Source organism: Beta vulgaris, chromosome 9 (genome assembly GCF_026745355.1).
Source record: "Beta vulgaris subsp. vulgaris cultivar EL10 chromosome 9, EL10.2, whole genome shotgun sequence".
NCBI classification, from domain to species: domain Eukaryota; kingdom Viridiplantae; phylum Streptophyta; class Magnoliopsida; order Caryophyllales; family Amaranthaceae; genus Beta; species Beta vulgaris.
The window spans coordinates 17,224,915-17,297,003 of NC_079210.1; the positions used below are offsets into that span (position 1 = coordinate 17,224,915).

Sequence of the window (72,089 nt, forward strand, 5' to 3'; positions counted from 1 at the left end):
TTGAACTGTGTACTGCAATGACAACCACATCTCTAAGTTCAAAGATTACCTAGCTAGTTGTAGATAATAAGCTAGGTATAACATATAACCCAACATATTATGCACAATAATTTTTAAGTTTATAAAAAAATATTATTCTAAATTACCAAAAAATACTTTATTAATGGTATAAAATTTATTTGTTGGGTCTTCTAGCTCCATCTTCTTTATCAATTCAGATCTTTATTGTTGTAAAACTTTTTTTTTGTTTGGAAAGTATAATGGTCATGCTGCACCACCGAGGGTCCCTAAATTTGGTTTCTTTGTTAACAAAGTGTTGTATGCATATTGAGGTTTCTTTACGCAGATTATGAACGATAATTGTAAAGTGGCTTTTTAAATATAAATTGTTCATATCTAAGTTTTATCAAAGGTAATATGATTTTCGACTCAGAATTCTGTCCCAAGTAGCCAATAGTTAGATAGTGCTAGTGAATAATTAGATAGTGTTAGTGAGAATTTTCCTTAATTTTATCTTTGAAGGAAAATATTTATATGTTGGAAAAGTCAATAGTTAGATAGTATTAGTGAGAATTTCCCTTAATTTTATCTTCTTTAAATTAAATGATATACATAACATTCATAAATTAAGTATCTTTGTATCGTCGTAATATAAATAAAAAGTAACTTATTTTGTCCTAAGACCTAAAGGTAGATATGATTGGAGACAGTGGGATATATTCTAAATGAAAAAGTAGATTTGATAGAAAATAATGGGGTATATTTATGTCGTTTTAGTAGTGGTAAGAAGATGTATTATATTAAGAGAAGAATCAATCTAAAAATTAAAGTATAATAAATAAGTATTAGTGTAAGATACATGACAAAGAATAGTGCAAATAGTATTAATATATAATGGATGAAAAGTATATATTTTGGTGTAAAATCATGTCTTCTATATTGGAGGTTGGGTTATATAGCATATATATAAGCTAATTGTAAGATATTGTTACTTGTATCCATTTTTTGTTTAGTTTTTTTTTTACTTTTTATGGTTTATGTTATTAGTTCATTTATTCTAAAAGTAGTAAATGAAAATTATCATTGTTGAATGAATTTGCAGTATCATGAGGGTAGGGGTGAATCAAGAGTGGATGTATGAAAGGTTAGAGGGGAACTTCCTTAGCCCAACTTTTGCTAACAAGGTTGATGAATTCATTACATATATATGCTACCACCCAAGATAATGTTGTGATAGATAGGATGATGAAATGTCCATGTGCCAAGTGTCGAAATATTCCATATGAAGATCTAGAGACCGTTAAGGTGCATCTCTATAGGTTTGGTTTTACGCCTAATTATTATCGATGGCTTTTTCACGGGGAAAATAGTGTCTCCACTTCCACTGAGCGTACATCTAACCCTTATAGAAGCATGGTATTAGATGCCTTTGGACAAGAAGGTGATTCAGAGGACATTGAAGAAGAACCACTTCCTAGTCACAAAAAGTTTTTTGACATGTTGAAGGCAGCGGAGGAGCCATTATATGATGGTTGCAAGTTGTCTTTGTTATCCGCTGCTGCACGAATGGCTAACATCAAGTGTGAGTATAATATTCCTCGTAGAGCAATAGATTGGTTTGCTTCCTTGATGAAAGATATGTGCCCAGATGAAAATAAGATGGCAGAAAGCTTTTATAAGACAAAGACATTACTTAAGGGGTTAGAGCTTCCGCACCAAAAGATACATGTATGTCCAAATGGTTGCATGTTATTCTGGAAGGAACATAAAGATCTCAAAGAATGTCTTTTCTGCAAAGGAGGTCGTTATAAGACATTCAGGAATAATAACAACAATTCTCCTCATAGTGTTCTTACTTATTTCCCAATTGGTCCTAGATTGCTGAGATTATATGCGACGAAATCTACTGCTGTGCAAATGAGGTGGCATAAGGATAATCCTCGAGATAATCACCTAATGTCTCATCCAAGTGATGGAGAAGCATGGAAACACCTAGATAAAGAGTATGAATCTTTTGCTGCGGAGTCCCGAAATGTCCGACTTGGTCTTTGTACTGACGGATTTTCACCATTTGGGAAGACGGGAAAACAATATTCATGTTGGCCAGTCATCTTGACTCCTTATAATCTTCCCCCCGGGTTATGTATGAAGAAACCTTTTATGTTTCTCAGTCTGATAATTCCGGGTCCAAAAAGCCCTAAAGGGAACCTTGATGTGTTCTTGCAACCTCTTATTGAAGAGTTAAAACTACTATGGGAGATAGGATTGCCAACTTATGACATCTCCAACAAACAAAGTTTTCAAATGAAAGTTGCATTGCTTTGGACAATTAGTGATTTTCCGGCATACGGCATGCTCTCAGGATGGACCACGGCAGGTAAATTAGCTTGCCCATATTGTATGGAGAACACTAAGGCTTTCACTCTTAAAAATGGTGGAAAACAAAGTTGGTTTGATTGTCATCGACAGTTTTTATCCCATAATCATGTTTTTCGAAAAAATAGGAGTGCGTTTCGTAAAGACACGGTTGAAAACTCATCTCCTCCACCACGATTGAGTGGAGAAGAAGTTTGGAATCGTGTATCTTTGTTGCCAAAAACTACTGAGTGCATAAGGAATGAAGGTAAGCGGCCTGAAGGGTATGGTATCTTACACCATTGGACAAAGCAAAGTGTCTTTTGGGAGCTTCCATATTGGAGAAAACTCTTGATACGTCACAATCTTGATGTCATGCACATTGAGAAAAATGTGTTTGATAATGTTTTTCACACTATAATGGATGTTAAGGGGAAAACTAAAGACGATTTGAAGGCAAGAAAAGACATAAAAGTGTATTGTAAAAGAAGAAAATTGGAGACTCGAGTTGTCCTTGATAGTAAAGGAGGGAAGAAGATCCTAAAGCCGAATGCTCCTTTTATGTTGCCTAAGCAGAAAAGGAAACTTATTTGTGAATGGGTGAAGAAACTAAAGTTTCCTGATGGATATGCTTCAAATTTAGGTAGATGCGTCGATATGAAGGAGTGTAAGTTATTCGGTATGAAAAGTCATGATTGTCATGTTTTTATGCAACGATTGCTTCCATTTGTCTTTAAAGACTTGTTGAGTTAAGTATATAATAAGGCCCTCAACTTTGCCATACATTATCCTTAAGGACGTGAACTTTCAAAAGTTATTATAAAGGACTCGAAAAGTAACTTCCGTTACTTTTCGTTTATTTAGTTTGTGTTTAAATACAAAGAAGAAAATAAAAACAAGTAAAAATCAATTTCTCTCCTTCCAACAAAAAGATCGATAAGTACAATTATTATTTCATGGCTTCCGAACACATTATTTTATTTTTAGACTAGCTTAAATCTGATGTTTTCTTGTGATATTCAATTAATAGTATTCTCCATACCATTATCATAATATTTGTTTAATATACCATTATCATAATTGAAATATATTTTTTTAATAGACTATTAACATAACGAGATAATTAAGTTTGCTACCATTGTTTAAGGAGGGAAAAAGATATACTTTTTATTTACTTGTTTTATCTTCTCTATTGCATTAAGTATCATCATATGTTGTAGTAATTAGACTTGTTAGTTGCACAATGTTGGGATCCACCGCATTGAATTTTTTGAACCAATGACCACTCTACTTTACCTTTGGCTTCACCATATGTTTGTTCCAAGGGGGTTGTAGTGGAACTGCAAAAAAGCTCATAGTTCCATAAGAGTTAACTTACTAGAAATATGAAACTTGAATTGCTATTTCAATAGCTACAATTATTCTTGACTTAGAGTTTCCACTTGCACTAAATAAGTTTGGCAAACTAGAGCACTATCCAACACGAATATAGTCACTACAGGAATATGGGCATGTTTATCCTCAATAATCTATATATGCACATCTTTTTCCTATATTTTTTTTTTGGGGAGGGATATTACACATTGGATATTCCTTTATTTATTTGTTATCTAGTAGAAGAATAAGTTCAATTTGTATGGAAGAAAAAAATACTACTTCTATATTTGAAGATAAGTATAAAAAATTGCAGAATTTGGAGACACTTTTGCAGATTTTTGTATATCGTGATAAAAAATACTAATACATTTTTATATGATTTATGGACTTGATTAGGAGAAAGAATTGAAGCGTGTGTCTACTGCAGCTGAGTTATATAAAAAATGTCATGTTAATAAGAATAAAGAGTTTGTGGACGAGACATCACAGAAAGTTTGGGTGAGTACCTACTTTAGTAAGATAATGTAGTTTTGATTGTTTATAGAACATAAGAGCGTTAAGCCTTATTTATATATCTTCACCCTTTGACAGGATGAGTTTCAGAAAAAGAAATCTGCTAACTTAGAGGATGAGAATCCTAAAACAGATGAAGAGTTACTTTTGGAAGTTTTAGGTGGATGGAAACATGGAAGGGTATATGGTCTTGGGAGTGCCGTTGACAACTACTATGTGAAACCACATATTGAGCCAAGTTCACGAAAGGAGCGAAATGAGCTAGTGACTAACTTGCAAAATCATGTTGAAGAACTCACTTCCAAAAATTTAGAGCAAACAAAGGAGCTTGAAGAGACAAAGGCAAAGCTCGAAGAAACAACAAAAAAAGCTTAATGAAACAACAAGTGCTATGAAGACTATAGAAGATCAAGTTCTTTTCCTAACTCAAAATGCAGTTTTTCGTTGAGCCTTGGATCATCTCCATTTTCATCTTTTAACTATAATTATTAGAAATTACATTGTTTTGATGTTTGGTTATTTTGTAAACTCTATTTTTAGGCTATGAATCGACTTTTGATTAAAGTTTTCATTATTTGTTATGATTGTTGTACTAGAAGTTTTACTTTTAGTTTTAGATTTTTGTTTGAGAATCAAAAATTGACCAAAAAAAGGCAGATTAAATTTAAAAAGAAACAATGATTTTCAAAATTCGTTGCTAAATATGGCAACAAAAAAGTATTTGTTGCAAATTTTAGTAGTGGACGTAGGAACTAAAATACATAATTTGTTGCCACTTTTTGCAACCGAAGTATATAATTTGTTACCAATATTAGAAACAAAATAAATATTTTGTTGCCATTTTCAGTAAACATGTTGCTTATTGTAAGCAACTATTGTGGATATTTTGTTGCTATTGTTAGCAACTATTGTGAATAATTTGTTGCTATTTCCAATAGCCATACTAATACGTTGTTGCTATTATAGCAACCATTGTAAATAATCTGTTCTTAATTTTAGAAACCAAATTTATAATTCGTTGCCACTTTCAGCAACAACCATCGATCATTTGTTGTTAGAGTTGGCAACAAATGCCCACAACATATCAACGAATATAGCTACCATATTAGCATTGATGCAAGATAGCAACGAAATTATTTTGAATTTAGTAGCTAAACTCATATGGAAACAAGCCTTTTAGAAACTATGATTTTTTGTTTCTAATTTGTTGCTAAATCTAGTTAGCAACGAATTTTCTGCAAATAGCAACGGATTTTGACTGTTGCTAAAATGGCCCCATTTTTGTAGTGATGGCGTCATCCAAGGACCTAAAGAATCTATTCACGATTATTATAATCGCTTTAATAAAGAGATGATAATTAGCATTAAGGATCTTGATACTAAGACTGCTATTGAATGTTTCAGGAAAGGTCTAATTCTGCGATCAAAACTCTACAACTGCATGACGAAGTATCAGTGTCAGACGTTCGAGTAAGTCAAATCACGAGCATTAGCGCAGATGAGGTTGGAAGAAGATGATGCCATCCTTAACACCATATCGACGCGTCGAGCACCAGAAAATCCCAACTACCGGGAAGGCTTTTGTCCCCAAAAAAAAATTGGCGAAACCATCCGTACAGTCGCTCAAATCAGGTAAACAATGTTACTGACGTTGTCGATAATGCATGTAATGATGCAGGGATGGAGTCACCGACTTTTCCAGCTCTTGATTCCTACGGATTCTCCGTCGATGTCAGAGGCGTCGTAAATGCCTTAACCAAGATTGGGACACCCGTCCGTTGGCCAAGAAAGAGTGACCGATGAGAGGCGCAAAAAGATCAAACAAAGTGGTGTCAGTTCCATCATGATCACGACCATAAGACGGAGGAATGCATTGCGTTGCGACGCGAGGTTGCATTCATGCTCAACAAGGGACATCTCAAATATCTCCTAAGCGACAAAGGCAAATCGTCCTTCGAAAGGAACCCTGCGCAGTCCGTCCCGCCTACGTCACCAACGCACGTAAAGGTAATTAATGTCATTTCTGGTGGGTCCGACGTGTGTGGACTAACGTATTCCGCAGCCAAAAGGCTAGCAAGAGAGGGCACTCCCTCGTCCGCCGTTTTTAAATCTTGCAGGTCAGCAGAAGAGCGCAAATTATTGGAGGCAATGACAATTACCTTCGACAACGATGACGTATGCGATGTAGAACATCACGAGGGATTAGTCATATCCTTGACTGTCAGTAATTGCCTGTTGAAGCGAGTATTGGTTGATGGCGGCAGCTCAGCTAATATCATATTCAATAGCGCCCTCGAAGGTATAGGACTGTGTGATAAAGATATTACTAAAAAATCTACTATTTTAGTTGGTTTCAGCGGAGAAGCCCAACACACTGTCGGAGAAATCACGTTGCCAACGTTAGCCAAAGGCGTCAACTTGCCAACCAGATTCAATGTTGTGGATTGTCCGTCTGCGTACAACATCATCCTCGACACCCCGTGGATACACAAGATGAAGGTCGTCTCGTCGACTTATCATCAGACGTTGAAGTTCCCAACCAAGTGGGGGGTCCAAGAAATAAAGGGCGAGCAGAATTCTGCAAGAGAATGTTATAGCTCGTCGCTCAAACCTTCAAAGGCAGCCATCTAGCAATTAAAGGATGGATCAGCGCCCGACGCGCCCAGTGAGTAGGACGTGGATGAAGTGACGCTCGATCCGTGCATCCCCGATCGTGTCTTTCAAATCGGAGTCTCATTGACGCAAGAAATACGAGGTCAGTTGATTGATTTTTTTAAAAGCTAATCAAGATTGTTTTGCTTGGTCCCATGAGGATATGACAGGAATCAGTCCCGACGTCATAACGCATAAACTCAACGTCGATCCCGATTACAAGCCAGTAAAGCAAAAAAGACGCAAATTCGCGCCTGAGAGGAACCAAATCATCAATGACGAAGTCCAAAAGCTGATCGACACTGGAAAAATTAGTGAAGTAAAATACCCAGATTGGCTAGCCAACGTCGTGGTCGTGAGCAAGAAGAACGGGAAGTGGAGAGTCTACATAAACTTCACAGACTTGAACAAAGCGTGTCCCAAAGATCCGTTCCCTCTCCCTCATATTGATGCGATGGTTCCCTCTCCCTCATATTCCCTCTCTACTATAGTAGTTGTTGTTAAAAAACTAGGGCACTATTTTGAGACACATACCGTTATCATTATGACTAACTATCCTGTCAAATCTGTCTTGCGAGGTCCCGAATTGACAGGACGTATGAGTAAGTGGGCAATAGCGCTCAGTGGGCACGACATACAGTTTCGTCCCAGAACAGCCATTAAGTCGCAAGTATTGGCAGATTTTGTGACGGACTTTAGCCCAGAGCTAGAGAAGCTCGCAAACGACGAAGTCGCACAAATGAACCATGTAGACCACGAACCTTGGATATTATTTGTTGACGGATCTTCTAATTTTCGTGGCGCAGGTCTCGTTATTGTGCTAAAGTCGCCACAAGGGGGCAAGGTAGTACGAGCCATTTGCTGCGAGTTTAGAGCGACGAACAATGAAGCCGAGTACGAAGCACTTATAGCAGGAATGACGTTAGCAGAAGACATAGGAGCAAAGGCGCTAAAAGTTTTCAGCGATTCATTGTTGATAGTCAGCCAAGTCAAAGGAGAATTCGCGGCAAAAGATTCCAAAATAGTTATGTACTTAGAGATAGCTCAGCGTAAGAGTAAAGTATTTAACCCGTTTGACATTTTGCAGGTACCAAGAGACCAGAATGCGCAGGCAGATGCATTGGCCAACCTTGGATCCTCCTTAAGGGACATTTCATTCACTTCCGTCCCTATAGTCCACCTAGCAAACCCTGCAGTTGCTAGAAATAATGGAGAAATCGTCGCGTCAACGGCTGAACGTTCGCAGGACGACCAAGATGTCGCTGGCGATGGGAGCAGCATTGCAGCAATGAACGACCCCAACATTGAGGAGGTAAGTGTCAGTTGGAAATAACCGTTTTACGACTATCTTACTAACGATGTACTTCCAGCAGATAAGGCAGAGGCGCGCAGAATTCGGTTCAAAGCGTCACAGTACGTGCTCATTCAAGGAGTACTGTTCAAAAAATCTGCCGCAGGGCCCTACTTGCGCTGTCTTGAAAAAGATCAGTGGGGGCAAGTCTTAGAAGACCTACATGAAGGAACATGTGGAAATCATTCAGGAGGGCGTAGCTTGTCCAACAGAGCGTTGCGTATGGGGTACTATTGGCCCACAATGAAGAAAGACACAATAAGGTATGTCGCCAAATGCGATAGCTGTCAACGACACGCAGGTATGACGCATAGACCATGTGAGATTTTACATCGTTCTTTAACACCTTGGCATTTCATAAAATAGGGCATGGACATTGTTGGCAAATTACACCCTGCCCCAGGTCAAAAGATCTTTATATTGGCACTAACTGACTACTTTTTTAAGTGGATAGAAGCAGGTTCTTTTTAACAGGTACGCGATAAGTGATTTCTTTTATATATACTAACATAATTTGCAGGTTTGGTATCCCGTCCGAAATGATATGCGACAATGGGTCGCAGTTTATTAGCAATAAAACAAAGCATTTTTGTGACTAATGGAACATAACGTTGTTAACGTCAACGCCAAGGTATCCGCAAACCAACGAACAGGCCGAGTCTAGCAATAAGGCGGTCATTGATACTTTGAAGAAACGACTTACAGCCAAAAAGGGTAAACTGGCAGAGGCACTGCCTTCCATCTTGTGGGCTAATCGCACGACACCGCGCACTGCGACAAGACAAACACCATTCTCGTTAGTTTATGGGTGTGATGTTGTCCTGCCATCTGAGGTGAACGTCGCGACAGCAAGATATGGCTTAATGACGGAGGAACAGAATTGCAACGAGCTTGTCAACGACCTGGATACCATTGAGGAGTTGCGCGACGCCTCGTTAGTGCGTATGGCGGCTCAGTAGCAAATAGTCGCAAGAAGTTTTAACAAAAATGTTCAAGTCAAATCCTTTGTTGAAGGTGATTGGGTCCTAAGAAAAGTGTTCCAAAACACACAAGAAGTTAACGCTGGCAAGTTAGGACCTAAGTGGGAGGGGCCATACCAAATTAGTAAAGTAGTAGGCAAAGGAGCCTACTGATTGATCTGACGTGACGGAAGCTCCGTGCCACGTAGCTGGAACGCTACACATCTCAAAAGATATTTCTTCTAGTTAAGTAATTTACTTTGTTTTCTCCACATTGTATTAGAAATAAATGATATTGTTATCATGTCTGCGTCACTAACTGTTAGCGACCTTAGTGTTTTCTCACTACGTTTTGTTACCTTTCAGGAAAGTTATTCCCATCTGTTTCAATAACGTCGCAACGGTCTTACGACGTGACAAGTAGACATACATCCTATTACGCAAGAAAATAAGAGGTGACGTCGCCACTATTCAGGATTTTAAGACTCTTTCCCACTACAAGAAAAATGGTACGACAGAGGTCTTGCCATTCAAAGCCACAGTTGTCTGCAATATTCCATCTATTTTCCTAACAGTCATATGTAAGTGTCTATATGTTTCTCATATGTATTCTGAGATGCTAAGTCCAAACGTTTTGTCTAAACGACCAATGAAGGCTGACTAAGCGCCTGACTATGCTCTAAAGACGTCAGAATAACGACAGAAACACACGCATGTCACACAAGCGAAAAACATAAGATTAAATTTTTTTTAAAAAAATACACAGTTGTCAAAATTATGGCCACCCCCATGGGTGACCAATAAGCACAGTTGTCAAAGTTATGGTCACCCCCATGGGTGACCCAAAAGTACAAAAGAAAGAGTCACTCCGTTGAGTGACCTACAACAAAGTTTGATAAAGATCTAAGAGATAAACGCAAAGAGGCATAAGGTAAAGTAATTAAAGTCTATGTGTCTGAGCTCTTGTCAGTCTCCTTTTCTGGTGACACAGCAGGCGGTGGTATGACGGATGGGGCTCCCTTCTTAGCCTCGGGGTCGGCCGGCACATCCGACACAATAAAGCCAGCGCAAGACGAAGCATTCTCATCCATCTTTGGTGGAGAATCTGTCGTCGCGGCCAAGTCGTCCTCGTCCATCAAATCCTTCATCGATCCCATGTACTGGAGGTAGAGGTCTATGTCTTTGTGTGGCATCCACGATGCCGTCTTTTTCATTATAAACTGATGCATGAGTTTAGCCCTGACCCTAGTGGTTACCTCAGCCTCGAGCAAAAGCAGATCGTTCTTTTGTGCGTCAATAACCACCTGGAGATCCTTGATCTCTTGATGCGACGACGCCTCCAACTTTGTCGCCTTCTCCCTTATTTGCTCCGGTTCTTCTCCATTTTTCTTCAGAGTCTCCTCCATCTTTTTTATAGTCAATTTGTAAGATTTCACCTCAGATTCCTTGGACTTTACGTCCGATTCAGCCTTGTCGAGTCTCTGCCTCTTGGTCTGAAGACCCTTCATCAGTGTCGACATCTCCCTCTTAACCTTAAGGAGATGCTGTGATGACTATGCAAAAAAGAAAAGAAACATGTCAGATCGTAACTATAAATTGTTGATTAACGACGTAACAACCATAGTTAAATTAAGCGACCTTACCTGGAAGAGAAGTTCCAAACCATTTGACATCATTCGAGGGAGGGTGTGCTCCCTTATCCTCTCCTCAGCATTAGGAAAGAGGAATCTATCAGCTTCTGGCCATATGGACCTTTCCAACGATATAAAGTCGTTGGGGACAGTCACAGTGTATGATGGCCCACCCTTGTCAAGATGGGCCAAGAATTCAGTCTTGCGCGTCTTAGGTGCAATATCTTGTTCGTCGTCCAAATGAACGACGACAGCGGTGTCCTTCTTCGTCGACGTCGTCGACGTAGATACAGTATCGACAGAAGATTCCCTCTTGCGTTTGCGCAGCACTTCCGCTAACGCCTGGCTGTCCATAATTCCCCTAGGACGCGATTGTAATGAACCTTTCAATAAACGTTTAGTCAATAAAAAAATTCTAACGTCGTTAGAATCTAAGGCAAAGAGAAAAAACAAACTTACCAGATGCCATAGATGAACAGCTGTCTTGGTTAGCGAATAGGATTCGTCTGAATTGTCTATCTTCCTGTGGTACCTCCAGAAACTTGTCGCAGAGACTCTGAGATTCGTCGCGGTGCGTTAGTAATTTTGGGTTCAGACCTGCAGAGGAAACGATGTAAGAGTAATGTTATCTACACGACGCAAAAGAAAAAAATGATTGAAATTAAACAAACCTTCTGTGTTCCAGCCACCAATTAGGGATTTTCCAGCTTCCCCTAGAGATGATTTCTTCCATCCTCTGTCGTTTGATTGGACTCCCCCAACCAAAGGCTCTAGTCTTGCTTTGGCATGAAGGGTTATCCTATTCTTGGCCTTAACCCTAATTTCATGATAGAGTAAGAGGTCGTGAAGAGTGAAGGCTTCTTTCCACGACGTCGTCACCCTGTCAACGACGCTCAGAATTCGCCAGACTTGGGGCATTATCTTCCCAGGGCTGATCTGGTAGATCTGCATTAAGTCTTTAGCTAGGGGGTGAAAGGGAGTCTCAGGCCTATTTTAAAGGGGTATTCGTAAAGCACCACCCAGGTGGTGGGGCATGTCTCTGGTGGTTCGTCCGACTCTGCGTTTCTAATAACCGTGTTGCCTGGTAAATTTCCTAACTCTAGAAACATCATCATGTCTTCATCTGACATGGTCGACTGTTTGTCCTCATTTTCACTTCTTTGTTCTACGACTTTCTCCTTACCTCTCGACTTTTCCTGGTTTTTTACGAACGTCCTAATGCTACGCCTACTGGATGCCATGGGTGCAATTGAAGAGGAAAGGAAGAGTGCGAAATAAAGAGACTAACGGACAGAGTGTAAAAATTTACCTGGTGCTAGGGATCGGTTTTCCGGCAAAGAAAGTTATGGAAGTTATGGAAACTATCTTGCTTTAGAGAGAAAGATTTAGTGGGTTGAAGTTTTCAACTGCACGCGATATTTATATCTCCAAGGGCAATCATTACTTTAGGCTAACGGTTAGAAGTTAACGGCTCTTTATAGAAACTACCTTTTTATTTGAGACCTTTGGGCTGCCTTGTTGATCTTTTTTTTAGCTAAGTATCTCCGCAGTATATTTTCTTTACCTGTCACGCAAGATTTTTTGGCTAAAGTATCTTGATTTCATTGAAGATATTTCACTTAATGCGATTCTTTAATTTTTTAGCAATTGTCTCATGGTTTTTTGTGTTACTCCATTTCGACAATTGGGGGCAAACTGTTATGGCTGATTTTTGCAGGATGACATTGACATGATGACATAGTGACTTTGACACTAAGACGCGACGAGAAGATACGAAGATTAAGTCAGTCAGTAACCGATGGTCTGAAAAAGGAAAGAGTTTGACCAGGCGTTAATTCAGCTAAATGTAACCGTTAGAAGAAATCATTTACATGAAGGAAAGAAGTAGATCCCGTCAGTTAAAATTTTGATTAGGATAATCTCCTATAATGAAGGAGCAGTTATCATTGTAATTACTGAGGAAATTCATAGTGCATTTAATGAGAAAAAGACAAAGAGAAAAAGAAAAAGAGGGCATATGATATACAAAAGAAAAAGTAGGAGTATGATGATTCTACTAGACAACATTCGACATTATGTACTTAGAACAAAAGAACTTAAGCTATAACGACTGTGACACATCGAAAACAACAGTCCTTGATAGTAGATTGGTGGATCCATCTCCACCCGCGTTTTTTACCCACCTTCATTGGGGTTTTTCGTGTCACCATTTCCTGTGTGTTCATCCCATTGATCCCCTTTTGCATTCATTCCTTGCATTGACATATACATAATTTGGTTAAAGTGTCCCTAACTTTTATTCTATCGTGAAAGACAAATTTTAGCATAAACAATTTCCAAATGTGGTTTGGGTATTACCAAACCTATCCATGCACAAACAATCCATACCCATTAATCATCAAATCCATACTATGAGGATCGGACAATCATGCCACTAGGTCCATTAGGCTCAATAGCTCACCAACCCTATGAAGTTGAGATTTAGGCCCTGATTGTCCATCCTTGTACTAAAAAGCCCAAATTACCTCAATCATATGCTTTAAGGTAACTTCGAAACATCTTTAGGGGATTAACAAACTCACTAAGTAGAGGATATTCTCCCAATCACAATCCTTTATCATTACTCATCAAAGCTATCCTATGGGGATTAGACAGTCATGCCACAAGATCCATTAGGCCCAAAACCTCACCAAAGCCCATTGCCCTAAGTATTGGGCCCCCATTATCTCTCGTTGTACTAAAAAGCCCAAATGGACCCCAGATCACGTGCTTTCAAGTAATTACCAAACAAGGTTTGGACATTACCGAACATAACCAATCACAATCCTTTATCATTACTCATCAAAGTTATCCTATGAGAGTTGGACAATCATGCCACTGGGTCCATTAGGCGCAATACCTCACCAAACTACATGGATTTGAATTTTGGGCCTCCATTTTCCCTCATTGTACTAAAATACCAAAATTGACCCCAAATCATATGCTTTTAGGTAATTACTGAACAAGGTTTGGGCAATACCGAATCTATCCATTCCCAATCCATACCCATTACTCATCAAACCTTTCTATGGGGGATTAGACAATCATGCAACTGGGTCCATTGGGCCTAATATCTTACCAAACCCCATGGAACTGAGTTTTGGGCCTCCATTGTCCCTCCTTGTATTAAAAAGTCAAATTAACCCCAAATTATATGCTTTTAGGTAATTACCAAACAATGTTTGAGCATTACCAAACCTATCCAATCACAATCCATACCCATTACTTATCAAAGTCATCCTATGGGGATTGAACAATCATGTCACTGGGTCCATTAGGTCCAATACCTAACCAAACCCTATGAAGTTGAGTTTTGGGACCCCCATTGTCCCTCCTTGTACTAAAAAGCCAAATTAACCCCAATCATATGCTTTAAGGTAATTATTAAAAATGTTCTAGGTATTACCAAACCTATCAAGACATTGTTATCTCTACATGTTGTGACTTATCATTCTATATGGCTTTTTTAGATTAACATATTTATATCATATTTATTGATTAGTACTCAGTGTTGTTTAGTTCAATTGTTTATTTTTCAATACACTTTGGAATTGGAGGTTTTGAGACTTCTCTTAATTTCTATCACGTATTGGTAATTACTTGAACCCTATTTAGTAATTACCTAAAGTGTCTGCTCAATCATCTTCTCCCAACTTCATCTTCAACATTTCGATTTTTTTTCTCTCCTCTGAAATTCTTCATCTAGTTTGACAATGGTAATCAATACTCAAAAACCGCACGAATTGGTCCCAAATCGGCGGTTCCCAACATCTTACAACAATCTAAACCATGTTTTTGTTAAATTTATAATGACCTAGAATTTTGATTTTGGGTTTCTTCATTTTGAAACTCAAACCTTGATTTCCATGGAAATTCGAGCGTTCATGGTGTTCATACAATCATCAATTTTATGTCCGTCTTCAAAGAGTCAGCGCCATACTTCATCTTCGCATGTCGACATCGCCCAGCGCGCAGACTCGCATGTCCGTCTTCGCTGTTCGACAAAATCACTTCATATCTGGACGATTTTGTTCGTCTACGTGTTCTTCGCAGCGATTTTGTTCTTCGTGTTCTTCGCAACGATTTTGTTTGAATTGACGCACAACGAGTTCAGATCCGGATTATTCTTAATGATTAGTTGAACTACTTTTGCGAATTCCGTAATTTGTTTGTGTTAATTTGTTTCGCGAATGTTGCAGCGATTTTGTTCGAATACGGAGGGTTTTTTAGGTTTATTATGTTATCGTTGCTCAATTTGTTAGTGTTTAAGGATTTAGTTTTGTTTAAGTGGTATTAGATTGAATTCTTTTGGATTCTGAATTTCTTATTTTTTGTCATTTTTGTGGTTTTGGGTTTTAGATTTCATTAATTTGATGTTTATTTCGTGTTGATGTTTGTTCTTTTTTGAGCTGTGTTTTTTTTTTTTATATTCAAGTAATTCGTATTTTTTGTTAGGTTAAGAAAATTAAAGTTAAGTTTGTTTTTGCTTCCTTTTTTGTTTTTGTTTTTTTTTTGGTTGACTGTACTGAATTTCGCTTGAGTTTTTTGTTTTTATTCAAGTGTTGATCTAAATTGTGATGGTTTCTAGAGGATAATTTTTAAGTTTTTTTTTTCTCAAATTTGTAATAGTGGATTGTTGTAACTGTATTTATATTATAATTGTGTTATAATTATAATAAAATTACGTCAAAAGAAATGAAAAAAAAAATTTACTGCCCCGCGTCTATTGCTGCGGTTTTAGGAAGAAACCGCAGCAATAGACCAATATTTTTAATATTAAAAAATACCTATTGCTGCGATTTTACCCAGAAACTGCAGCAATATGTTCAAATATTGTTGCGGTTTAAAATCGCAGCAATTTATTAATTACCTAATGCTGCGGGGCGAAAACCGTCGCAATAGGCCACTTAATGACTGCAACAATAAGCATTTATTCTACTAGTATACATGAGTATTGTGGCATAGTTGGTTAGTGCATTAACAGTTTAGCATATCAAATGAGAGGTCATGGGTTCGAGTCTTGAAACACACACTTTTATAGCTTAATGTCTCATTTGATCGTGTCGGGAAAGGGAGCGTACATGTGACAACATGACATTGTTTGTCTTGGGTTTTATATATATATATATATATATATATATATATATATATATATATATATATATATATATATATATATATTATATATATATATATATATATATATATATATATATATATAAGTGAGTTCATATGAGAATGCATACTTATATGAGAAATGAGAATGAATGTTACACGCTATAACTCTTATGAATAAGTGATGTAACTCTAATGAAAAACTGGTGTAACTCGAAAAACAAAATATTTGAAAAAAAAAAATTCAAAAAAAAAAAACAATTTTTTTTTGAATTCAAATTTTTTTAGAGGGATATAACTCTAATGAATAAGTGTTGTAACTCTAAATCAATCATGTTGTTTAGATTCATTCTCATTTCTCATGTAATAAACATTCTCATGTGATCTTGCCTCTATATATACTAGAATTTTTTGCACGCGATGCGTGCTTGAATTTTTTCGAAACAGAAACTCGATTTTCTTCAGCATAAGAGTCACAATTTGAACATTAGACATACGAAGTATAATTGTTTTTAGTTGGAAAATTTGATTGGTTTAGTTTATGTCACTTAAGTCTCTCACCATTCTTTTGTTTTGTTTTTTTTTACTTTTCAAAGTTAAATTATATGAACAAAATAGAAATTTTATTGATTATATTTATGATTTTTAATATTATAATTTTTTAGTTGATTTTGAATTAAGTACAATATTTCATAAATTGTATGAGTGATTTGTAAAGTTTCTTCTTTTAAGTGATTTGTGAGTGAGTGTTGTAAATTTATTTTCGATAGTTTTCTTTGAGTGTCAATTTTGATTTTGTAGTTCCTTTTTGTAATTTACAAAGGAAAGGAGGGCAAAATAGGCGTTTCAAAAGAGGACACCATTGCTCCCCCCTTCCCTTATATAATAAAGATATATATATATATATATTATACAACACACACCGTACCATAGACTTGCTAAAAATATAAAAATTTGGATCCCCCCTCCCCCCAACCGACTATGGACTCGTTTGGTTGATAAGAACTTGTGTAGGCAATAAAAATTCTTATGATTTTCTCATTTGGGAAGTTGTTTGGTTAACAAGAAGTTGAGAAAATGGGTGCAATAGGAATTCCTTGGCAAAGTGAAATTCCCACAAAATGTGAGAATTTAATTACCCACCCCTCCCTTGGTCAATCAAAATTCATTTGAATTTGCAAATTCCTTGATATCAACCAAACAAATTTAGACCATTTCCTAATAATTACATAAGAGAAGTAATTTCTTAAAAAATGAAACTTACTACAGGAATTAAATTCCCAAATATACCAAACGAGCATTATATGTTGAGTATTAAATAACGTCTACTCATATTGAACCACTAGTAGAATAATTGCTTATTGTTGTGGTATTATTGTTGCGGTTTTACCCATACACAGTAATATATCACGTAAAAAGAAAAGAAAAAAAAAACAACCATATTGTTGCGGTTTCGGCCGAAAATCGTAGCCATATGGTTTCAACGGAAATTTTTTGCAAAATTTCTGACTATTTGGGAAAACATATTGCTGCGGTTTCTCGAAAAAACTGCAGCAATATATTAAAATAATATTTAAAAAAATTATTTTAATATATTGTTGCGATTCTTTCCAGAAACCGCAGCAATATGTTTGCTCAAATAGTCAAAATAAACCATGTACAAAAAGATCAAATATTAAAATATTAACCTATTGCTGCGGTTCTTGAAAAAACCGCAGCAAGAGGCTGTTTTAAGTATATAATAAATTCGTGACCCAACTAGGGTTTTGTTCCCCTCTCTCTCTCATTAGCCGTTTCTCTTCACTCTCCTCTCTCTCTCCTCACTATCCTCTCTCCTCTTCGGTGCTGCGGTTCCCCTCTCTCTCTCATTAACCGTCGCTCATGGCTCGCCTTTGGTCGTGGCTCGCCGTCCTTCGTGGCTCGTCGTCCTTTGTGGCTCGTGGCTCACCGTTCTTCGTCACTCGTGGCTCGCCGGTCTTCGTCACTCGTGAATCACACCACCATCATGGATGAGAACCCAAAGGTCGTCGATGGTGGCGTCTCTGCTAAAACCACTCAACTACTCCCCTAGAAGAAAACCCAAAAGGTCGTCAATTATAAACCTATTATTGTTCTTGACTCGCAAGGATTCGACCCTTGTCAAATTCTGCTTCCGACGGTCACACAATTTATTATTGTTGCTAAGAACTCGCAGGCCTCCGTCGAGTGCTGGGATCTTTTTTGTTTTTATTGTTTTAGATTTTTTTGTTCAGTGTAGTTTAATTCTCGTCTCTTGTTTCTCTTTTTCGTTTATTGTGCAAGTATATTTCGTTTCTTCTGTATCTTAGATTAGTTTTGTTCATTAGTTTCATTTTCGTGTTTTTCTTTATTCAATTTTCTTATTGTTGTTTTTTTCTTTGCTACTTTCATTTCATTTTCTGTATCTCGTTTTTCTCTTTGTTCAGTTTTCTTATAGATTTTTTTTTCATTAGTTTCATTTCATTTTCTGTATCGTTTTCTTAGATGTTTCTGATTTTTTGCTTTTCTAAAAAAAATTTATCTTTCGAATTTAATGGCAAAATACACCTATACCTATTGCTGCGATTTTGGCTAGAAACCACAGCAATAGATGTAACATATTGTTGCGGTCAAAAACCACAGCAATAGATAATTAACCTATTGATGCACCCTTAATTGTTGCGCAGCCAAAACTGCTACAATAGACCACTTAATGACCACAACAATAAGCAATTATTCTACTAGTGAACATCCGTAAAAAAAAGCAGGTAAATGGTCACAAGATTCTATAATAGCTTTTGGAATGATAATGAGCCAATATCTTTAAAACCCGTTTGTTTAAAGAGCATTAGAGAATTCGCGAGTTCATATTTTTTAACAAAAAGATGTCCATCCGATAAAAGTACGCCAACTAAAATTATTCTCTGAATATCCCTATTATATATAGGAACTCATGACCTTTTAGTGTCTACCCTCGCTATACAAATAAAATTACCAATTGCGTTCTCTCAATTTTTTTTTTAAAAAAAGGAAAAAAAGACTTACACACAAAGTCACGCACCCATCAAGATACTAGTTTCAAATATTAGTAGCTGAACATGCATACTGTTAAGTAAAGTACCTAAGCATAGATAATGAACAAGTCCATAGTCATAATTTATACATAAACAAGGACTAAATAACTAGGGTTAAGGATATACTGCAATGCAACATCAGGAGTCAAAATGCTCAGACAATGTTTAGAGGCAAAAAGTTCACAAACCTACATCTACAAAAACTTTACACTCATCAAAAAACGGCTGAACTGGTTCTTCGTAGCTGATACCTCAGTTCATCAGAGACTTCACCAGAAATACGGCTCTCCAATTCCTACAAAGGAAATTAAAAAATGACTCGGACAGTCACAACTGTCAAACTGAGAGCACAGATAAAGAAGAATGCCAAGAAAAAACCTCAGTTGCTACGAACACCTAACATCAGAAAACGGAAACAAATTGAAAGCTGTCCAGTCAGAGAGCCTCACTACATGATTGAACGAGAAGAATCATGCTCTTAAGCACGATGAAATATTCGAAACATGTATCATTTATATACACTTAAGAATAACAATGATAACACAAAACTATTAGAGAGCATAAGGCCTGCTGATACAAATTTATCATTCATTGCTTTCTCTCATAAATTAAAGAATATGCAAAGAAGGGTAATGCATATTCACAGGATAATCTGGCCAATTGCTGCAGAGCAAGGCCCAACTCGAAACACTCTATAAGGGTGTTAAGCAACCACTAATGATGGCGTTTAGGACATCTAAGGCTAGGACCAAAGCAACGAGCCAATGACCATCAGCCACAGGAAATTTAACAGTGAAACATGCATATTCTGTCTGTGCTAAAAGACTGACAATATTCATCCGACTGCATGGTTAGACGAGAATTTTAATAAATTCCCTTACTAATAGTCTAATACTTCACATGAAATGTATTTGTTTTTAGCCAGTAACTAACCATTTTATGTTAAAATATATAAAGGCAAAATGCCACACATTTCTAGCTTGTATTACTACCATACGGGCTCTGATAAACAAGCATCCACAGGACGCTCCAAATTGTTCACACGATATATTGAGATAAATTTGTTGAATTATTAATATTTTTTGAACATGTACAAAGATAAAAAAGTAGGCCCCAGCTAACTCAGAGTCAACCTTACCGCCAATGAACAACAATGCCAAAAACTTAATCCCAAGAGCAGGAAACGGTAAATCGCTATATATCACGAAGCTCCTAAATTCAGCTGCATGAAGAAAACCACCATCTTGAAAGGTGATACTTACAGATTATTAGGACCCTCCAAATTGTTCACACGATATATTGAGACAAATTATGTTGAATTATTAGTATTTTAACATGTCCAAATATATAAAAGCAGGCCCCACCTAGCTCAGGGTCAAACCTACTACCGGTGAACAACAATGCCAACGCCTTAATCCCAATAGCAGGAGGCGGTACAACGCTATATGCTATATGACGAAGCACCTAAATTCAGCTGCATAAAGAAAACCACCATCTTGAAAGGTTATACTTACAGATTATTACATAGTATTTCATACAGTGTGCTCACACTGTCGCACATACAACTAACAAGATAGTCACCTTTTTCCCAGAGAAAAAACAATACTTCCTCTGTTTCAAAATACTTGACACGCTTCTCTTTACGCGCTTGCCAATGCCTTTTTAACCTTTAATAACTCTAATTCCCTATAAGTAAAACATAAAAAACAAAAAAAGTTGACACTTTGAAAGTATATGTTGAGACGAGTATAACAAGATCCCACATGACTGTTTTATCTTACATAGAATTCACAAAACACAGTCAAAAGAGATTGTGAATAGTGGAAAACTCAAAACGTGTCAAGTATTTTGAAATGGAGGAAGTCTCATAATTTATAAACACGAAAACATCCTACACAGAAAGTGGTGCATGCTAGGAAGATTTTGACATCACCTACTGCGCTGTCAGAGTGCACTATACTACCACTTCGAAACACAATTCTCACCATCTCAATTAGCCTAGACATTCTACTGGAGGCAAGAGATTCAATAATTTTTCACACCAAAAATATGAACTAAAATCACCAATTAAACAAATGGCAATATATTATTCTTTTATTTTATCTTTATCAGATCAGAGAAAGATTGAAAAGATTGTGAAAAAGAGATACTACAATGTAGGAGGGCAGGTCCTCAAAGAAAAACAGCTACCATCTACCAGTTAACCTAAATCCTTCAAATCTAGCCGTCTTAGCCACAGATATTAGATACATCACTCTGTTGCACAACAGAGTGCATAATCAGGTGCCTCCAACAAAGATGCAAATTCCTCCTTAATCACATAACCGTACGAATATCCATAAGAATATTTAGACAAGTACTTCTCAATAATCCCTCCCAGCCCCGCAAGACTGCAATCAATCCAAAACTAGCAAATGGAAAAATCCTACACCCTCCACAAATACCCTCCTCCAAAGATAGGACACCTTCAAAAATAAAGAGACATGCGAACAAGTTTCACTGTTAACACAACAAAGCCTAAGAATACCTAAAGCTCTAATCAAGACTTTTAGAGAATCTTATTAGTATCAATGCCAATGTCCACGCAAAAGCTCAGATCTCAAAAGGAATCCTAACCTCCCTAATAAGGTTCACTATCAAAAGGGACATACTAAGAAGTCAAGGATAAGAAATGCAAAGCGATGTAGCCAAACAAACACCCACCCCCCAGAATCCTTCACATCAATTAATTGCAAAGCCTAAACCTTAAAAAAACATAGACATAAGTTGTCTTTACATACTTGTCATGGGAAGGTGTCCATAGGCATTATAAATGCAAAGCTACGAACATTATAAATAGAAGAATAAGGAAAAAAATCAGGCATGGCAATACTGCTGCCAGGTACGAATACAATGCAATAACCATTTCCATTATAAGCCAGACCAACAAACACGAACAAGATAAAGACATTTGAGAGATTAAGTTTCATGGATAAGCATTGTGTTGCTATTGCAAGACAACTACCCAAGAAAATCTACCTATATTAGCACAATAGCTCAAAAAGAGAATTCTTTCAAGAGTATAACACGACCCCCATTTTCTCACTGGGGCATAATTAGACCTTTTGACACCAATATCTGAAACAACCCAAACATTTTGCTTTAATGAACACATCAAATCCCACACCTCTCGATTGTCATCACTAACCCCATACCACAACATATCTCTATCTAGGCATTAAGCTTGATTTTTAAAGTATGATGGCCTACTTATGCATTGAGTTTTTTGAGTGCTAGTACACAAAACATTTTGATTTAATGCACACATCAAATTCCACCCCTCTCAATTCTAATCACTAACCCCATACAATAACATATCTCTATCTAGACGTGAAGCTATGATTATTAAAGTAGGACGGCCTACACATATGCATTGAGTGTTTTCACTGCTAGTACATAAAAAATCACAAAGGACCATCTTGTGCTCAACAGTTAATTAATTTATATACGAACTGCAGAATCTTCCACTTCATAATATTAGCTAACAATTTCGGACATAAAATTATCAGAATTATATAATTTTAATTTAATGTAAATGGCAACAACACATTTTTTGCGGAGTTTTTTCTATAAGTTATAACTTATAACAATAGCTACTTATAAAATTTTAGCTTTCAATAATTAACATTGCACAAATAACCACAAAGAAAATGAGCTGATGCTAAAAAATTTAGCTTTCACCAATTAACATCAAATAGAAGAACAAACTATGATTTCAGTAATATAAAAGCAGATAAAACATCAAACAACAGATAAATGGAGGCAAAAGACAAATAAACCAATAAAACAAGAACAGATATAAGAGGAAAATAAAGGAACCACAATAACTGAAATTAATCCTATTTATATCCAAAAAAACAAGGTCCCCCACACATACTTTTGAGAGTTTACTTTAACTATGATTTCAAATAAGTTGGCGTTAGCAAATACTAAACATTATTTTAGAACTATATTGTACAACCATACAGTCCTGAGCTATCCTGTTCCGATCCTAACCGATTCTAGCAATCCTATTCTGATCCTGTATGATCCGGCTGTCGGTCGTTCGATCCTGCACACGATTGCCATATGTGGATCGTATACAATCTAGATTGCAATTCTAACAACAATGCCTTCATTGTAGAAGTATCCAAATATAATATGTAGCAAGTACTATGACCTTTCCAATTTAGGAAAACATATAATTTATTCAAAGACACAGGAAGTTATTTTTATGCAATATTAAATGTCCCACACTAGTTCAGCAAACAAATAACAGCCTTAGTTTCTCTATAAAATGTCACTATCTTATAATTAAACTTATAATTAACCTACAAATGAGATTGCATTGGATATTTAAATCATAAACCAAAAGGTTATTCAAAATCTTTGGCAAATGCTTAGATATTTTCAAGGCTAAGTATAATCTTAAAGGAAATTAACGTAATCATATAAAATTGAACTACTTAATAAAAAAAAGAGCTAATCACGTGCTTTGCAAACATAATTAAATAAAGTTAATTGAATATAAAAAAAAAAAAAAACCCACATTTTTTAACAAAGCAAGTGCCACCTTATTTTATTCATAACAAAGAAATGATACATCAAATTGTCTCCTTGGTTGGAAGGATAAAAAAAAAAATCTAATGTTCTCTATTGACAAAAAAATTACAATGACTATCTGTTTAAACTTTCCCTCATTGATTAAGAAACAAAATTTCAAGTCCATCTTATCTCAAAAAGCAAATGATAGTGTAATTTGGTGATATTGTCCCACATTGGTTCAAAAACAGAATATAAACCCTAAGTTCTCTACAAATATAAGATTAAAGCTATTTTATGAAATTCGATCTGTTTTTTTTTTTTTTTTTTAAAGGATACAAAAGACAAATCCTTTGTTCTCTATAAAAGAGAATAACGACTATTTTTTGCATTTATCCCACATTGTTGTAAAACAAAACATTAAGAATGTGTTTCCTATAAAAGATAAAAAAAAAAAAGACTATTTTATGAAGTTGTACCACATTTCTGGGGAAAAAGTGAAGCCTTTGTTATAAATGAAAAAGAAAAGAAAAAGAAAGCTTACCCCAAAGACGATATGAGACATGCTTTTACTTTGTAAACTCTAGCTCAAGCTCATGTTGGGGGATCTCAATGTTGAGCCACACTCATCTTTACTTAACACCTATCAGGCTATCGGCTTTACATTCGGTTCAATGTGCTTCTTTTCCAGTATTATAGTATATAAGTGACAAATTTAAACCATGTAGGTGGGTTTTAAGCTACGCTAGGATTTCAACGAATGTTACTTCACAGAATTTTGGAGTATTTGTAATAAACTTCCATCTAATTGAAAAGAAGACATTTACTCAAATAATATAGCAAAAGAAGTTTATAAGTCAAGCAACCCTCTCTCACTTCGAGGATTAAACAAAAAAGTACAAACAATTATGTACACATTGTATGTGGGATGTGGCACACATATACTAAGAAATTTGACTATTAACTCTTTTAAACACGAGATTTCAATAGCAAACATATGACGAAGTTCATTATTCTTTTTCCTTTTAGTTCTTCATTCATTTTCGAATCCTTTATCTCTCTCAAAGCTAGTGTATAAATTCATCTTAAGAGGTACGAGACTCAAAAAGTACTTTGACGTGGACTCCTTCATAAAATAAGTCAGTTAAGTTGACGCAGATATAATTTTTCACTTAGATATAGTCATATAGCCAAGACACATATAAACTACTCAAGAAATTCAACTGCTTATCATCACAAAATGGGAGCAAAGAGCTTCATCAATCGTCATACCATAGTCTAACACTGCAAAACCACAATGATTTGTCATAAAACTATAAGGTTACTATACCAGCATTTTACTTACAATTGGAACTTTAAGAAGATTATTGCCAAATCTGCAGCTCCTGACTGAGACTCTACGTGCGACATACTCACTAACTGAAATTTTCAAAAAACAAATAGTGCATTGTATTAAATTCTACAAATTTCTTGATTCGGCGTCTACTGATGGTGCATTCTCTTCACCTTATTTTTCTTGAGCTAAGCTAAACTTATACGAACTAAACTTATCTGAATTTAACTTATAGGAACTAATTAAAGCTTGTTTTATAAGATGTTAAAATTTGAACTAATTAGACCTAAAACAAATTGTTCTTTCAAGGTGAAAAAAAAATATTCTAAATGGTTGGACGCGCAATACTTCATAACCATGACCAAGTACCTTCAAAAGATTATAATGGTTTCGAGTATTTGTGAAAAAAGTAAATGATCAACGTTACTACAACTAGAACTTGAATTATTTCTCCAACTACATAGATTTAAGTCTTCCTTTCAACTGCTATTTTCAATAGGACCAAGACTGCCCATTATATTTACTTAATCTACACCTGTGTTCAAATCTGAGCATCATTAATTGAACCACTTTCTTTATAGAGCTTTTTTGCCCCTATTCCTAAAATAGAATTTCAGTTATTGTTTGTCAAGCTTAACACAGATCACAGAGTTAATTTCAGAAGAAAGGGCTGATAGTAGGCAAGCAGCAACCTAAAAATTCTGCTGTTGACAGAAAAGACTATATGAAAGCAAAAGTCATTAGCAAAGTATCTGCATGAAGTGAACATAAAATGCAAGGTGCTTTCATGCCAAAGTGAAGAGAATGAGGAAAAGATGAAATGGGACAATGACATATCCAAATATTATTATGGAGAGACATGTAGCTTCCTTGACTAATATTATGGGTACTTCTTAGCAGAACTTTGATCCTGTAGCAAGGGCTGGACTATAGTTTACAGTGTAACAGCACTTGGCCTTATGCAAGACTCTCAGCAGATGAGGAAACTCTAAGGTTGATGGATATTTAGCTGACTTGTCCCAGGAAGACTAGTGTGAAGTGAACAACTTTTCTCATTAAATGGAGGATGCTGAGATAGAAGAAAATGCATCTCTAACCTCTTAATCCTCAAAACTCATCATTCAATGATAAAGGGAGATCATAGGCCAATAGCTTGTTGTGGAGTAGCGCATAAAAGAGTAATTGCAAAGGCGCTGGCTCGAAGACTCAAATATGTTCTTTTGGTTCAATTAGTTGGGTTCAGGAAGCTTCTGTCGAAGTAAACAGATAGGAAACTATACAATTAAGCTACAGATATACGACAAGCATAATGCTCCATATAGTATCTTCCCTTATGTCACATATAAAATAGGACCCCGAGAATCTACTAACTCTATGGAGTGAGCTCTCATTAGAATGGAATCTGGATCTTTTTTTTCTCTTTGTTATTTATTTTATGCAAAAGAACTATTTTGCATATAAAAGCTAAACACACCCAGAAAACAGGAAGTCCTCACAAAATAACACTAAAGAAGAGAATTTTGAAAATCAACACTAACTAAAAACCCATGGTTAGGACAACTGCTCATAATTAATCCTAGACTTCAATTTTTACTTCTCCATTCCAATTCTTTATCCTAGACTAGAGACAATCCTCAACCCCATTTTCTCAAATAGGTCATTTGTGTGGTCAATGTTCATTAACCTCCATAAAACAAGACAAAGACCACTTAAAAGATCCACTAAATTAGCTAACAAAATAGTAATTAACAACCTCAAGGAAGTGAATCAGCAATGACCAAACTTTCTTCTGTCCTTAATCTGATCAGAATAAGGACCCCTTTTTATAGACCGAACGAGGTCTTCTAATGCATCTTCATTCAACATTTGAAAAAATTTGCATAAGGACCAATGTTGGAGACATGAAACAGCCTAAGCTTCTATGAGGGTAGGTAATCCGTAATCATCATGATCACAAAAACACACGTACCACGAATAATCATCACTTCACCACCCAATCAGAACACCTATACCCTTAATCTCAATAGAAGCTTACTTGAACTTGGTGCGAGTCTTCACCTCTAAAAAGTAATAGCAAACATCAGTGAATATTAAAATCAACATATATGGATTTGTTCCACCACTAAGCACTAAAATTAGAGTATAAAACCTTCTATTGGATAGACTTGAGCTTGAATTGTCTAAACCCAGAGATAATATGGGTATTATGTTTATTGTTCACAAAAGGTTGCCAATCAGGACAGGTTACTGAAGTTGCACATTCAGATAAACTCAAGCTCATGTTCTGCAACAAACAGGTGGAAGACCCGAATCATCGTTTCATTCAAAATGAGGTAATTTGTGAAACCTAAAAGCTCATAAATGTATGCCTCAACATCCTTAGGAAAATTTGGGAGCAGATTATGGATTGGTTCTGCAGTCAAATAAAGGGTATGAAGCCTATAACATCTGATTGTGTAGACAGGCTTAGCTGCAGCTATCTAGGTGGTTTGAAATGACAAAAACAGTTTCACATGTCAAGCTGTCACTAGGAGATAATGTAATGTTTCTGTAAGGAAGATTATTTCGTATATCTTTTGAAAAGCATTAAGTATAAGAAATAGAAAATTGAGATATAATTCCTAACTGGTGTAAAGTGGTATTGAAGCGTTCTTGGTTGTGACAAAATCTAATTTTGGAAATGACATTTATTAGAATTTCAAATAATGGAAGCTAAGAAAAATAATGGTTAAGCACTTAAGCACTTGCTATATTAAGAACACAAAATCCAGATGCAACACCGTAAAGAACTTAGACAATTCCTGTACGACTCATTATAGACGAAATATTAATAAAGTTTGGAGCATGAAATCTTTGCACCATAGAACCTATTCCTATAACTTACATAAATTGAGGCCACCAAGCATAACCAATCACTAAAATTGTAATTTAAAACAGCTTATAAGACTGAGGAGCGGATGTTGCACCAAAGATGAAAAAGGCAAGGGAATCATCAATCAGACAAACAAGACAACGGAAACTACCAAATTTAGGGAGTTCAAAATTGTCAACTACCTTTTCTTTCTTAAGCCTTATGTTCTGCTCCTCAAGCTGCGAAACCTTGCTCACCAATTCATTGTGGTAAGCCTGTCCACAGATACAGGTAAGATAAATTAAAAGTCTCACAAAATGGGCAGCGTGGGACTAATTTACTTCCAAACCGAAAATAAAATTAAACAGATTAACCTGTTTCCTGGCACGAGAACGAGCAGCAGATTCCCTATTTTTAATTTTTCTCTTAAGCCTCTTCTCAGTGCCCCTATCAACTGTACCTGTGAAGTCCCTTCTCCGGCCCGAATTGGGCTTATCACACAGTGTAGTAATCGAAGGGACCGGAGATAAACCCATTTGCTGCGAGAAACATTCTGAGGTAGCAGCAATATCCAAAGGCATTACAGGATCTAAAGAACACTCATCCATGGCTCCTGCTTTGGCTAAAAAATCCTCTAAAGTCATTTCACCTATGGAAGGCTCTCTCTTCACTCCCTGACTACTAGTAATTTTCCCCCCTTGTTGTATCTCTCTCCACACCTCATCAACCATCTTCTCACTAACCGTCCTCGACAAATGTAGGCTTCCCTGACTTTGTAAAGACTTTGCTGAACAACCATTATTGCTTCCTTCCACACCAGTGGACTGATTGATATCAGCAGTCCAATCATTTTTAATAAACTCATCAATATTCATGCTTCCTGTTCTCTCATCCAAGATACCCAAATGGGTATGAACCACATTTAGCTTATACCAATAATTTTCTACTCTACACTGCTGTGTTTGCACTTCAGATAATTCGGTAACCCCTGTAACACCTATACCCAGTGTCCCCATTCACTTACCCCCTCAAATCTATCATGATATAGGCCAAAATTCTCCAAAATTCATAAAAACAGTCACATGTAGAAAACAAAAGTTTAGTTTGAAATCTCTGATTGTAGCTCTCCAAAACTCTCCAGTTCATCTGCAACATACAAATGTCACATAAAAAACAATATAAAATATTAAAACGAAACCCTAATTGTCCATCAAAAACTGAAACATTAGTATAAAAGCATATTATGCTAACAACAGAGAGTAAAACGTTATTTGAAATTCCCTAAATCTCTAAATATGTGGGTGGAAATCAGAAATGCAAAATTTTAGATGGGTGAACCAATTATGCAAAATTAATAAATTATGCATGAAATAGTTCTGGAGTTAACTGACAGTATCCCATGAATGATTCATAATAGAATTTACAAGCACATATTCACTAAAAACAAACCGATATTCTTTCGGAAAACAAAATACAAGAAAAACAAGGAAATTATTCACAAAAAAGGGGTTCTTTTTTCAGGGTTATCATCAAGAAAATCAATTAAAAAACTATTGAGAGTAAGCAGAGGATCGGACCATTAAAACCCAGATATACATAAATATAAAATGATGATATCCTAAAAAAAGAGGAGATTTTTGTTTACCTAATATGGAATCAAAAGAGTAATAATGTTATGGGAGGACATTTGTTGGGTCTCTTTTCCAACGGATGAATTCCACGTAGTATAGAGAATATATATATAAAAAAAATTAAAAAAGTGGGGGACTCAATCGTGGCCAATTTTGGTGGAAGAGAGATGGATGATGGTTGAATAACCTCAACAACCTCGTCTTCGTTCGTTGTAGTGTTTCAGTGATCACGCTTCGGGCAGATTCGGCAACTTCTGTTTTGCAGTATTTTCTAGTGTGAAAACAGTATTTTTTTTGTTATAAACAATTTCAATACTAGTATAAGAAGAGGGAGTTATCCCATTCATACAAGATATTCTGGTTGAGGTTACCGTAGAAGGAGCTCCCACCTTCCAACCTGAGGTTTGTTGTCGCGTGTTTGACTCTTATCAACTTTAATTTTCAAAGTTTGTGTAAATATGTACTTGTGAACCATATTTGGGCTCATTGTCACGTGTTCGACTCTCATCAACCTCAATTTTGAAAGTTTGCATAAATATTTATTTGCAGACCATGCTTGGGCTAGTTAATTATCGAATAATAATAAAAAATACTCTGGTTTGGACTCCCTTTCTAAATATTTTTTGCTTTAGTCCCAAATCAAAAAAAGTCAGCCAAATGGACTATTTAAGAATTGGACACCTTATGTACATAAGCCCACCTATATGTTCTCTCGTTTTTCTGCCAACTGTATAGGTGATGCTCCGCATTGGTCATCTATCTATCTATTCAAATATATTAAAAGGCGTGCGAAAGAAAGCTTATGTGCCATGTGGCACTCTCCTCAAAATTTTTTAATGCAAATATTTTATGTCCATGTGTACTCCTCATTTTTTTTTTAAAAAGTGTAAGTGCAAGTTATCGAACACGTGACCTTTGAAATGAAAAAGTAAGAGCTTAACCATCAATACACAATTACTTTGTTGTCTAATGTTTCAAATAAAATATGATGAAGTCTTGTAATAATTATAAATAACTAAAAAGACTTAAACAAGTATATATACATCTCTAACACTCTTAATACGTAACTTACAAGAGAATATTGATGTCATATTCTCTTACCACAGTTCCTTTTAAGGGGAGTATTATTTTCAAACTCGAAAATTTCAAAAAAAATTCTTATCATGTCGTGACGTGAATTTTTCAATTTCTTAATGGACAAAAAATACGAAACGTAGCAAAAATAAATTATGAAATTGAAAAAAAATAACATATTGTTGGAACATTTATAGGGTAATGGGTTTGAAACTCATAAGGGTATGTACTAGAAGAGGAGGAGGTCTAGTATGCAAAAGGCTAGAGTGCATCAAGTGGCAAAACGCATTGATAAACCAAGGGAGACAGAAGACTGGCCGCGAGTCGCGACAACCGTCGCGAGTCGCGACCAGTGGCCCGTCGCGAGTCGCGACAGGTGTCGCAGGTCGCGACCAGCGCCTCGCGACTCGCGAGATTTTTCGCGAGTCGCGACGTGTCTTCTGCCTTGGAATGCGAAAAGTTGCCTCGACGGTTTTATATCCGTTGTGATGCTTTGTTGATCATTTTAATGACTTTTAAGGTCCTTTAATCAGTAGATTAAAGACCTTTGATGAGTGATTAAGATGGGGTTATGTGATTAACCTCTTTAGTCAATGTGATTAAGATGGGGGTTATGTGATTAACCTCCCTAGTCAATGAAAGGTTTATTCTTCCTATATAAACCTTGGGATTCCTATGAGTGAGGGGTTAGAAGAAAAAATCAGATTTTCTATACTCCCTAAACCTTCTTGCTTTGCTTAAGAGAAACCTTGCAATCTTCTCTTGAGTGTTCTTCACAAACACAAAAACACAAGTTCTTGTTGATTCACTTAGAAGATCATCTAAGTGGATTGTTTCTCTCCATTGTATCTCATTAGTTGTTTCGTGTTAACCCGGTGATCCTAGAGGGGCGAAATTAAACTAATAGGAAAGCGTAGTTTCCGTGCCTTGGAGTGGATATCCGGTTCTCTCATTGATCACACATCTGACAATCCTCAAGAGCATTCCGCTTCTTGGCAAGACAAACGAATTGTACTCTATGTATCAGAGCGGGAACTCTAAAAATCAGGAAACCCTGTTGAGTTGAAGATCTTAAAAAATATGAATACTAGAGAGAAACTGGAAGAAGGATACTCTATGTAGAGGCCACCAATGTTCAATGGTAAGTTCTACACCTACTGGAAGAACAGAATGGAGATCTTTATCAAAGCCGACAATTACCAGGTATGGAGAGTCATAGAGGTAGGTGATTTTGAAGTCACTACCACTAATGACAAGAATGAGGTAATTCCTAAATCTATATCTGATTTTGATAAAGGAGATTTCGAAAAGATGGAAGTTAATGCTCTTGCCATAAAACTATTTCATTGTGGTCTTGGACATCATGAACACAATCGTGTCATGGGATGCAAAACCACAAAACAAATTTGGGATCTTCTTGAAGTCATTCATGAAGGTACGAGTGAAGTTAAGAGATCAAAAATAGATCTTTTGATGAACCAATATGAACTCTTTCAAATGAAATCAAAAGAGTCTATCCAAGACATGTTTACACGCTTTACTAATATTATTAACGAGCTAACATCTCTTGGAAAAGTGATTACATCTGAGGAACAGGTACGAAAGGTCCTAAGGAGCCTTCCTAGGGATCGATGGATAGCTAAGGTTACTGCCTTACAAGAAACTAAGGACTTTACAAGTTCAATTTGGAACAACTTGCTGGTTCCCTCATGACTCAGAGATTGCAATTGGACAATGAAATGGAGACATGTCCAAGCAAAAATCATTGCCTTAAAAGCTGATGAAAGTGAAGACTCAAAACTGATGAAGAAGAATCGCTCTCATGGTCCGAAAATTCAAAAGAATGTTTAGGAACATGAAGAATGGAGATACAAAGGTAAGAATAAAATATTCTAACAAACTTGTTTGTCATAAGTGTGGCATTCTGAGCACTTATCAAGGATTGTCCCCAATGGGAACAAGAAAAAGGCAAAGGAAGGGAAGAAGCAAGATAGGAACAAGGAATACAAAATTCCTATACTCAATCTGACATGAAGAAAGCTATGTTGCTGCATGGGGAGACTCTGACTCCGAAGAAGAAGATGATCCTCAACCAAATGAGGAGACTGCAAACTTCTGTCTTATGGCTCTTGACAATTCCGAATCTGATGAAGAGATTGAATCTCTTGAGGCAAGTCTAGACACATCAAAACTCGTCTTAATTCTTTAAGTAAAGAAAATTATTTGAGTTTATTGTTGACGCTGTAAATGATTGCAAAGATGAGATATTAAACAAAACAATGTCAACATGCTTTAATGTTGCAAAGGAACATACCTCTGGGCTTAAAAGTATTCACATTGATATTGAGAAAAGATTTTTCGAGTTGTTTGACAAAAATCTTAAATTAAAAGAGGATTTCGAAAATCTTAAAAATGAGAACTACTTGTTAAGCCTTGAGTTGTCACAATTAAAAGAGTTTGTTCCTGAAGTAATTCTTTGACATTAAGTCAGTTCCCTTGCAAAGTTTCAAATCTGAAATAAACGAATTGAAAAATCATGTTTCATTTTTGGAAATTGAAAAATGAACTTGTAGGGGAACTGCACCAAATGAGAAATGAAAAGAAAATGCTACCTATTCCAAACTGGATTAAGAACCCTCAAACAAAACGAACGAAGGTCTTGGTTTTAATCACAAAAAGAAATTTAAAAACCTAAAAAGAGAGTTGATTTACCAAGTGATAAAGTTTGTATGTTTTGTGGGAACACTGGTCATTTAGGAACTCTTGTCCTAAAAGACTTGGTCGCATTAATGAGAATTGGAAACAAGTAGATAACTTGGAAAACAAAATCTATTGTACCTGAAGGAAAGGAACCCAAGAAAGATTGGGTTCCTAACTCTAACAATTATTTTCTTGCAGGTTGGAGTGAGTGGGAACAACACATGGTACCTAGACAGTGGTTGTTCTAAGCATATGACTGGAGATAAATCAAGATTTCTCTCACTCTCAGCCTATATGGTGGAAGTGTGACTTTTGGTGACAACAAGAAAGGTAACATAGTTGCCATGGGCAAAGTTGGTAAGTCATCGTCACATTCCATAGATAATGTTTTCTAGTTGATGGTTAAAGCATAATTGTTGAGTATTTCCCAATTCTGTGATAAGAGAACTGTGTGAAGTTTAATAGTGAAAAATGCTTAATTATCAATAATAGCACAAAGGATGTCGTTTTAGAAGGAACAAAAAAAGGGAACACATATGTTGTGGATCTCAACCTTGTTCCCAAAATCAAATTTACATGCCTTTGTGTTATTGATGATGATTCATTTTTATGGCAAGCGTCTAGGTCATGCTAGTTTTCTTGCTTGACAAACTCGTTCTAAAGAACTAGTTTTAGGTTTACCTTATAAGTTTCATTTAGATCATGTTTGTGATGCTTGCGCTAAAGGTAAGCATTTTAGGTCCTCTTTCAAGTCCAAAAATGTGGTAAGTACCACAAGACCATTAGAGTGAATTCATATGGATTTATGTGGACCTATGAGATCAAAGTAGAAGTGGCAAGAAATATGTGTGTTATTGTAGATGACTTCTCTAGATTTACTGGGTTATTTTCTTTCTAGCAAGGAGAGACTTATGATGAGTTCCTTGTCTTTGCAAAGAAAGTTCAAAATTTGAGTGGTAAAAATTGCTAACCTTAGATCCGACCATGGCAAAGAATTTGAGAACATTTAAGTTGATGATTTAGTAGAGACAATGGCTTAGATCACAATTTCTCCGCCCCTAGAACACCTCAAAAATGGTGTTGTTGAAAGGAAGAATAGAACATTAGAAGAAATGGCTAGGACTATGTTGATAGCTAGTGGTCTTACTATAAACTTTTGGGCCGAAGCTGTGAATACTGCTTGTCATCATTAAAATCGTGCCATGGTGAGACCTTTATTAAATAAAACTCCTTATGAGCTGTATTTTGGTAAAAAGCCCAATATTACATATTTCAGAACATTTGGATGTAAATGTTTTGTTCATAATAATGGGAAACAAAATCTTGGAAAATTTGATGCTAGAATTATGAAGCAGTATTTTAGGATACTCTTCTAGTAGCAAAGCTTATAGAGTTTATAATAAAAGGTCTATGTGTGTAGAAGAAAGTGTGCATGTATTTTTGATGAAATAGATAAATTTGTTGCAAGCACACAAGTTAATGATGACTTCGAAATAGGATTGGAAAAAGATCAAAGTCTTATTGATGAGACTTTGGAAGACGAAGTCATGGGAACAAAGCCTAGGGAACATCATCCTGTTCCTGTTCCCAATGAAGGAGAAGAAGAACTAGGTGAGGATACACAAGTGAATGAATCCACTATTGTTGAACCTGGTTCCCAAGAACAGGGAAGTGAAGATGATCAAGAAATCAAGTTTCCATCCAGGATTTCCAACCAAAGCCTTGGAAAACTCATCGTTCCCATCCTGTGGAATTCATAATCAGTGACATAAACAAGGGAACTCAAACGAGATCTCAATTGAGAAATTTTTGAGCTTTTCATGTTTTTCTTTCTATGATGGAACCAGGAACCATGAAGAAGCTCTCACTGATGCTGATTGGATTGTAGCTATGCAAGATGAACTTCATCAATTTGAAAGAAACAAAGTTTGGCACCTTGAACCTAAACCTAAACCTAAACCTAAACACAACAAGGTTATTGGTTTAAAATGGGTGTTTAGAAACAAGTTGGATGAATTCGGAACCATAGTAAGAAACAAGGCCAGGTTAGTTGTGAAAGGATACAATCAACGAGAAGGTATAGATTATGAAGAAACTTTTGCACCTGTTGCAAGATTGGAGGCAATTAGTTACGTTTAAAATAATAATTGTCTTAAGTTTGAAATTCCGCAAAAGTTACGTTTATTTCTACGCATACAATTGTCCCCCCGATATTGTTCCTAGTGAAATAACAATTGGTATCAGAGCTATAACTCACAAAAGATAGGAAACCCTATTGAGAAAAAGATCCAAGGAACAATGAATACCACCGAGAAACTTGAGGAAGGTTACTCCACGCAAAGGCCTCTCATGCTCAATGGGAAGTTCTATTCCTACTTGAAGAACCAAATGGAGATATTCATCAAAGCTGAAAACTACCTGATGCAGGAGCATCTAGCTTAAACAATCAAGGTCTTCTTCTACATGATCAAAAGAAGAACATGGTGAAAGAGGTTCAATTTCTTAGCCTAACTAGCTCGGTTTATTCTAAAACCTTACTTAAGCACCTTGATTAGGCTAATCCTATGTTAATCTCTACTTAAGCAAGATTAACTAATACTAATGACACCTTGAACATCATTATGTATTGGTAATCAAGTTTAGTAAGTGATTAGTAGCCTAATTACATACTTAAGTTATGTTAATCATGCTTTAAGAGCTAAGCTAGTTAGTTTTCCTCTAATCCGGTTGTATAAGCAAGCTTAGGAATGGTTTTTGCTGCATTTTGGTGCCACCTCCTACTGAATTGAAGACTTAGGGAAGAGTATAAGCCCACATGAAGTTCACATGGGCAAGGGAAGCTACATCCACTAAGAGGAGAAGACTTCATGAGGAGGAAGGCTGCTGCCCAGCTCCAGCGTGATTCCTAGCTTCTCTTTGAAGCTTTTGGGCAGCAATCATTTGAGCTGCAAATGACTCAAGCTTTTGAGGAGTTATAGTTTAATATGTTTACTTTAGTATTCTATTGGTAGTTTTCCTGTTTTGTAACTTCCAATAGGGAACTAAGCTAGTTTTTAGAAAGTGTGCTGAACAGTTTGTAATTTTTGTTTCATGTATTTTATTAGCTTATTTGGCATAGCTCTTGTGGTCAAAATCAGCTGATTTTTGGACAAAAGGTAGACATATAAGTTAGCTTTGTATTCCTTTTGGAATCAAGTCATTTGAATGAAAATTGAGAGTTTTATGATTAAAACACTAAGCTGTCTGCTTATTGTCTTTCCGGTCAGTTTCGACCATTATCAAATCTTTGCTTAATTCTTTCACTTAATCGTTGAATTGGTGAATGAAACTCAAAGTAGATGCAAGTTAGAAGCTTATTGTTATAACTTGATCTTAGATTGGTGGTATTTGGGTAGCGAAAGTGGTGGTTGTTCAATCTAATTGAACCGGTTTGTAACAAACATTTATGTTCTCTTTCTTTGTTCTTACTTACTTGTTCGAATGCTCTTGAATGCTTAATCAATATGTATCATTTGGTATCAGAGCTGTAGGTTGATTAAGAGCATTCTAATTCATCCCTTAAACACATTAAACACACAAACAAAATCCAAACACAATTCCCCCCCAAAACCGAACCTATTCTAAGCCCAAACACACTTCTTTTCTTCTTTCTAGCCTAACTTTCATTGAGGTTGAATCAATCATGAGTGGAGGTGAAGAAAATCAGTTTAAAAGAGGTATGAATGTGCATGAAGCAAGGATGGTGGGATTGGAGAATCAAATGGCCACTTTGAGTGAGCAAATGACCAATTTGATGACTGTGGTGAGAGAAGGGTATAGAGGGCCTTTAAGGAGAGATAATGTGGAGGATGAAGGTGTAGCTTATGATAGTAGTGAGGAGGTTCTTTCTGAATCTTCAAGAACTAGGAGAAAACCACAAAAGATAGATGACTTTAGGGACATAAAGCTAGAAGTTCCAGAGTTTGATGGAAACTTAAATCCGGATGTGTTCTTAGAGTGGATGTCTAGGTGTGATCGAATTTTTGAGCTTAAGGAGTATGATGATGCTAAAGCTTTCAAAATTGCAGTAGCTAAGCTAAAGGGGTATGCATCCCTTTGGTGGGAGAATGTTGTACTAGCTAGGAGTAGAAAACAAAAGACTAAAATCAAGAGTTGGAGTAAGCTTAAAAAGAAAATGAGGGAGAAGTTTTTACCATCTACTTACACCCTTGATTTGTATAACCAATTGGCTGAAATATCTCAAGACCATAAAGGGGGTAGAACATTACATCCATGAGTTTGAAAAGTTGTTGATGAAATTGGATGTACAGGAGAGAGAGGAGCAAACCATGTCTAGATTTCTAGGAGGGTTAGAAAAAGACATTAGGAGGAAGGTGGAGTTACATCCTTATTCTACCTTAGATGAACTCTTTAAGTTAGCTCTTAAAGTTGAAAAACACATTAAGGAGAAGAAGAAGAAACCTTTTATGAAGGGAACTACCTATCCTCAGGGAGTTTCTAATGTTAACACACCATACACATCTCCTTACACTCCTAAAGGTGATGGTTCGAAAGTGGTTGATAAAGGAAGAAAGTAGGATGAAACCTCAAAAAAATCTGATGTTAAGTGCTTTAAGTGTCATGGTTATGGTCATTATCAAGCTCAATGTCCTAATAAAAGAGTAATGACTTTAATTGACATTAAAAACATTGAAGAATCACTTGAACATAAAGGAGACCATGAAGAGGAGCTTGAAGAGGAGGCCGAATGTGAAGGAGCTTTGGAGGTTGGAGAGGTAACACAAGGTGATCATTTAAGCCTTGTTCTAAGGAAGTTCTTCATGCCAAAGAAGCTGAATTGGTTCCTTCTCAAAGGGATCAAATCTTTCAAACAAAATGCTTGATTGGAGGGAAGATATGTTCGATGATCATTGATGGAGGGAGCTGCACTAATGTCGCCTCATCTTCTAGGTGGACAAGCTCAATCATGCTACTTTCTCACATCCTAAACCATATAAGCTTCATTGGCTTAATGATGGCAACTGTGTGGAGGTAACAAAACAAGATTTAATTAGCTTTTCTTTTGGAGATTCTTATAAGGATGAAGTTTTATGTGATGTATTACCTATGGATGCATGTCATGTACTCTTAGGTAGACCTTGGCAATCTGATAAAGAAACCTTGCATAATGGTAGGACTAATACTTACACTTTCATGCATAACAAGAAGAAAATTGTGCTTAGTCCTAGTCCATGGCCGAATACTTTAAAACCAAAAACAACACCACCTAAAACACAAAACAAAAAAACCTTAATCCTTTCTAAACCACAACTTGACAAAGCTGTAGAAAAGGGGAAGGTTATGGGTGAAAATGATGAGAATTTTGATGAAGTGCACGAAATGGTGAAGCCTTTAGTGAAGGAGTTTGGTGATGTCTTTCCTATTGATCTTCCATGTGGTTTGACAAATGCTCCTAGTACTTTCATGAGACTTATGCACGAGGTACTCAAGCTCTTCATTGGTATCTTTGTTGTTGTTTATTTTGGTGATATTCTTGTGTATAGTCAAAGTGAACAGGAACATCTAGTGTGGTTACATCTAAGGAAGAAAAGATTTCCTACAAGGAAGAAGAACAAGCTAATGCCACGAAGTGATGGTCCTTTCAAAGTGCTAGAGAAGATCAACAACAATGCATACAAGATAGAATTGCCAGATGAAGGGAAACATCTCTGCTACATCCAATGTTGGTGATTTAGCTCCATATCTTGCAGAAGATTTTGAAATACAAGAATACCTTTTCGAACCTGAGGAGAATGATGCAGGAGCATCTAGCTTAAACAATCAAGGTCTTCTTCTACATGATCAAAAGAAGAACATGGTGAAAGAGGTTCATTTCTTAGCCTAACTAGCTCGGTTTATTCTAAAACCTTACTTAAGCACCTTGATTAGGCTAATCCTATGTTAATCTCTACTTAAGCAAGATTAACTAATACTAATGACACCTTAATCATCATTATGTATTGGTAATCAAGTTTAGTAAGTGATTAGTAGCCTAATTACATACTTAAGTTATGTTAATCATGCTTTAAGAGCTAAGCTAGTTAGTTTTCCTCTAATCCGGTTGTATAAGCAAGCTTAGGAATGGTTTTTGCTGCATTTTGGTGCCACCTCCTACTGAATTGAAGACTTAGGGAAGAGTATAAGCCCACATGAAGTTCACATGGGCAAGGGAAGCTACATCCACTAAGAGGAGAAGACTTCATGAGGAAGGCTGCTGCCCAGCTCCAGCGTGCTTCCTAGCTTCTTTTGAAGCTTTTGGGCAGCAATCATTTGAGCTGCAAATGACTCAAGCTTTTGAGGAGTTATAGTTTAATATGTTTACTTTAGTATTCTATTGGTAGTTTTCCTGTTTTGTAACTTCCAATAGGGAACTAAGCTAGTTTTTAGAAAGTGTGCTGAACAGTTTGTAATTTTTGTTTCATGTATTTTATTAGCTTAGTTGGCATAGCTCTTGTGGTCCAAATCAGCTGATTTTTGGAAAAAAGGTAGACATATAAGTTAGATTTGTATTCCTTTTGGAATCAAGTTATTTGAATGAAAATTGAGAGTTTTATGATCAAAACACTAAGCTGTCGCTTATTGTCTTTCCGGTCAGTTTGACCATTATCAAATCTTTGCTTAATTCTTTCACTTAATCGTTGAATTGTGAATGAAACTCAAAGTAGATGCAAGTTAGAAGCTTATTGTTATAACTTGATCTTAGATTGGTGGTATTTGGGTATGAAAGTGGTGGTTGTTCAATCTAATTGAACCGGTTTGTAACAAACATTTATGTTCTCTTTCTTTGTTCTTACTTACTTGTTCGAATGCTCTTGAATGCTTAATCAATATGTATCATTTGGTATCAGAGCTGTAGGTTGATTAAGAGCATTCTAATTCATCCCTTAAACACATTAAACACACAAACAAAACCCAAACACAATCCCCCCCAAAACCGAACCTATTCTAAGCCCAAACACACTTCTTTTCTTCTTTCTAGCCTAACTTTCATTGAGGTTGAATCAATCATGAGTGGAGGTGAAGAAAATCAGTTTAAAAGAGGTATGAATGTGCATGAAGCAAGGTTGTGGGATGGAGAATCAAATGGCCACTTTGAGTGAGCAAATGCCAATTTGATGACTGTGGTAGAGAAGGGTAAGAGGGCCTTTAAGGAGAGATAATGTGGAGGATGAAGGTGTAGCTTATGATAGTAGTGAGGAGGTTCTTTCTGAATCTTCAAGAACTAGGAGAAAACCACAAAAGAAAGATGACTTTAGGGACATAAAGCTAGAAGTTCCAGAGTTTGATGAAACTTAAATCCGGATGGTTCTTAGAGTGGATGTTCTAGGTGTGATCGAATTTTTGAGCTTAAGGAGTATGATGATGCTAAAGCTTTCAAATTGCAGTAGCTAAGCTAAAGGGGTATGCATCCCTTTGGTGGGAGAATGTTGTACTAGCTAGGAGTAGAAAACAAAAGACTAAAATCAAGAGTTGGAGTAAGCTTAAAAAGAAAATGAGGGAGAAGTTTTTACCATCTACTTACACCCTTGATTTGTATAACCAATTGGCCGAAATATCTCAAGACCATAAAGGGGTAGAACATTACATCCATGAGTTTGAAAAGTTGTTAATGAAATTGGATGTACAGGAGAGAGAGGAGCAAACCATGTCTAGATTTCTAGGAGGGTTAGAAAAAGACATTAGGAGGAAGGTGGAGTTACATCCTTATTCTACCTTAGATGAACTCTTTAAGTTAGCTCTTAAAGTTGAAAAACACATTAAGGAGAAGAAGAAGAAACCTTTTATGAAGGGAACTACCTATCCTCAGGGAGTTTCTAATGTTAACACACCATACACATCTCCTTACACTCCTAAAGGTGATGGTTCGAAAGTGGTTGATAAAGGGAAGAAAGTAGTGGATGAAACCTCAAAAAAATCTGATGTTAAGTGCTTTAAGTGTCATGGTTATGGTCATTATCAAGCTCAATGTCCTAATAAAAGAGTAATGACTTTAATTGACATTAAAAACATTGAAGAATCACTTGAACATAAAGGAGACCATGAAGAGGAGCTTGAAGAGGAGGCCGAATGTGAAGGAGCTTTGGAGGTTGGAGAGGTAACTCAAGGTGATCATTTAAGCCTTGTTCTAAGGAGAGTTCTTCATGCCAAAGAAGCTGAATTGGTTCCTTCTCAAAGGGATCAAATCTTTCAAACAAAATGCTTGATTGGAGGGAAGATATGTTCGATGATCATTGATGGAGGGAGCTGCACTAATGTCGCCTCATCTTCTATGGTGGACAAGCTCAATCATGCTACTTTCTCACATCCTAAACCATATAAGCTTCATTGGCTTAATGATGGCAACTGTGTGGAGGTAACAAAACAAGCTTTAATTAGCTTTTCTTTTGGAGATTCTTATAAGGATGAAGTTTTATGTGATGTATTACCTATGGATGCATGTCATGTACTCAAAGGTAGACCTTGGCAATCTGATAAAGAAACCTTGCATAATGGTAGGACTAATACTTACACTTTCATGCATAACAAGAAGAAAATTGTGCTTAGTCCTAGTCCATGGCCGAATACTTTAAAACCAAAAAGAACACCACCTAAAACACAAAACAAAAAAACCTTAATCCTTTCTAAACCACAACTTGACAAAGCTGTAGAAAAGGAGAAGGTTATGGGTGAAAATGATGAGAATTTTGATGAAGTGCACGAAATGGTGAAGCCTGTAGTGAAGGAGTTTGGTGATGTCTTTCCTATTGATCTTCCATGTGGTTTGACAAATGCTCCTAGTACTTTCATGAGACTTATGCACGAGGTACTCAAGCTCTTCATTGGTATCTTTGTTGTTGTTTATTTTGGTGATATTCTTGTGTATAGTCAAAGTGAACAGGAACATCTAGTGTGGTTACATCTAAGGAAGAAAAGATTTCCTACAAGGAAGAAGAACAAGCTAATGCCACGAAGTGATGGTCCTTTCAAAGTGCTAGAGAAGATCAACAACAATGCATACAAGATAGAATTGCCAGATGAAGGGGGAAACATCTCTGCTACATCCAATGTTGGTGATTTAGCTCCATATCTTGCAGAAGATTTTGAAATACAAGAATACCTTTTCGAACCTGAGGAGAATGATGCAGGAGCATCTAGCTTAAACAATCAAGGTCTTCTTCTACATGATCAAAAGAAGAACATGGTGAAAGAGGTTCAATTTCTTAGCCTAACTAGCTCGGTTTATTCTAAAACCTTACTTAAGCACCTTGATTAGGCTAATCCTATGTTAATCTCTACTTAAGCAAGATTAACTAATACTAATGACACCTTGAACATCATTATGTATTGGTAATCAAGTTTAGTAAGTGATTAGTAGCCTAATTACATACTTAAGTTATGTTAATCATGCTTTAAGAGCTAAGCTAGTTAGTTTTCCTCTAATCCGGTTGTATAAGCAAGCTTAGGAATGGTTTTTGCTGCATTTTGGTGCCACCTCCTACTGAATTGAAGACTTAGGGAAGAGTATAAGCCCACATGAAGTTCACATGGGCAAGGGAAGCTACATCCACTAAGAGGAGAAGACTTCATGAGGAGGAAGGCTGCTGCCCAGCTCCAGCGTGATTCCTAGCTTCTTTTTGAAGCTTTTGGGCAGCAATCATTTGAGCTGCAAATGACTCAAGCTTTTGAGGATATAGTTTAATATGTTTACTTTAGTATTCTATTGGTAGTTTTCCTGTTTTGTAACTTCCAATAGGGAACTAAGCTAGTTTTTAGAAAGTATGCTGAACAGTTTGTAATTTTTGTTTCATGTATTTTATTAGCTTAGTTGGCGTAGCTCTTGTGGTCCAAATCAGCTGATATTTGGACACAAGGTAGACATATAAGTTAGCTTTGTATTCATTTTGGAATCAAGTCATTTGAATGAAAATTGAGAGTTTTATGCTCAAAACACTAAGCTGTGTGCTTATTGTCTTTCCGGTCAGTTTCGACCATTATCAAATCTTTGCTTAATTCTTTCACTTAATCGTTGAATTGGTGAATGAAACTCAAAGTAGATGCAAGTTAGAAGCTTATTGTTATAACTTGATCTTAGATTGGTGGTATTTGGGTAGCGAAAGTGGTGGTTGTTCAATCTAATTGAACCGGTTTGTAACAAACATTTATGTTCTCTTTCTTTGTTCTTACTTACTTGTTCGAATGCTCTTGAATGCTTAATCAATATGTATCACTACCAGGTATGGAGAATTATTGAAGTTGGTGATTTTGAGATCACAACTAGTAATGACAAAAATAAGGTAATTCTAAAACCCTTCTCTGAATATGACAAAGCCGATTTCGAAAAAAATGGAAGTAAATGCCATGGCTGTTAAATTGTTGCAGTGTGGACTTGGACCCCATGAACACAATAGGATCATGGGATGCAAATCCGCAAAAGCAAATATGGGATTTACTAGAAGTAACTCATGAAGGAACTAATGAAGTCAAACGATCTAAGATTGTTTTACCAATGAATTAATATGAACTGTTCTCCATGAAGACTAAGGAAATCATACAAGAGATGTTTACTCGTTTTACTAACATTATTAATGAGTTAGCTTCTCTTGGAAAGTTTATTTCATCAGAGGAATATGTTCGAAAAGTTCTTAGGAGTCTTCTTAAGGACAGATGGATGGCTAAGGTCACGACTTTACAAGAAACAAAAGACTTCACTAAGTTCAATTTGGAACAGCTGGCGGGATCACTTATGACTCATGAGCTTCTCCTTGATACTGAGTATGGTAAAATCTCCAAATCAAAATCCATTGCCCTCAAAGCAGATGATGAAGATGACTCTGACTCAGAAGAAGCAGCTCTCATGGTCCGAAAATTTCGAAAGGTGTATAGGAACATGAGGAACGGGAACTTCAAACGTAAAACGAAAAGTTTTCTAAAAAAGCTACTTGTCATAAATGTGGTAGTACATATCACTTCATCAAGGAATGTCCACTTTGGGAAAATGATAAAACCAAAGTGAGGAACAAGTAACGCTTCGCTGAAAGGAACAAGGAAACTAAAGCACCCTTCTCTAAGGCAAACATCCGAAAGGCAATGATAGCTGCTTGGGGAGATTCATAGATGGAAGAGGAGGAAGAACAACAAACCAAAGAAACTGCAAATCTTTGCCTCATGGCAACATTGATGAAAAAGGAGATGAAGAAAATCTTGAGATAAGCCAACACTAGTAGAATAAATGTTTATTGCTGCAGTAAAAAAGTGGCATATTTCTGCGGTTTTGGGCGCGCAACAATTAATGGGGAAGCAATAAGTAATAATTATATTGCTGCGGTTTTATACCGCAACAATATCTGATTATATTGCTGCGGTTTCTAGGGCAAACCGCAGCAATATAACTATGTGTTATCAATTTAAAAAGAATATTGCTGCAGTTTTGGCCCAGAAACAGCAGCAATATTCCTTTTTTATTATTATTTACTTTGGGAATATTGTTGCGGTTCCTTAGCAAAACCACAACAATATGCCTTCATTTTTTTAAATTTTTTTATTGTATTTAATAATGATTGTGAAGCTGTATATGCAACCTTGAGGAAGCTATGCAACAATATGCTATTAAATTTTCTTCATAAATTTCGGTAGAGCTCCGTTTGTAAATTGGATAAACCCAGAATTAGGAATTAACCTGCACAGCAACTAATAACATCTCCGACATCCACCATCAAAGAAAATTCAAAATTCCATCAAACAACCACCATCTCCAACATCCATCATCAAAAATTCCACCCAACAACCAACATCCACCATCCAAATTTCACGTTAAAAAAATAAAGTAAATGGAATTCAATAATCCAACAAAAATATCTAGCGAATCCAACACACATATATATCATGAAATCCAAATCACTACAATGTTGGTTGGTACAAGTTGCAATAACGTATATGTTCGTCTAAAGTTAGAAAAACAAAGAAAATTAACATTAACACCTACATAATGCACTCATCAATAAAGTATCTTTCCCACTTATTCTTCACCTCATTGATTTGAACCTTCGTATAAGGATCTTTCATAAAGGTTTTAGCAACCTGAAAAGAATTTACCAAAGTTAGCATCAAATAGTGAAATATATTAAATATGAAATGAATAATTATATGAACTTGCTTTGTCCAAATCCTCCGAACCAAAATATGAAGCGAGTACGTCAAAAATGTATCGCATCACAAAATAACCACACTCCGTGCTTCCTTGTTGTTACGGGCACTTTATCAAAAGTTTTAAGAAAATGAGAAAAGTTACCGTATAATGAGAATAAAGTAATCTTTTAATTGAATCAAGCAATTCTATTATATATACCTCAACATTTTTCCACAAAAGCTTCTCCCGACGAACTTTGTAGCAGCTCATCCGAAACCTCCCAAAAAGCATTAGATAACAAAACATCAAATGATTTAGTCTTTAATTGTTGTATGTTATAATCTCAAATCATTTAAAGTATATCAAACATATCAACTTACGCTATCAGAGGCGTTCTAATCTTTCTTTCGTAGTTTGTGAAAGCTGGCAAAATCGAAGGTATAAACTATCCCGAGCAAGGGACATATGACAAGGAGCATCTAATGATGGCTATTGCAAGATTGAATAACAATAATTACTTAACAAATCATATATCATGCAACAATCAATATTTGTAGAACTATATATTAAGATAGAATATTACTCTTGAAAGATTGATGGGAACATGATACTAGCACCTACATCGTCGGATCCCGTCATAGCATGCACAATGTACTTCGTTACCTCCTCCGATGTATGCACCTCCGCAGCGGTACTATCCGGACACATCCAACAAACACATCCAATAGCATCCCCAAATCCATCCAAGTCCGACTGCGTAGCCCTAAAAATTGGCAAAAGTAAATTATATGTGAAAAATACAACTACCATATAATTAATGTAAAAAAAAAAATCATGACTTTGATTATTGTTACCTCATGTTACTTGGATAATAGAAATATTAATTATTTCTCGTTTCAAAAACTCACGAATATCCATCGTGGTCAGAAAAGTGGTGCCATCATCTTTTGAATAATGGAACAAGGATCTCGGCAAGGTAACACCAATAGCATCATCGTCTGCAATGGCAAGGGCAAGTGTATCTGCGAACTCCCTGCAGTCTTCAGTGAGGGAGTCCAAGAACGATCGAACATCGATAACTGGACTAAAACGAGAAGCCGAATCGACTGAAAGCAGCTGGCTAGAAGATCTAACAGCCACCCCCGAAGTCCCTTTTTGTTTTTTAGGTGTCGATGTAACCTAATAATTACTTTTCAGAACGCGCATAAGATTATGAATTTTCAAATTGAAAGCTACTATTTTTACAAAAATGGAGGCCTATATGAACAATTCACTAGTAAAAAAAGGACGATTTGCGTCCCCTCAATTGCGTCACACAGAAACGGAAACGACGCATAGTTGGGATTTCCGGCGCATGTGGAAAATTGTTCGACGCAAATCATAAAAATCTCTCCAGGAGTGCGCGGTATATGCGTCGCACCTATAGAACATGCGACCTACTGGAGAGATTTTTCGACCAATGTGCGTCGCACCTATAGAACATGCGACGCACATTGCTAATGTGCGTCGAACCCCAATACCCGTCCGACGCAAATCACTTCTAAAATGTTTTCAGCATATTTTCCTAACTGCATTCTTTTTTCGAGCCGTAACTCAAAACAAACCCCTACACTCCCTTTCTCTCTCCCACTGCAACGCATTCACTCGCTCATTCACTCGCCGGCGGTCCTTCTTCTCCGGCGATTTTCGCTTCGCCGGCGCTCCTTCACTTTGCCGGCGCTCCTTCGCTTCTCCGGCAACTTTCATTCGGTGCAAGGAGCGATTCGCACCCTCTTTTTCTGTCATTCTCGCTCCGACTCATTCTCCGCGCCACTTCGCCCCAGTCCAACGCCATTATCTCGCCGACGACGTTGCATCTCCGGCGAACTTTCTCTCTCATTCTCGCTCCGACTCATTCTCCGGCGGTTGAAGTTTCACACTCTCTCTCTATTCTCGATCCGACTCACTCTCATCCTCTCTCACTTACCGCCGTTTACACAACCTGCCGCTGTTTACACCAACCTGCCGCCGCCGCGGACTGACTTGCCGTCGTCAGTCCCGCCGCCGGCGATGTATGTAATTCTTGGTTTTTTTTTTTTTGTATTAATGTATATTAATCATGTATATTCAAGTTATTTTAATTTTTTTAGGGGTTGCTTTGAATAATCTTAGTTCTAATTTTTGTTAAACATGTGTGAAATAATTTTCAGATTAAATTTAGGATCTTCGTAGCTTATGAATTTGAATTTGTATAGTTTGTGTAGTATATAGTTTCTTGAATACTCAATTTAGAATTATGTGTTTCGATTATGAGTTGGAATTCTTGAATACTTACTTTAGAATTTGAAACTTATGTCATTCCTTTACATTGTATTCCAGTTGCCACCTTAGTCCTCATCGGTTTGCCGGTTCTCCAAGCTCGCGTCTATGTGCTTGTCTTCGCTGCTCCTTGAGAGCACATGTATGTTATTTTTTGATTTACATTAATGTAACCATTAGTTTGGATTTGTGGATTTGTTTATGTGAATTGTTTGGTTATTATGTGATTGGGAAAGTATATGTTTAATCATAACCAAACTTATATGGACATACCTTAATGGGGTGGGAAGGGAAATCTAAAGAATGGATTGGTTTGTGTTGTTTTATTGCAATGTGCATCATTTGCCTAGATACCCGTTCGAGGCTTACTCATTAAGAGTAAGTCTTGAGTAGTCCCCGGTTTGGGACTGTCTTTGAGTTTCTTATCTCACTTAGTATGTGAATGAATGTTTGGTTTTTGATTCTAAGAAAAATCAGGCTCATTTCCCTATGCGTTCTCTGGGTACATATGTTGATAGTGTAACTACTATCTTCATCGTGTACTTGGAGAATTGAGGGAAGTGCTGCCGGATTTTTTTTAGAATTGAAAACCAAATGTTCATTCACTAGTGAGATGAGAAACTCAAGGATGGGTTAGGTTGGAGTGATAAGGACCCAATTGGTCATGACTGCATTTGATAAACCACTTTGAATGATGTGATCGATTGTATTCTTGTTTGGTGTCTCTAGTGTATGAATGTGGATCGAAACTGGATGTATGGTAATCGAATTTTGGCGACATTTGTATAAGGGGTTAATGAATTTGTCAGAGTTGCGTTAGAACATCAATCGCAGAATGGGTCAAAGTTAGTCTTGTGTCCTTGTTGTGATTGCAATAACTCAAGGGGGTAAGAATTTCACTAAACTTTCTGGCATCCTCACATTGTTCAATATGAAATCGAAGCATAGTTGGATAGATAAAAGTCTAAGTGAGTTGTTCACTTTTTTACAAGAATTGTTACCTGAAGGGAATGAAATGCCCAACTCTACTTACGAGGCAAAGAAATTGTTGTGTCCATTAGGTATGGAATATGAGAAGATACATGCATGTCAAAATGATCGTGTGTTGTATTGAAACGAGTACCAGGATTTGCGTGAGTGTCCTAGGTGTGGAAAATCTCGATACAAGGTAAAAGATAATAATGGTGAGGGGATGAGAAAGAAAGAAACTCCGACGAAGGTTCTTTGGTATCTTCCACTCATCATTTTGCGATTTAGGCGTTTATTTACGGATGAAAAGAATGCTAAATTATTAAGATGACATGCGGACGAGAGGAAGAAAGATGGGATGCTTAGACATCCGGCCGATTCTCCGCAATGGAGAAATATCGACCAAAAGTTTCTCGATTTTGGTAAAGAACCTCGAAATCTTAGGCTTGGACTTTGTACAGATGGGAGGAACCCATTTGGCACACTAGGTACCCAACATAGCACTTGGCCGGTTCTACTGACAATTTATAATCTCCCTCCCTGGTTATGTTTTGAAGCGTAAATTTATTATGCTACCGCTTCTTATTTCGGGTCCTAAGCAACCCGAAAACGACATAGATGTGTATCTGGACCCACTCCATCAAGATCTGAAATTGTTGTGGGATGAAGGTGTTTCCATGTTCGGTATGCAAAAACTGACTTCACATTGCGTGCCATGATATTTTGCACTATTAATGATTTCCCGGCTTATGGGAATTTGTCAAGGTATACGGTTAAAGGAGCAAAGGCATGCCCTATTTGTGATAAGGATATGATTGACAAGCGGTTACATCATTGTGGGAAGAATGTGTGCCTGCATTATCGTACATGGCTTCCTTTAGATCATCAATTTCGTAAGAAGAATAAGTTGTTCAACGGAAAAATGGAGATGAGAGAAGCCCCTGTACCCTTACGTGGAAAAGAGGTTTCTAATACGGTAAAGGATATTGAAACAATTTTTGGAAAGCCCTTCAAAAGTGTCTCAAAGAACTTACACAAGAAAAGATCTATGTTTTGGGACCTTCCGTATTGGGAATGTTTGGAAGTCAGACATTGTCTTGATTTAATGCACATTGAGAAAAATGTTTGTGATGCCATTGTCGGAACATTGTTGAATATGCCCGGGAAGATAAAAGATGGAGTTAAAGCTAGGAAAGACATGGCTGAAATGGGCAGACCAGAACTAGCACCTCAGGAGCGGGGACAACACTATTATCTTCCGCCAGCTTGCTACACTTTGTCTAAAAAGTAGAAAACCTGTTTTTGTGAGTCCTTGCATAGGTTAAAAGGTTCCTGCTGGATACTCTTCAAATTTACAAAACCTTGTCTCACTGAAGGACTTGAAACTTGTTGGTTTGAAATCTCATGATTGTTATATCTTGATGCCACATTTATTACCTGTTGCAATACGAGAAATTTTGCCTTCCCAAGTAAGATATACGATCACAAAGTTGTGTTTCTTTTTTAGAACTATCTCTATCAAGGTGATTGATCCTAACACTCTAGATAACTTGCAAGCCGATGTAATAGAGACGATGTGCCAATTTGAAATGTACTTTCTGTTACGTAGTATAAAACTAGTAATTCAATACAACAACTCCCAACAACAGGTTCTTAATTTGGAGACTCGTGCAACAATGATTGGGCTCGAATCTCGATACTGCGCTCCGACTAGCCACTTGCAAAAAAGGGACCCACCCTGGAGGTTTGGGTGGTATTCCCCCCTCCGATGCTTAAGTCAGATATCAGGGATATGAAGGAACTTTTAGAGAGAGAAAGTAGAGAGAGAGAGAGAGAGAATTTGTGGCAGAATAACAGTACTATGCTATGAAAAAACGTACCTTTCCCCTGATTTCAAGGACTATTTATATTCTTTGAAATGACCGATATACCTTAATGTCACCCTAATTTGAGTGCATCTGATTGGCTAAGCAATAATACGATGACATGTGGCAAATACTGATTGGTTAGCACGCCTCACCTTTAGAGATGGAAATGGATCGGGTTCGGAGCGGGTGGACCATCACCCGCATCCATCCACCCCACCCGATCCATCCATCACCCTAAAACATCCACCCGAATCCATCCATCCATCACCCACGGGTGAAACGGATGGATCGGGTGATAATCGGATGAACTAATTAAACTAGGTGGTTTAGCTAGATTAACAGAACCAAAAACCAATTTATAAAATCAGTCCAATTAGCTAGATAACTAAGTGATTCATATCAAAGCCCAACAACTATGGTTAATAATCAAATAGAACTAAGATGGCTTAATAAAATACTTAATCAGATCTAGGCTCAAATTTATAAATAAGTATTAAAGGATAAACTTGGGCTTGGGTCAAAAATTAAGAAGTCAGAGAACAAAGAGGCAGGTTTGTATCTCTGCTCACTTAGAGCAGGAAAGACACGACAAAGGTGTTTCGAAGCTTCAATGGCATCAAGCTAGACATTGCTGAGCAACATGTATGGTGGTGCGGCAGCACTCCGGTGTCGTTCGTTGGCCTAGGAGAGAGTAGAGCTAGCGAAAGAGAAAGGCTCAGCTATAGCAGCACGTGGCAAGGTCGTGCAGCGACATCGCAGTAGCAATGTAGCATCAGGCGAGAGGAGAGAGAAACAAGGGGTTGGGGACTTGGGGTTTGGGTCTTTGGGTGAGAGAATGACGAGAGATAGAGAGATGGGATTTTGGGGGGTTTGGGGTTTTTTTTAGGAGTGAGAAAGTAAGATGGGGTTGGGTTAACTACTTAATTTGCTTAATTTGGGCCTGTGGACCATTGGGTTTTGGTAAAAATGTAAAAGCCAAAAATAAAAAAATTATATATTTTTTTACTTTAAACGGGTGACGGGTCGGGTGGTAAATGGGTGACGGATCGGATGATGGATGAAAAAATATCACCCGAACCCGACCCGCATCCGTCACCCGATTATCCGTCACCCGGCTATCATCCGTTTAAACCGGGTTTTTCACCCACTTAATAAATCGAGTGGAGCGGGTGGTCGGGTGATCCACTGGATATTTCCATCTCTACTCACCTTTACATAGAGATACAAATTACTTTTACTGGGCCTAAGTACAATATTGGGCCAAAAGGGATTTTAGTACATCTTTTTCCTCAGGAAAATGTACTTTAGCCCAGACAATATGCTGACCTATGTACTTTGCCTACATAAGCAATTGCCACTTCTAAGGCCAGGATGAGGCCACGTGTCATCTTGGCAGCTCTTGATTTTTAGGCTACAACATTTACCCCTTAAAAGAGGAAGTTACCATTTAGGCGCCAAGACGATTGGTTTCCTCTTTTAACCGACCCAAACTGCTCTTCTTTTTCGAAAAAGGAGGCGCCATTTTGCCGGTCACACTAGGTCAACTCTCAGAGACAATAATTAGGATGCAACGGTTACTTTTTACCGGATGGGGGGATCACCTTTACCTCCCTATAAATATGAACCTTTGTCGTTTCTGAAATCATTTTAACATTCTTGCAAAATTTTCTAGAGAGAGAGACTCTGCGATTTTTACTGAGCTTTTTAGAGAGAGAAATTACTCCCTTCCCAGATCCTGCTAAGTGCTCTTCAAGTCGTCTGAGGTTTCATCCAGCCCGTCCTTGACATTCGTCCGAGCATTTTCTACAGGTATTACCTCGATCACTTTCCTTGTATTTTCACGCATTTTTTAAGAAAATGGATTCGTCCTCTTCATCGAATAATCCCGGCCGCTCAAGGGTTGGTACTGACCCTAGACAAGAGGGTCTGTCTTCCTCGGCACATTCTAAAGATGGACCTATCTCGGCCGGACAACATTCTTTTACTTTAGTCATGGACGGTAAAGTCAGACGACCTAGTCTTTACCTGTGCAGGGTAATCTGGAGCGCGTCAAGCAAAAGACTCGCATCAGACGAGGGGTTAACCTTCTGGCCTCCAGCTCAGAAATGGACGAATTCCCGCAGACCGGGAACGCGAAGTCCAGAGCGACCGTCCAGAAATCCAACACCCTTACCCTGGAAGTGCCCAGGAAGAGATTACTGCTAGGGGGTCTCCAGACGAGGTTAGCGAGGTGGAAACCTCCTCCAATCCAGCTAGTGAGTCGGAGGAACAATCCACTACCTCTTCTGAGATTAGGCGCCGACTAGGACCTCTATATGACCCTAGATTCATCCTAGCCGACAACAGTTGGCTAGGACGAGTAGGCTCTGACCTCAAACATTTCTCGGCTGCCATACCTATGTCGGGTTATCGTTTCGTCCTTCCTGGCCGAGAGGACACCATACTTATTGCCCCTCCAGGCCATTTCGTTATTTATCGGCTGGCCTTAGATGCCGGCCTGCTCTTTCCTTTGCATCCTTTTATTGGCCTGCTTCTATATTATTACAACATAGGCCACAACCAGCTTGCCCCAAACTCTTGGCAGAACATTCTCACTTTTTTGGCCGTCTGCGAGCTAAAAGGAGTGGATCCTTCGATGGCCGCCTTTTCCCAAATCCATTATGTGGCTAAGGTTCCTCGCACAGTGGATGGAGCCTGGTTCAGTGTGTGCAATCGTCAGGGCTTCCTGACGTCTTGGGATAAAACGTCCAAGATGCACTCTTGGAAGGCTGAATTCTTATTCGTCTAGGCAACAAATGAAGCTATTGCTAGACGGCTTCGCTATTTCAGCCGATCGACTACCAACACTGGACGAATGGCGTCCTACTTGGAATTGGAGAACACATTTGCTGAATAGATGATGGAGTACTTTAGAATATCGGAGTACTCTATGAATGACACAACTTTTAAGGGACCGTCCAACTGGATCCCATTTAAGGAAATGTTTTATTGCGATAACTTCCTGGTCGCTGCCGGCTTGTGACGGGCCGAGGATAGAGGTATAATCCGTATTTTTTCCAAGTAAATTTTCTCGTCCAATGTTAATTGCTCTAACCGTGCTTTATCTTCTTATGCAGACTCGGCCAAGGCAAAACTCAAGAAATCTTGGATAGGAGATATGAGTTCGGCCAGATTTACCGACTCTCTCTGGAAAGAGTTCAGCAAGACTGGTGCTGAAAAGAGAACAGACACACTGATATAAACTTCTCCTTTTTTCTTTCTCTTTTTTTTTTTTTTTGAACGATTTCCTTCTCTGGGGACATGAACGTCCTAAGATATCTTTGGACGGCTTCCTTCTGCAAGAGGCAGAACGTCTTAAGATGCCTTTGGACGAGCTCCTGCTTCAAGGAGCAGAACATCCTAGGGTGTCCTTTGACAGGCTCCTTCTTCACGAGGCAGAACATCTTAAGACGCCTTTGGACGAGCTCCTGCTTCAAGGAGCAGAGCGTCCTAGGGTGTCTTTTGACGTGTTCCTTCTTCAAGAGGCAGAACGTCCAGAGTGGTCTTTATACGCCTTTCTCTTTTCTCTAAGGATCGTTTAAGAGTGATCCTTCTTCCCTCTTGGACGCGCATCAATTCTTCACTGGACAACCTCCTCTTTTGAGTGTGCCTCGTCTAAGAGAATTAAAATATTCCTTGCCGCTGTTCTTTTTAACTTTTTTTATTTTCAGAAAAATTCCCCAACGTCCAAAGCGTTGGCAGAGAAAGCGGCTTCAAAGAAGAGGCCGGCTGCCACCAGCGATGCACCTCCTCCCAAGAAATCCAAATGCTTTACTGCCAAAAAGAATAAGCCCTCCCGGACGATTCCCAAAGTCGAGATTACAATCCCGGCTGAGAATGATCCTCCGACTATTGAGGAGGGGGCTTTGGTTACCTACATCGGCCCCATCAACCAATCTGAGCAACCAGAAGTAGTTGCTCAAATGGACGGGTTAGAGGATAAGCCTGCTCGGCCGGTCACGGCTTTGGACGGGTCAGCTTACAATGGACCAGTCGCCAAACTGGTAGGCCAGATGTCGGAGGCTTATAGGACGACCTCCCGTTCTTCTGGTGAGTCTTATTACTCAAATATAGTTAGAACACTGCGAGTTGGCGGGCGTCCGATGAGTCCGTCCAAAAAACAAGCCGTGGTTATCCCAGTCCGAAATATTGACGAGTCTCCTCTTTCAGATAAAGGAAAAGGGCAGGCTCCTGACGGCTCTCCCATCCTTTCAGACGATGAATCTTCAGCTGGCTTTGCGAAGATGACATCGGCTGATCGCGAGAAGCTCAAGTTGGAGCTTTTCAAGTGCTTCCCTGAACCTTACATCAAAGGGTTGAGGGGGGCATCGTCAGGGCATGTAGGCTACATGTCTCAACTTGCTGCTGAGGTATACCCTTCTTCTTCTTTGGACGCTTGTGTCTTATACTTGATAGATTTTCATTTGTTTATACAACCGTCCTAACATATCTTCGTTTTTCATTTTCCAGCTCTTTGCTTGCAGCATGATGACCGAGGACTAGGCAAGATTGCTTAGGAAAGAGAACAAGCAACTCGTCCAGGAGGTTACAAAGGCGGCTGACCTGGCTCAGCCTTCAATGGCTGAACAGGAAGTGCTGCACAGTCAGTCCAGGGAGGCCTGGGAAAAGAGGTCGACCAAAATGGAGGCCCAAAACCCGACCTACCTGCTCCGGCTGACTGAGCTTCTGGACGAGAGAGCCGCTTTGGAACGCTCTCTTAAGGCCAAAAGTGATACAGTCCTTCTTGCGGCCGCAGAGCTTCGAAGAGAGAATCGTTATCTTCAAGATAAGAACATCGTGCTAAAGGAAGAGGTCACGACAACATTTGAGTCGGCCAAAGAGGCTCTAAACGGAGTAATCAACATGACCAAGGACTGGGCAGTGAAGGCTTTCGAAATGCTGGCCGAGGAGGACGATACTCCCTGATACATCCGACGGCTTAACTTTCAAGAGAGCCTTCACAAAGCTACCTTGGCTGGGGATGAACTTCCTGTCTTCCAAGAATCCTCTGATGACGAGGAAGAAAAGGAGGTTGACCCTGAAGTCCAGGCCGACGATGAAACTCCAAGAACTTAGCTTCCTTGCTATCTCCTTCCCCAATCTTGGCCGCAGGCCAATTGTATTTTGTAGTTTTTTCAGTTTATTACTTTTTTTTGTAATTTTTAGATTAGTTTGTAATCTTTTCTTTTATCTATAAAAGAGTTATCTTTTTCTATCTTCAAAGCTTCATAATTTTATGCACCGGACGCCTTGCTTTTGATTCAATTATTTATGCCAAGTATGAAAACAACTCGTCCTAACACATTTTATCTAATCAATGGCTCTCATTGGCCGCATATTTCAAGTCATTTATCATACGCCTAAGTTTAAAACTTGTAAGTTTAAAAATTGTTAAGTTAATAACTTGTTCGGCCTGAATTTTGGCTTTCATTTGTTATTGCACAAAAAGACTTAGTTATTTGCAATAAATTAGGTCCCTAGATGCCCCCCGTCTTGGACAAAGAGGTCTTAGTGACCTTCCTTTGTTCGAAGAAGGAGAAAGACCATAATTTGCTAAATAACTTGGACGTTTTATGAGGGTTATTGTAACCCATCCTTCTTTTTTAAATTGTAAAATAACTTTTTCCTTTACTAAAGTTGTTATTTCTAAGTATGACTTTTAGACGGAAAGTAGAATACCTTTACCAAGGCGTCCTAATTCTAGCCGACCTTGTTTAGGAGATGTTTAACTATTTAAGTAAACAAACTGCTGGCCGATTCCATGTACTTATCCTTATAAGGATGATAACATGTTGGTCGATCTCCTGATATAAGGTATTTTTACTTGCTGCTCTGTTTTATTAGTCATCTTGGACGATAGTATATACTTTTAACTAAAGCAAATAAACCAAACAGAGGGATAGTCATAGGAGAGAAGTAGAGCTGTATTATATGAATTTTGCTTGACGGAGAGTCAAGGTACATGTATACATTTCTACTTTTTTCACTGCGAGGTACTAAGAAAAGATTACACTTTCTCAAGATTAACTAAACAAAGTATTTTTTCAAAGTATCAGAGTTCCACGTCCTAGGAATAGAACGACCGTCCATTCCTTCCAGACGAAAGGTGTCATTCTGAACTTCCTCGACGATTTTGTAGGGGCCTTCCTAATTTGGAGTGAGCTTGCCTAGCTCCTTGGCTCGGCCTACTGCTTCCATTTTTCTCAGGACGAGGTCTCCTTTTTTCAATGGCCGGCTAGCTAATCTTTTGTTGAACTCTCTAGCCATTCTTAATTTGTAGAGTTGCATCCTTAGCAGCGCATTGCCCCTGACTTCGAGAACCAGATCCAAGGCCGTCCGGAGAGCAGCCCAATTGGCATCCTCTGAGTACATCATTACTCGCAGAGTTGGTTCCTCAATCTCAGTAAGGAGAACGGCCTCTGAGCCATAGACGAGCATGAACGAAGTTTCACCAGTTGAGTTTTTGGCCGTTGTTCTTATTGACCACAAAACCAACTGTAACTCTTCAACCCATAGTCCTCTTGCATTATCCAGCATCTTTTTTATTCCAGCCAATAGGATCTTGTCGAAAGCTTTGACCTGCCCATTTGCTTGAGGATGAGCAACTGCAGCAAAGTGGGCTTTGATTCCTTGGTCGGCCAAATTAAACCATTGACGAAGCTTAGGTGTTTCAAACTGTGGCCCATTGTCAAAGACAATGGACTGGGGCATACCAAACCTTGTGATGAGGTTCCTCCAGACAAACCCTTTGACGTCGTTGGTGGTAATGTCTCTCATTGCTTCAGCCTCCACCCATTTTGTAAAGTAGTCGACAGCTACTATCACAAACTTCTTCTGGCCGGCCGCTATAGGAAAAGGGCCGAGAATGTCCATTCCCCATTTAGCAAAGGGAAGAGGAAAGAGAACTAGAGTCGAATAATTGGACGACTTCTGATATATGTTGCCATGCTTTTGACAGCTATCACATCTCTTGACATAGAGCAAGGCGTCCTCTTTTAAGGTCGGCCAGAAGTAGCCAGTCCTTAGAGCTTTTTCTCCTAACGCTCTCCCCCCAATGTGGGAAGCACAGGCTCCTTCATGCAACTCTTTCAAAACTTCCAATTCGTCCTTTATAGTGATGCACTTGAGAAGAGGTCGGTTGACGGATTTCTTGTACAAAGTGTCATTCCATAACTCGAACCACTTGTCCCTAGCCTTCACATACTTAGCTTCTAGGGGGTCAAGGGGCAACCGGTCTGTCTTCTTATATTCAATTATAGGGCTCATCCATTCATCCTCTCGGCTAAGAAACATGACTTCCGTGGCATCAATGCTCTTGGCCGCCTTGACCTCCCAGAACACTGTTCTAGGCACGACCCCCTCAGCCGAACTGGCTAGTTTGGAGAGGGCATCAGCTTCATGATTTTCAGACCTTGGTAATTGATCCAGGACGAATCGTTTCAATGACTTAACCTCCTCTTTTATTAGGTTCATATACTTACTCATAAACGCCTCCTTGCACTCAAAATCTCCATTTACTTGACTGACCACCAGCAGGGAATCAGTTTTTGCCTCAATCTCCAGGGCTCCAGCCGCTTTGCACATTCTAATGCCGGCTAAGAGAGCTTCATACTCTACTTCGTTGTTTGAAGCCTGGAATTGCTACTTCATTGCATACTCAAATTTGTCCCCCTCTGGTGACTGAAAGATGATCCCGGCTCCACATTCATTAGCAGTGGATGATCCGTCCACCATTAGGGTCCAATGCCTCTTTCCCTCTGCTGGGTCTTGGACGTGCTCTACTGTAGGCCGGATAAGCTCTACAATAAAGTCTGCCAAAGTTAGCCCCTTAATTGCTTTTCTGGGCTCGAACGTCAGATCAAACATATTGAGCTCTACGGCCCACTTCAACATTCGTCCGGATGCGTCCATTTTATGCAACACTTGTCTTAATGGCTTGTCAGTGTAGACTAGAATACTGTGAGCAAGAAAATAAGGTCTCAGCTTCCGGCTGGCCATTAGCAGCACCAGGCCGAACTTCTCTATAGACGAATACCTGCCTTCTGCATCCTTTAGCACATGGCTAACAAAATAAACGGGTATTTGTACTGAATCTCTCTCAGCTAGGAGAACAACACTTCCCGCAAATGGGGATACAGCCAAATAAACATACAACTTTTCTCCTTCGGTCGGGCTGATTGGCCTAGGCAGCTGCCGAAGATGGTCTTTTACCTGCTGAAGCGCCTTCCCTGCCTCCTCTGTCCTTTCAAACTTTGCATTCTTCTTTATAGTTGCAAAGAAGTGATGGCACTTGTCACCAGACTTAGACAAGAACCTCCCAAGGGTGGCCAGGCATCCCGTCAAACGCTGGACGTCTTTAATCTTGGACGGAGAGGTCATATTCAAAATTGCTTGAAATTTGTCAGGGTTGGCCTCAATCCGTCGTTGATCGACCAAGAACCCTAGAAACTTCCCGGCTACCACGCCGAACACACATTTCTGCAGATTGAGCTTTAACTTGTACTTTCTCAAGGTAGTGAAGGTTTCTCTTAAATCTTCCACGTGATCTTTCTCCTCTCTGCTTTTGACGATCATATCATCAATATAACCCTTCATATTTTTCCCTAATTGCGGCTGAAAGACAGTGTTGATGAGCCTCTAAAAGGTGGCCGGTGCATATAGCCCTTTTTCAGTAATGAAATAGGTCTTATCCTGATCATCCGGTCACATAGGAATTTGGTGAAAGCCTGAATAGGCGTCCATCAAACTAAGCAGTGCATGCCCTGTCGTGGAGTCAACCAGCCGGTCAATCTTATGCAATCGGAAGCTGTCCTTAGGACAAGCCTTGTTCAAGTCTGTGTAGTCAACACACATCCTCCAAGTACCATTCGACTTGGGAACCATGACCACATTAGCCACCTAATCCGGGTAGTAGGTTTCGCGAATGGATTTGGATTTGAGCCGCTTCTGGACCTCCTTATCAACTGCTTGGTTTCTAGCCGGCCCCAGATGTTTTTTCTTTTGTCGGACTGGCTTCTGCCCCGGCTCAATGTTCAACTTATGTACTACAACTTCGGGATCTATTCCCAGCATTTCTTCCACAATATAAGCAAAAACATTTTCAAACTCTCTCAGCAACTCAACCAAGGCGTCCTTGGTTTCAGAACTTAAGACGGATCCAATCTTCAACGTCCTCTCCGGACGCTTTGGGTTTAAACAGATTTCCACTGGGCTCTCTACTGGCTCTGGACGTTCTAACCCCAAGCTCATGATAGCCATAACTTCATCGGACGAATTCTTCTCTTCTTTGATAGCTAAACAACCCCTTTTCTTGCTGGGTAAGAGCATGGACGGCTTGCTCTCTTGGAGGGGCTTTGCCTGTGCCTTCTCTACCTCATGCTTCAACTGACTTATATGGCATTCTGCTTCTTGGCCGGCTCATCCTCCATGGCCTTTGGCCATTCTGATTTCTACTTCCATGATGATGGTCTCAAAGTAGTAAGATAGCATTCTCTTGCCGCCTGCTGGTCTCCATACAAAGACCCAATTTTCCCATTATCACACTCAAATTTCATGAGCATCAGATGAGTTACAATGACGGCTTTGATATGATTTAAGGTAGGTCGTCCGAGGATGAAATTGTAAGCTGTGAGATCTCATACTACCAGGAACTTCACAAAAAGCGTTCTCGTAGCTTCTTTGTCTCCAACCCTGACGGGTAGGGTAACCGTCCCCATAGGATGAATTACCCCACCGTCCCCATAGGATGAATTACCCCCCCCCCCCCACCCCCGCCGAAACCAATGATAAGATGATTAACAGGAACTAAATCATTTTTATCAAATTTTAATCTTGACAAACAATCTGCACTGATGATTTCGGTAGAACTTCCTGTATCAATCAGGATTCGTGTTACCCTGAGATTAGCAATCTTCATCCCTACCACCAGCCGGTCGTCATGAGGAGTTCTTTTCTTTCCTCGATCCTGGTCACTGACCACTATCTTGGGGAAAGGATCAACCTCCGCCTGATTGGTGAGCATCACCTGGCTGAGTTCCCTCAGATAGTTTTTATGGCCGCGAGCTCTAGGACCTCCAGCTGCGAATACCCCAGAGATTACCATTACCACGTCTTCATCAGTGCTTTCATCATCTTTCCTTCTTCCCTGACGATTGTCCTTTTTTTGAAATTTCCTTCCTGACGAGGGTAGATAAGAGTTCATTTTTCCCTTTCGGGCCAAATCCTCCAATGCTCTCTTGAGATGCTTGCACTCATTCTTCTCATGACCACAATCTTTGTGGAATTGACAGTACTCAGTCTTGTCCCTGTTTCTGTAGGATGTTTTCATCTCTGCCGGCGCCTTCAATTCATGCTGATCCTTAATTTCCATGAGAATGGAATATTGATCCTTGTTGAACTCTATGGGCTCAACTGTGGCTGCCAGTTCAGATCCCCTGCTCCTCTTGGACGAGGTAGTCATTGAAGTCATTGCCCAAGTTTCAGCTTTCTTGGGAAGACTCTTTTTTGGCTGAACAACCTCTTCAACTTTCTTCACCTCTGGCTGTTTTGCTTCGGCACAAACTTCCGTGGCGTGGATAAAAGCTTCGGCCTCTTTAAGAGCCTCTGTTAGGGTGGTTATCTTCTTTTTCACTAAATCAAATTAAAAGCTGCCAGGTCTTAGACCTCGGATGAAGGCGTCAAACGCCACTCCAGCATTCAGATCCTGGATTTGCAATGCTTCCAAATTGAATCGCTTCACATAACTCCTTAGGGCTTCCTTAGGCCCTTGAACCACCTTTCCTAAATGCATGCTTGTCTTCTGTTCTTGACGGTTTGCACGAAATGGCTGGTGAACAATATACTAAGCTCAGTAAAATTATTCACTGAGTTAGGAGGAAGATTGTTAAACCACTTCTGCGCCACTCCTTGCAATGTGATTGGAAAATTCTTACACCATGTAGCGTCATCAACTCCCTGGACGTACATCTGGTGTTTGTAAGTTGACAAATGATTGTCTGGATCTGTAATACCATTAAAAGGTTCAATCGTTGGAAGCTTAACCTTTAGGAATGGAGGGGACTCCATGATTTTGACTGAGAAGGGAGTCGGCCAATCAATCCCTAGTGCCCCAACATGTCCCTCAGTGGGTATGTGCTCCCGGCGATATTCCTTAAGGACGGGGTTTGAGGAGATATTGGCGACGGCCTGACACCTGTACACCATAGGTTGTATCACTGTTTTTTCTTGCCTTGGCTGAATAGCCGAAGGTCCATAACTTCTTGATGCTGTCTTAGACGGAACTCTCAATGAAGGATCATTCATGTAACGAGTAGAACCTGAGGCTAAACGCTGAAACGCAGCAGCCCTCTTGGCCTCCAGATACTCCCTAGCATCTGTCTCCATCTTGTGACTAGTGGGAGGAATATTTTCTCCTGGATGGACTACCAGCTTCCAGTCCATCTTCCTTCTTGGCTAACTGACAGCTGGTTGCTTTCCCTTAGAAGGTGGCTTGGTCAACTTTGGCCGTGGTGGCCGGCTGGTCCCTGGATGACCTTCTTGAGACTTTCCCTTGAGAGGCTCAGCAGCCTCTCTCCCTGAGCTAATCTAAAAGAACAGCATGTTGTTCTTAATTTGCTCTTCCATAACAGCGGTCATCCTGGTCTGGAAGTAATTACTAGTTTTGTACTACCTCGAGATGAACGGCAGCATGGTGTCTGTCCCGTCCTCGGGGTGGCCTTTCGTCATCCATCGTATCCTCTACTTGGATTCTAAAGCTTCTATTCCTTGCAACGTTCGATGAGTGACAATCAGTCATTGTTGCGTCTCCCCACAGACGACGCCAAATGTTAGGTAGTACAAAACTAGTAATTCAATACAACAACTCCCAACAACAGGTTCTTAATATGGAGACTCGTGCAACAATGATTGGGCTCGAATCCCGATACTGAGCTCCGACTAGCCACCTGCAAAAAAGGGACCCACCCTGGTGGTTTGGGTGGTATTTCCCCCTCCGATGCTTAAGTCAGATATCAGGGATATGAAGGAACTTTTAGAGGGAGAAAGTAGAGAGAGAGAGAGAAAATTTATGGCAGAATAACAGTACTATGCTCTGAAAAAAGTACCTTTCCCCTGATTTCAAGGACTATTTATACTGTTTGAAATAACCGTTGTACCTTGATGTCACCCTAATTTGAGTGCATCTGATTGGCTAAGCAATAATACGATTACACGTGGCAAATACTGATTGGTTAGCACACCTCACCTTTACATGGAGATACAAATTACTTTTACTGGGCCTAAGTACAATATTGGGCCAAAAGGGATTTTAGTACATCTTTTTCCTCAGGAAAATGTACTTTAGCCCAGACAATATGCTGACCTATGTACTTTATCTACATAAGCAATTGCCACTTGTAAGGCCAGGATGAGGCCACGTGTCATATTGGCAGCCCTTGATTTTTAGGCTACAACACTTTCCACCATCGTTCTTTGACATCATGCCTCATTTCATAATCCATCTTGTTAGAGAAATTAAACTTTGTGGGCCCGTTTGTATGAGGTATATGTGGCCTTTTGAAAGACATGTGGGTACTCTGAAGGGTAAAGTGATGAATCCAGCTAGATCAAAAGCAAGTATTGTCCAAAGAACAGTTACTGAGGAAGTATCTGAATATGTAAGTCAGTATTTAGCACGTTTACAAGCAATTGGTTTGCCAAAATCTAGACATGAAGGAAGGCTTGAAGGTTGTGGTACCATTGGGAGAAAAAGATTGTGTCTTGATGGAGAGTTGAAAAGAAAAGCAGAATTGATTGTGTTAGAAAATCTGAAACAATTTCATCCTTGCTTAGATGAGCACATGACTGTGCTTAGTATTCAGTATCCATTGAAGAATGAACGCGAGTTGATGATTGATCATAATCGGACATTTATTGATTAGTTTAAACAACGAGCTATGAACCAATTATCTGATACTCCTAACGATGTATCAGATACGTTGAAATAGTTGGCATATGGGTCAAAGATGCAAGTTCATTCCTATGAGGGGTATGACATCAATGGTTACATTTTACACTAAACGACAAGATAACAAATCCACGATGCAAAACAGTGGTGCTACGATGGGGGCCTTATCATCAGAGTATAAAAGTAAAAGAGATAGAACGATTATTGAGACAATGAAGTCTTACTATAGGTTCATTGAAGAGATATAGAACTTGACTATATTGACTTCAAAATTCCGTTGTTCCAATGCAAGTGGGTTGATATTCGTCGTGGTGTGAAGAAGGATAAACATGACTTTTTTACATTAGTCAATTTCAGCCGGTTAGGACATCATGAAGATAACTTAATATTGGCATCACAAGCAAAACAAGTATTCTACATGGCCCACCCTGCCGATTCAAAATGGTTTGTTGTCATGGAAGGAAAAAGGAGAATACTTGGAATTGATGATGTACACGATAAAGAAGATTACGATGCACAGTTCAATGAAGTCATTGCTTCATCAGTAGTCATTCCAAGTACATTAGGAGAAGATCTAGACACAAATTACGTTCGTCGAGACCACAATGAGGGATTTTACGTTGGCAATGAAATAGCTGATTAATAGGTAAATTATATAATATTAACACAACTACTAATGTTTATAATCTTTAATTATTTATTTTGTGGTTTGCATGTTCACATAATTGTGTATTACTTTACTGATTAATCTAACATGTACATGGTTTTAGGTGTAGTGATGGAAGATGAGACAATGCATAATGCATCTGATGAGCCCCAGATTACTGATGGAGCTGCTAGGAAGAAGAAAGTGAGCAGGCCAAGAGGTTCTACAAAAGGGATACGTTCCAAACCCGGCTTTCAGAGAGTTCTTGCTTGGGATGAGTAGATACATCTGATGGGGCACTTTGTTGGTGAGTACAAGACATATTGCGGGGAGATCAGTAGAAGCAAAGTGTCTATCTTGTACGACAGTTGGGATGATGTTCCAGAAGGCACAAAAAAGACTTTGTGGGAAGATGTTAAAGTAAGTAACCTTATTCTTTTAATACACTAATTGAGATTATGTTTATTATTCTAATCGTTTATTATTAATTGGTTTATTTTTGTATATTGAAGATAGAGTTTGGAATAGAAGAGGATATTTTGAAGAACCGAGATGTCTTGACTACATGTGATAAACGATGGAGAGATTTCAAGTCAAGATTGGTGACTAGATGGATCATGAAAACGAGGAAGGGGCCTAACAATGATAGGCTACCGTACGATATATATCCTTCCATCATGCGAGAGATCTGGGACAAGTTTGTAGAAAATGGAGGTCTAAGGAGTTCCACGTATGTAATATATAATATGAAATTATATTATCATTAGGCTCTTTAATATTGACTAGTTACTAAATCCTATTTTAGGCTAAAAGTGAAAAAGCAAGAATCACTCAGGCTGCTAACAAGCATCCTCATTATTTGGGTCAAAAATCATATGCGGAGATGATTCCCATTTGGCAACGCAAAGGGTATATCCCTTAATCCTCTACAACATCATCTGTTGACTCATCTACATCATAAGTGATTTCCTCCTTGTCGAATCGGACATTGCCTTGACTTCTCGCGAGATCGATAAAAGATAAGGATGGAAACTTCTTCTTTCCTAATGAAGAAACACAAAAAGAGTCCATTGTAAGCATTGTTCAAAGTTTATAACATTTTTCTTGTCTACTTACTCGTCTTCTACTAATCATATGATTTTTTTTAACTTGAACGCAGGATGATTGGAAAAAGAAACAAAGTGAAGGAGAGTTTGTTCCAAGTCGGATGGATGATGCTCTATCACGTGCTCTGCAGAGGAAAGATCGACCTGGGCGTGTGTTAACAGCTGGGCGTAGCATTGGGATTACATCTGTTTAGGGAGATCTGATCGGAGCAGTACTGCTTGTAAGGGTAGCGGCATGGATGATAAGGAGATGCTGGCGGTAGAGGCTAGAGTGAGCCAAAGAGTTAGAGAACAGACAATGGAAGAGATAAACTCGAATATAGATGCATTAGTTCAAGAAAGGTTAATGGCTTTTGCGGCGTAGTTAGGTATTCAAGTACCAACTCCTTTCACTCCAGTCGTTCCTAGTAGCCGTCAATCGGGGGACAATGATCCATTTATGGACTTGCAGGTACATTTTCATTTTATATATGTTCTAATTATTATATTATGCTTTTAAAGCACTTAATTGATGACATTCTTCTCTCATTGGATGTTAAGAGTCAAGTTGCATGTCGCTTGGCAATAGCGGATGTATCCAGACCAATCCTTGTAGCTGAGGGTACCGTTCATCCACGACAGTAGTCATCGTCACACTCTACGACCACCGTGAGAGTATCTGTTGATGATTTTTATGCGGATTACGCAGATGCTCCAGTTTCACTCTCTACTCCATTTATCATGAAACTCAGTCAAACTGAGGGTTCTATCTTAGAATGGCCAAAAGAGTTGGTATTTTTGGACTCAGATAATCAGGTAACTTATGTTTAGCATTATGATTTAGTATAATAAGAAATCTAAATGTATATGCTTAGAAATATTGTTTTTTATATACCAAATAATATTTATTTTATATATTATATGAATGAAAAAGAATTGAAGTCGATTTGAATTAGGAACATATACCTAAAGAAAGTGCGACGAAAAAGAAGAAAAAGGAAACAGTTGCTAATGCTACTTGTACCGATGAGTTTGCACATAGACATGTAGATCCATTGATTGAGTTGTCACATGAGGATATGTCTGATTCTGTCAAGGATATGTATTAAATGTTTTGCAAAAAACCAGCAGATGAACCTTTTAGTATCGAAGTTAGTCGGAGTTCCTACTTCAACTATACTACTGATCATATGATCATTCTCTCCCGACAAGATGTTTGCCAACTTTTGACGGGAGAATGGCTTAATGTAGCCATTTTGCAAGTATTTATGATGTGAGATTTCTCAAACTTTAAACTAATCAAAATTGATATTAATTATTATTATTGGTCTAACTATAAATATTTGGAGTGTAGGTTATTGTCAAATGAGAATGAACTGAATGGAGATTCAAATATTGGTTTCATGTATCGAGATATGACATTCATCATGCTTCCAAACATTGAAAAGTATGTTGGTTAAACTAATTTTTACTTTGTTTTATCTTTATATATGAACTTGTAGTTAAAGTATATGTTGAACATCACATTTTGTTGCATGCTTTAGGCAACATTGGATTCTTCTCGTCCTTTCTCTACCCAAAAAGACTATATATATATGTATTTGATTGCCTAGGAGAGATGGAGACTTAGCTATCAAGGAACCGATGCATACGTAAGTTAATAATTCTTATAATTCTTACATGTATTTTATGATATTTTAAATAATTTATAAATGTTTGTAGTAATTCTTTTATTGTTAAATTTTTTTTGTACTTAGTGCATATACATCATTTACGCGCCTTTAAGGTATCAAAAAAGCAACAAAATTGTCTTGGATATCAATGAAGGTAAAGCTCTTATGGTTTTGTATTTGATACACATTTTATAGTTCTATTTAATATTTCTTAATTTTTCGATTCTAATATGTGTATTTAAATGTTGGGTAGTGTGCTCAACAAACGGGAGGAGATGAATGCGACTATTTCGTCATGAGATACATGTTTCTAATCGTCCGCTTTCTCTTTGAGGCAAATTATTTGAAGAAGGTATATATATGTTGTAAATTCGTTACTTTACTTATATAATTTTAAAGTTTATTAACTAAGTTAACATATTTATAGGAAGTTCCTTCAAGCATTGAGCCATACACCATAGAAGATATCAACGAACTCAAAGATAATTTTGCAGAATACTTTAAACATGTCGTGGGGGAAGAGAAGGCCAAGTAACTTGTTAGTGTAGTAGTTGTACATTATTCGTTGAGTATTGCAACTTTTTCCCAATGATTTATTGGGTTATCCAAATTACAAAGGAAACTCTGCCGAAATTTTCCCTCACAACGGTTAATATGAATGCTTGTTTAGTTTTGATACATCTGATTTTAGTAATATGTAAACAAACCAACAAATAAAGCTGAAAAAAAAAATCATACATCGGCGTCGCACATGGCAAAAAGTGCGATGCAGATGTTGCACAATGTGTGTCGCACATAACACAGGGTGCGACGCACATTGCTAATGTGTGTCGCATCCAGGCAAGGTGCAACGCACATTGCCCCTGCCATCCAGGCTAGCATGGGAAGGACAATATGCGTCGCACCTGGGTTGGGTGCTGGGGAGGGTAATGTGCGTCGCACGTTGCCTCAGGTGCGATGCACATTTATTCTCCTCTTGGGGGCTGGGAAGACCAATTTGCGTCGCACCGTATATAAGGTACGACACAAATAGCTAAAACATTTGCGTCAAATCCGCATACGACGCAGATCAGTTCTAGGTCATCTGCGTCGAGACCTTTGCTGTCGGACCGAAGTCCGACGCAAATAGGGGTCCCAGGTCCGACGCAAATCGACCTTTTTCTACTAGTGATTACCTCATCACTTTACATTTGCACTAAATTTTTTTGCCATTGCACCCAAGTACCCAAAGCAGTAGCTGTAGTGTCGATCTCATATGCAGGGACGGGAGCAGATAGTGGCAAATGACCATATTTCTCTATAATTCGATGAATTTTCACTTTTAGGTGATCATTCATCATTCTAGACCCATGAACTATAGTGGTCTCATCAAAAGCATAAGAATATGCATGTGCACTAGACAAGTCTCTCCACTAGTTGGATCTATCAAATACAATTGACATGGAACCTCGTCCTAACAACAACGTAAAGTTCTAATTAATTATGTAAGATATTATTTGAATAAAACACGTATATATGATAATTATTTGTATAAAGCACATGTATATAAGATAATTTTTTGTATAAAGCACATGTATATATAATAATTATATGTACCTTCAGCTGAGGAGAATGAGTGTTGAAAAATCCAGATAGTAGAGTACGTAGCTGAGTGGGTGGTGAAGCATCTACCTCAGAAGATGGCCTAGGAGATGGCCCAGCAGATGGTGAAGCTGATGGTGGAACAAACGATGGAATAGGTGGCTGAGTGGGCTGTGTAGGAGATGTCACAATAAATGGTCAAGGGAAAAAATGATATAGCCAAGGTGGCTGAGTAGGTGGTGGATGTACATGTGAAGGAGATATGAAAAGATGATATGTCCCAGTAGGTGGCTGATTAGGTGCATGTACATGTGAAGCAGATGGAACACCAAATGGTGAAGGAAAAGAAGAATATGGCCCGGTGGATGGTTGTGTAGGTGGCTGAGTGGACTGATAAATCATCACATTCTGCATGTATGTGGCGATGTCCTCCCTCCACCTTTCACTCATTTTCCGCATGAGTGCTTCCTCTTGTTCCTAACTCGATCTCCTATAGGTCCTACGAGGTACATACCCAAAAACCTTATACCCAACATTCACGCCTCCAAAACCATAACAACGACCTGAATGATCTGACTTCTCTCCAAGAGCCATAAAGAGGGTGTCTCTGTTACGTACCGGAATGAACTCACCCTTGGCTTGCTTCTCCTTGTACTCCAACTGCCCAAAAAGCAACTTACAAGTAATAATGTAGTTAACAAATGAAAAAATATTCATGTCAAACTAAAAGTTAATTATAATGATATACATACGTATTTGTCAGTTGCAATCTTTGTTTCCTCAACTGGAATAAATCGCTCTTTCGTAACAGGATCTTTCTTATGCATCGTGCACCACCAATCATCACCCTGGTTAAAAGTGGAGGACACCGAGGAGGATGGTGTACTAGATGACGATCCAGAATCAAAACTAGATAGACCGAAGTTCTCCTGCTTCCACAACTCTCTAGCATCCCCATAGCTACTCTGATCTAATTGGTGATGATGTGTGTTCTTTTTTGCGCTCTCGAGCACTCTTTCTCGCTTTTTCTGCAAAAAAAAAAAAAAATTACATTAAGTAAGTAGAATATAATTTACATTAATAAAACCAAGTTAATAATTAGATTATAAACTTACTATTAGCCACATCTGACGTCATCTTTTCTTTAAAGGTGGCCATATCCTCCTTCTTGATGTGCTTGTATACATCTGGCGGACTATCACCTAAATTCTCTTTCTTTGATCTACCTCTCGTCATTGTGATCCAACCAAATAACAATTTGCTCTTAAAATCCCTACATATAGTGTTCATAGTAGACAAGTATTGCTTCTTATATGGAACCTCGTCGGGAATGTGAAACATATTTTGTTTTTCAAAATACGCTAAAATGGCTTATTTTGGTTCCAATTTGTCTATATGTTGCATTATCAATCAAAACTACCATTAAAACACATGAAACTAAGTATATATGATATCCTCGAGGTGTTTACAACTTAAGTAGCATGAAAAACTATTCATATTCATTCACTTGGAAGGAAAATCGCCCAAAATGGGCTAAAATGGCTTATTTTGGTTCCAACTTATCCATTATCCATATGTCGTATTAGCAATAAAAACTACCATTAAAAACATGAAAATAAGTATATATGATATGTTAGAGGCGTTTCTAACCTAAACCAGCATCAAACTATTCATATTTATTCATTTGGAAGGAAAATGGCCCAAAATGGGATAAAATGGCTTATATTGGTTCCAACTTGTCCATATGTTGTATTACTAATCAAAACTACCATTAAACACATGAAACTAAGTATATATGATATGTTAGAGGTGTTTATAACTTAAATTAGCATGAAACTATTCATATTCATTCATTTGGAAGGAAAATGGCCCAAAATGGGCTAAAATGGCTTATTCTGGTTCCAACTTGTCCATATGTTGTAAAACCAATAAAAACTACCATTAAACACATAAAAATAAGTGTATACGATATGTTAGAGGTGTTTACAACTTAAACTAGCATGAAACTGTTCATATTCATTCATTTGGAAGGAAAATGGCCAAAATGGGCTAAACTAGCTTATTTTGGTTCCAACTTGTCCATATGTTGTATTACCAATCAAAACTACCATTAAACGCATGAAACTAAGTATATATGATATGTTAGAGGTGTTTACAACTTAAAATAGCATGAAACTATTCATATTCATTCATTTGGAAGGAAAATGGCCCAATATCGGCTAAAATGGCTTATTTTGGTTGCAACTTGTCCATATGTTGTATAACGAATCAAAAATACCATTAAACACATGAAACTAAGTATATATGATATATGCTAGAGGTGTTTACAACTTAAACTAGCATGAAACTATTCATATTTATTCATTTGGAAGGAAATGACCCAAAATGGGTGAAAATGGCTTATTTTGGTTCCAACTTGTCCATATGTTGTATTACCAATCAAAACTACCACTAAACGCATGAAACTAAGTATATATGATATCTTCGAGGTGTTTACAATATACATAGAAACAACAAAAAATGTTAACGAAATTTAAAACAATATACAACATCACATTATTGTAACGAAATCTATTATAAGTATATCAATTTATAATTCAAATTACTCATCTAGAACATTTTTTACCTTTAATTTTGGTCAATAGGCTGCTCGATGACCATTATACCTTATTGGTGATCTATTCGCATGTAATTGTTTTCAGTATCAAACACATTCATCATATCATCATTTAGGATTGATAAAGGGGGATATCATCAAACTTATCATATTCTTCTTTGTCGTCAACATCACCTACTCCTGAAATTCGCCTTTTACCATTAACAACAATGCACCACTAAGTGTCTACATGATCATATACATAGAACACTTGTTTTGCTTGCGATGCGAGGATAAAAGGTTCTTTAGTGTCACGCAGACGACTCATATCGACTAGAGTAAAACCGCACTCATCCCTTTGCAAACCACGTCTATTATCCGCCCACTTGCATTGAAAAATAGGCATAGTGAAGTCACAATAATCGAGCTCCCATATTTCTTGAATGATCCCATAATATGATTGTTTAGCATCAATCGGAGCTTTATCCTTTGCACTCGCATATTCTCTAGATGATGCAACCATTGAAACCCCTCAATTCTGGACCACCTTTGATTTCTTATCCTGCCGTTCAGTGTAAAAGGTTTAACCATTGATATCATACCCTTCATATGAGTTAAAACTGTCACGTGGACCGTATGCTAACCACTTAATTACATCAGGTACATGATGGTTGTTTGTAGACAATTCACCAATTACTTTATTGTGAAAACAGTCAATGAACGACCTGTTATGCTCATTCATCAATGCCCTCTCCCCTTTTGACGGATTTTTGTGACGCAATTCACGCATATGTCTTTGTAAGTATGGATTAACTTCAGTAACATGGTGCACCACGAAAAGATGAGTTTTATGCAACTTAGTCAATGAAGGTGAAATATGTCGCATTCTGACCCCACCTTTGCCTTCTAATCTACCCTCGTGTCTGGACTTTGGAAGACCTATTGTCACAACCTTAGCAAAATAAGAAGAACAATATCTTCCAACCTCTTTGGCAATTGTTCCTTAAACAATACTTGTCTCTGGTCTTACTGGA

At 38.0% G+C, this 72,089-nt stretch overlaps 2 protein-coding genes across 13 annotated transcripts; both read right to left on the reverse strand.

Moving 5' to 3' along the window:
* Window positions 1–19,097: 19,097 nt before the first annotated feature.
* Window positions 19,098–29,744, reverse strand: LOC104903082 (ABSCISIC ACID-INSENSITIVE 5-like protein 6). Of its 12 annotated transcripts, none has more exons than XR_007270003.2 (6): window positions 29,453–29,744; window positions 28,182–28,953; window positions 28,011–28,082; window positions 27,106–27,240; window positions 26,926–27,016; window positions 19,098–19,358 (listed from the first exon to the last, which is right to left on the reverse strand). XR_007270003.2 is itself a non-coding variant. In XM_048636816.2 (6 exons), the coding sequence occupies exons 2-4, from the start codon at window positions 28,821–28,823 to the stop codon at window positions 27,109–27,111; spliced, it is 846 nt and encodes a 281-aa protein (XP_048492773.1). In that variant the 5' UTR covers window positions 28,824–28,953; window positions 29,453–29,744; the 3' UTR covers window positions 19,098–19,358; window positions 26,992–27,016; window positions 27,106–27,108. The 12 variants fall into 12 exon arrangements, 10 of the variants coding, with proteins under 10 accessions (XP_048492773.1, XP_010689368.2, XP_019107295.2 ...); XM_048636816.2 differs by having other exon boundaries at window positions 26,992–27,016; XR_007270009.2 differs by lacking the exons at window positions 26,926–27,016; window positions 27,106–27,240 and adding an exon at window positions 20,428–20,537 and having other exon boundaries at window positions 29,453–29,743.
* Window positions 29,745–56,678: 26,934 nt separating this feature from the next.
* Window positions 56,679–58,115, reverse strand: LOC125493742 (uncharacterized). The gene is made up of 2 exons (XM_048637250.1): window positions 57,245–58,115; window positions 56,679–57,160 (listed from the first exon to the last, which is right to left on the reverse strand). The coding sequence occupies exons 1-2, from the start codon at window positions 58,113–58,115 to the stop codon at window positions 56,679–56,681; spliced, it is 1,353 nt and encodes a 450-aa protein (XP_048493207.1).
* Window positions 58,116–72,089: the final 13,974 nt, after the last annotated feature.

What these genes read in the sequence shown, in the direction of transcription:
- LOC104903082 (XM_019251750.3), bottom strand. Translation starts at nt 28,823, where the DNA reads ATGGGGACACTGGGTATAGGTGTTACAGGGGTTACCGAATTATCTGAA. An exon ending in GTTCTCGTGCCAGGAAACAG is followed by an intron (nt 28,083 to 28,181) that starts GTTAATCTGTTT and finishes ATCTGTGGACAG; the next exon opens with GCTTACCACAATGAATTGGT. An exon ending in TAAGGCTTAAGAAAGAAAAG is followed by an intron (nt 27,241 to 28,010) that starts GTAGTTGACAAT and finishes TGTTTGTTGCAG; the next exon opens with AACATGAGCTTGAGTTTATC.
- LOC125493742 (XM_048637250.1), bottom strand. Translation starts at nt 58,115, where the DNA reads ATGTGCAAAGCGGCTGGAGCCCTGGAGATTGAGGCAAAAACTGATTCC. An exon ending in GAACCTCATCACAAGGTTTG is followed by an intron (nt 57,161 to 57,244) that starts GTATGCCCCAGT and finishes TGGCCGACCAAG; the next exon opens with GAATCAAAGCCCACTTTGCT.